The sequence below is a fragment of the Coregonus clupeaformis genome, unplaced genomic scaffold, assembly GCF_020615455.1.
Source record: "Coregonus clupeaformis isolate EN_2021a unplaced genomic scaffold, ASM2061545v1 scaf1106, whole genome shotgun sequence".
In the NCBI taxonomy this organism is placed as follows: Eukaryota; Metazoa; Chordata; class Actinopteri; order Salmoniformes; family Salmonidae; genus Coregonus; species Coregonus clupeaformis.
Genome location: NW_025534560.1, coordinates 1 through 72,089, shown reverse-complemented (window position 1 = coordinate 72,089; position 72,089 = coordinate 1). Strand labels below are relative to the sequence as shown.

The 72,089-nt window shown below is 44.8% G+C and overlaps 1 protein-coding gene and 1 pseudogene across 1 annotated transcript; both read right to left on the bottom strand.

The window, feature by feature from the left end:
- Window positions 1-38,652: 38,652 nt before the first annotated feature.
- Window positions 38,653-44,091, bottom strand: LOC123486295 (annotated as a pseudogene).
- Window positions 44,092-44,521: 430 nt separating this feature from the next.
- LOC121566707 (ras-related protein Rab-5C-like) lies at window positions 44,522-51,765 on the bottom strand. The gene is made up of 5 exons (XM_041876646.2): window positions 51,600-51,765; window positions 50,953-50,972; window positions 48,786-48,908; window positions 48,469-48,562; window positions 44,522-45,743 (listed from the first exon to the last, which is right to left on the bottom strand). The coding sequence occupies exons 1-5, from the start codon at window positions 51,763-51,765 to the stop codon at window positions 45,616-45,618; spliced, it is 531 nt and encodes a 176-aa protein (XP_041732580.2). The 3' UTR covers window positions 44,522-45,615.
- Between the last annotated feature and the right edge of the window lie 20,324 nt (window positions 51,766-72,089).

The window sequence follows — 72,089 nt, the reverse complement described above, 5'->3', positions numbered from 1 at the left end:
CACCTGAGGAACATTGCCAAGGTGCGGCCGTTTATCTCTCAGGCTGATACAGAGACTCATCCATGCTTTTATTACAAGCAGGCTTGACTACTGTAACGCTCTCCTGTCAGGTCTACCGAAGAAAGCCATTGGTCAACTGCAAAACATACAGAATGCTGCAGCACGGGTACTGACCAAGACTAAATGGAGAGCAGACAATACACAAGGTCTCTGCACTGGCTGCGTGTGAGTTTTAGAATGAATTGTAAGATTCTTCTATTGGTTTTTAAATCAATCCACGATTGTACACCGCAATACATGTCATACATGCTTTTAAGTTATGTACCCAGTAGGTCCCTCAGGTCCTCTGGCACTAGCCTTTTAACTATCCCAAAGCCTAGGACCAAGAGGCAGCCTGTCACGCCCTGGCTCTGGGGACTCTAGTATGTTGAGCCAGGGTGTGAGTTTTCATTTGTTTATGTTCTAGTTGTTGTAATTCTATGTTGGCCAGGGTGGCTCCCAATCAGAGACGGCTGTAGCTCGTTGTCTCTGATTGGGAGTCATACTTAGGTAGCCGTTAGGCATTCATTATTTGTGGTTTCTTGTTCTTATTTGGTTTGTGTTCAACCGTAGACATCACGTTATCGTCTGTTGTTTTGGTCGTGTGATCATTCGCTAAATAAATATGTTCACCTTCAACGCTGCGCATTGGTCCTCCTCCTTAGACGATCGTGACAGAAGAAACCACCAGAACTGGACCAAGCAGCCTAGTGAGGAGCAGAGTGGGTGGATTTGGGAACAGTGGAGGAAGAGCTTCGACTGGGTCAAGCCGAATGAGGAGCTGAATGGCGGAGATTGGAAGCAGAAGAGCGAGAGTTGGGCGAGAATTATAGAGGCCTGGCCCACGGGGAAGAGAGACTCCCAGAAATGTTTTAGGCGGGGGCTCACTACGTCGGGACAGCAGGGGGCCGCGATAGAGCGGCCCAGCGGGTTGCCAGAGGAGGCCGCCAGGTTACGGGGGCCACTGGTCGAAGAGGGGATGGAAGGTGGAGAGGCACGGCGAGAGGTACTGGGGTGTGTTACCAGTCCGGTCCGGCCCGTTCAGATCCCGGTGTAGGGCCAGTGGTGTGTGTCCCCAAAGTACGGTCCGGTCTGTTCTGCTCCCCGCACTCAAGTCAGTGGTGCGCTCCGTCAGCCCGGCTCGGCCCGTTCTGCTCCCCGCACCAAGTCAGTGGTGCGCTTCGTCGGCCCGGCTCGGCCCATTCCTGCTCCCCGCACCAAGTCAGTGGTGCGTTTGCGTCAGCCCTGTCCGGCCCGTTCCTGCTCTCCGCACCAAGTCTGTGGTGCGCGTCGCCAGCCAGTCCGGCCCATTCCTGCTCCCGCAGCAAGTCAGTGGTGCGTTTGCGTCAGCCCTGTCCGGGCCGTTCCTGCTCTCCGCGCACCAAGTCTGTGGTGCGCGTCGCCAGCCCAATCCGGCCCATTCCTGCTCCCCGCACCAAGTCTGTGGTGCGTTTCGTCAAGCCCTGTCCGGCCCGTTCCTGCTCTCCGCACCAAGTCTGTGGTGCGCGTCGCCAGCCCGGCCCATCCAAGCTCCCCGCACCAAGTCAGTGGTGTGCTTCGTCAGCCCGGTCCGGCCCGCTCCTGCTCCCCGCACCAAGTCAGTGGTGCGTTTTCGTCAGCCCGGCTCGGTCCGCTCCTGCTCCCCACACCAAGCCAGTGGTGTGCGTGCGTCAGTCCGGCCACGGCCGTGCCTGTTCCACTGGTGGCGGGTCCGGCACCGGTCAGGTGCTGCGTCACGCCGGAGCTAGAGCAATCCGCTCCACCAGTGTTCAGTTCAGCTCTGGTCAGCAGGGCCAGACCGGACCAGGGGAGACTTTGGGGGTTAGGGAAGGAGTGGGGGTCTGTCCGGAGCCGGATCCGCCGCAGGCGGAGTGCCCACCCGGTCCCTCCCCTGTTGTATTTGGTTGGCGCGGTCGGAGTCCGCGCCTTTAGGGGGGGGGTACTGTCACGCCCTGGCTCTGGGGACTTTAGTATGTTGTGCCAGGGTGTGAGTTTTCATTTGTTTTTGTTCTAGTTGTTGTAATTCTATGTTGGCCAGGGTGGCTCCCAATCAGAGACGGCTGTAGCTCGTTGTCTCTGATTGGGAGTCATACTTAGGTAGCCGTTAGGCATTCATTATTTGTGGTTTCTTGTTCTTATTTGGTTTGTGTTCAACCGTAGACATCACGTTATCTTCTGTTGTTTTGGTCGTGTGATCATTCGCTAAATAAATATGTTCACCTTCAACGCTGCGCATTGGTCCTCCTCCTTAGACGATCGTGACACAGCCTTTAGTTATTATGCCCCCAGCCTCTGAAATATCCTGCCAGAGAACCTGAGGGGGGCCGAAACTGTGGACATATTTAAAAGAGATCTTAAAACACATATTTTTAGCTTTGCTTTTCCTCAGGGTGCTTTTTAGTTGTTCAGTTTGTGTCATTCTTTAGTTTTTTATCTTATGTTTGTTGTGTAGTAAATATTTCCACTTTCATAAAAAATTAATAATAATAATAATCCCTGTAAAGCATGTTGTGTTGCATTCCATGTCTGAAATGTGCTGTATAAATAAAGCTTTATTTGACACAAGGGAGAGTGGCAAGGTGGCTCTGAAATGTTACACACCTTCTCCACTGCACTCTGTGGCACTGAGTGCCCGTAGAGTGGCACTCTGGAGGGGGACTATTTAATAGGGGTGAGTGGCCTAATCCTCCTCTGGATCATCACAGACACCTTGGTCGTCACATCCTACCTGCGAGCCAGGGACTGATGTTTAGTGTCTCAATGCATCTTTCCTGTTGATTTGAGCCACAAGTTTGAAGTACCTGACCTCTGAAGTTTCTTGAAGTCAAGTCACAGTGGTCAAAGTAGATATAGTTTCTACTGGAGATATCTGATGGTTCAGTTCTGCTTTGGACTAAGACATGGTGGGTGTTGAATTGGAGGCTTGTTCAGTTTCTTTCTTGTGGATTTCAAGGTGACAGATTTCAAGGTAACAGCTGAGGAGCATGAAAGAGACTGAGAAATGAGAACACTGGAAGAAATGTGAGACGGGTAACAAAATAAAACTTGAGTTACAATGGACTCAGAAATTGCCCTTAACTTAACCTGAAAAGTGTGCAAGCATTTGTTCAATGAAACATATTTCATACAGTGACTTATTATCTTTAGTTTAATTTCAATAGAGCACATATCATGCTCAAAGAGTGACTCATCTCAAGAGGGACTTGTTCATAATCTTTGGATAAAATCTCACTATAGAATTATGTAGAAACCCACCCTCTTCATTCAGAACATATAGAATTCTACTGTAAATAAGAACACATATGCACATAATGCATCACAAAAGTCACTGAATAAATTACTATTGATGGTGAATCTTCTTCACTGTCCTTTTCAGTATGCAAGCCCAGAGGTGCTCTCAGGTTACACACTATGGGGGAATAAAATGTGATTACATGTGACCATTGGACTCATTGTTAAATAATCCAGTGTTCCATGCAAAGTCAAGCGATGCAATAATCAAATGGATGGTTCTAGACCCAGCAAACCAAACCCACATTTTTCCACTAATCCTTTATTATTCAATTTGGTCCCCCCAAAAAAGCTGTAATCCCTCACTGTGATTGAAAACGAAGCCAAAGCTGCATGGCACAAATTATTTATTGACATAAATCAAATCATAAGTGATAGTTTGCTCTGAAATAACTGTGCAATCATACAAAGACAGAGACAAGAGAGTCCCTTCATTCTGTGCTACATTTGCCTGTCAAGTTTGAGGGAAAAAAGAAAAATGTTACTATTATAAAACAGTCTTTATTCATATGAAGTCTGTTGCCATTATCTTTACATGCAATCTGGCTCTCTCATTATGCATCATTGCATGATATTCAAGGTTGAATGGATTGAAATGGTAATTTAAGTAGTGCTTAATAATGGTATTTAAGTAGTGCACTGTACTGAGAGACTGGGTGAGGATTTTTGGGTACAACATGTTCATTGTTTGAACCTTTCACAGAAACCACAAGTAGGCTACTGCCCGAATCATGCTCTCAGTAACACAACAGTACCCTAATTCTGTCTCCCTCCATCCCTCACCATCTCTACCTCCACCTCTGTCTGCTTTAGTAGCCCACAGCTCCTACTTTACCACAGGAGGTTGGTGGCACCTTATTTGGGGAGGATGGGCTTGTGGTAATGGCTGGAGTGGAATAGGTGGAATGGTATCAAATACATCAAACACATGGTTTCCAGCCGTTGTTATGAGCCATCCTTCCCTCAGCAGCTTCCTGTGTACTGTATGTGAACATGCCTCGTCCCTTTACTTCTCTACGTCCATCTCCCTCTCCCTTGTCCCTCCCCCTCTCTTTCTCTCTCTCGCTATACCTCCCTCCCTCACCCTTTCCTGCGCTCTCGCTCCCTCCCTCACTCTCTTTTTCTTTAATCGCTCTGTTTTCTCCTGAAGGTTAGTCTTGCCTGCAGGGCTATGAAAATGTCAGAAAGGCCCACTCCATTTTGAGCTACGTAAATAGCTATTTCCCGCCAGAGCAAACCCACTTTCAGCTCTGACCCGACCGCCACTTCGCACAGCTCCACTTCCCACCTCCCGTTCCACTCTGCCACCAAGCCTGCTGCTGCTGGTGGGAAGAATGTACATGAAATATCTCTCTTTCACACTCCCTCCATTTTTATATACCTTCCAAGTCCCAATGCTTCTCTGTATTACATTTTCTCTCATATTTTCAAATATTATAAGAGAAGACCATGTACTCTCTTACCGCTTTGTAATTCTGATTTAGTACCTTTTTTTATTGCATTGAGACTGTTTCAAAACATAACATAACCTAACATAAAAAGAGAACTTATGAATATCTTTAGACTGAAACTTCAGGAAGAACTACAGTGAAAGAAAATGTTTAATTCACTTTGAAAGTGACTCAAACTTTTTCACACAATGGCCAATTCATATTGTAATTATGATTTATCAGCACAGGAGAAAATATAGGGAACCGCTGCTCATTGACAGACAGTGTCTGGGAGAGTGACAGTTAGTGAAAGGACACCTCTCTCCCCTTTTCAATATATGAGTTTCAAATTTGGGACATAAAAGCAAAGTCTTGAGTCCTAACACAACAGGGATGAATGCCCTTTTGAAGCTGTGTGTGTGTGTGGGTGCATGTGTGTTTCTCTGTGATGCCCCAGAGTGTAAAATGCTTTCTACGAAGAATGGTGGCATTGATGCAGGGGTGTAAGGGCTGTCACTGTCAGCTATGACAAGATAAGTGTTATAGAAAGATGTGTTATAGTGGAGATATAGGGGATCAATGTTATTCATAGAACTTTACCATCCCTGTGAATTTATCACAGCTATATTCAAGATGTTAAAAAGAATCCATGAAAGCTAGAATTAGAAGCACCTATTTACTCTCGTAGGCCTTGCTTAGCCTATATCCAGAGTATTATTCACCTTTTGATACTTCTTCTACCTCCGTCACCTAGCCAGGTCTCTCCAGTTCATCACACTAGACTGGTTTATTTCTGTGAGCTCTCTCTGTCCCAGAAAAACCTGACATGTCGCCGTTGCGCGTCACTATTGTCATCGTCCCCTAATCTTCCCTTTCAATTTTCTGGCTCCAGGTCCCCAAGACAATGAGAGGCGACATCAAAGACTGTAGGAAGACGCTGGTAGCTAACTGTCACACCAGAAAGAGACAATTCCAACTTCATGCTTGAGGTTGTGCAAAATATAATTTTACATTACATTTGCAGCACAGTTTCCTCCTTTGGTGTTCTGTTGTGGAGCAGACAAAGAGAGCTGTTCTGGAATCAGCCGCTAGCCAGCTGCCTGGGCTGGTGTTGTGTTGAATAGTGGAAAGCCTTTAGAGAGATTCAGGAGGAGGTGGCTCATCTCTCTCAGCAGGCACAGGTTTTAGTCTATAGTATAGACCAGATAGACACAGGTTTTACTCTATAGTACAGACCAGATAGACACAGGTTTTACTCTATAGTATAGACCAGATAGACACAGGTTTTACTCTATAGTACAGACCAGATAGACACAGGTTTTAGTCTATAGTATAGACCAGATAGACACAGGTTTTACTCTATAGGGTAGACCAGATAGACACAGGTTTTACTCTATAGTATAGACCAGATAGACACAGGTTTTACTCTATAGTATAGAACAGATACACAGGTTTTACTCTATAGTATAGACCAGATAGACACAGGTTTTACTCTATAGTATAGAACAGATACACAGGTTTTACTCTATAGTATAGAACAGATACACAGGTTTTACTCTATAGTATAGACCAGATAGACACATGTTTTACTCTATAGTATAGACCAGATAGACACAGGTTTAACTCTATTGAGGAGATAGCATAAGGAGTGCCTGGAGGAAGGAGACTAGGAAATGGAAAGAGGTGCCTCCTGGGAGATCTATTTTCTCAAGGGACATACACATTTATCACACACTGTCATATCCCAACCTGGCACCAACATGATCATACTCAAAGCATTCATGCACATACGTACCCAAAACATACACACACACACACACACGCACACACATGCACACATGCACACACGCAAGCACACAGAGTAAATCAGACAGATGTCCACAAAGACATGATATACAGTATGTTGTTTAAATTATATACCATTCCAAACAGAATACATGCAAACCACACTACATAAACACACAGAAAGCAAACATTACTGCTATGACTTGAATAGAAACAAATGATGACTTCCTGTCTTATTTTCACAATCTTTTTTCACTCCTTACTTTGCACATGTCCGATCTTTCTCTCTGCCTCTTTTCTGCCTCTCCTCCTGTAGTGTCTCATAAATGTCGTGCCCACCCACCTGTCCTCTCTCCTATGAGATGTAACACACAAAGGCCTAATTGAAAGCTAGATGGGAAATAACCCCCGGTACATTCAGGCTAATTTGCCTATTTTTTACTGGGTGATGTTCTTTTCTCGACAATACACAGCAGAGTCCACACTTTCCTTTCCCAATACTCCCGCTGTGATTCCAAATGACTTCTACAGCTTGATAGAATTAATTGGCTGACTTTGAGTAGGATGGGAATAGATAGACCATTAGCTATTGAAAAGGGAAAAGATTGACAAGTATGCTGTTCGCTTTTTTTCTTGGAAATAATTGAGAGGGAGGGTGAAAATAATTCTCTCTCTCGCCAGATGTTTGCTGTGCTCTCTCTCCCTTTGTTGTGAAGTGACTCACTCCTTTTCTCCGACACAGAACCTATCATTTTGACTTTTTATATGGATAGAACAGAGAGCAGCTGACTTACAGAGACACAAATAGATGGCGAGGGGTGTGGAGGGGCATGGAGAGAAGTATTCTTGGTCTGAGGCAGGACTTTAAGGAACAACTGTCCTCAACTATTTCTGTACTTTAACCGAGAAATATCTCATCAGCATATTTGTGCAATTACTCCAACACAAACAAGGGAGAGAACATGGTTCTATTTTAACCTCTAGTTTGAGGGCAATATCAATGTCCTGAGTGCTTTACAGTATCATGGGGTTTAGGAGAGACCAGAAGCAGCAGGAAGGGGCATGGGGAGATTTGGATGGCTGGCTACTATGCTGGGTGTGTGTCTGAGGCAGGCAGGCAGGTGAGGGCTGGTGGGCTGCTGGGGGTTGGTAGGTTGGTTGGGGCTGGGGGGCACTGCCATGGCATGGCAGAGCGATGGAGCTCTCTCTATAATTGGATCTGTCAAAACTCTACCCACGGTTAATGTGCAGCCACCGGCTGACGTGGCCGTCAACCAGACCTCAGGCTGATCGCCTGCCTGGCCCCCAGTAGGCAGCTCTCTCTGCGTGATTGATGGCTCTGTTTGTCTGTTGTTGTTTGTCTGAAGGACTCTGCATCATGGCCTCCTATCCAATTAAAGTGTACTTGGGGATTACAGTAGCCTGGTCTCTCCTCTTCTATCCAGTTAGGCTGGAGAAGGGGATCAATGTCACATTCTGTCAGAAAGCTCAGTCCAGAGAAGTGCCCCTCTCTCCATCCTATATCCCTCTGTCTCTCTCCATCCTAAAACTCTATGTGACTCTAATATCAATCTTTCCTTTCAACTCTAAAATCAAACATAAAAAGTACACAGCTGCCACTAACAACCATATCCGCAATCCTGTGTCACAATGCATATACAGTGGGGAAAGAAAGTATTTAGTCAGCCACCAATTGTGCAAGTTCTCCCACTTAAAAAGATGAGAGAGGCCTGTAATTTTCATCATAGGTACACGTCAACTATGACAGACAAATTGAGAAAGAACAATCCAGAAAATCACATTGTAGGATTTTTAATGAATTTATTAGCAAATTATGGTGGAAAATAAGTATTTGGTCACCTACAAACAAGCAAGATTTCTGGCTCTCACAGACCTGTAACTTCTTCTTTCAAGAGGCTCCTCTGTCCTCCACTCGTTACCTGTATTAATGGCACCTGTTTGAAACTTGTTATCAGTATAAAAGACACCTGTCCACAACCTCAAACAGTCACACTCCAAACTCCACTATGGCCAAGACCAAAGAGCTGTCAAAGGACACCAGAAACAAAATTGTAGACCTGCACCAGGCTGGGAAGACTGAATCTGCAATAGGTAAGCAGCTTGGTTTGAAGAAATCAACTGTGGGAGCAATTATTAGGAAATGGAAGACATGCAAGACCACTCCCTTGATCTGGGGCTCCACGCAAGATCTCACCCCGTGGGGTCAAAATGATCACAAGAACGGTGAGAAAAAATCCCAGAACCACACGGGGGGACCTAGTGAATGACCTGCAGAGAGCTGGGACCAAAGTAACAAAGCCTACCATCAGTAACACACTACGCCGCCAGGGACTCAAATCCTGCTGTGCCAGACGTGTCCCGCTGCTTAAGCCAGTACATGTCCAGGCCCGTCTGAAGTTTGCTAGAGTGCATTTGGATGTTCCAGAAGAGGATTGGGAGAATGTCATATGGTCAGATGAAACCAAAATAGAACGTTTTGGTAAAAACTCAACTAAAATCGTGTTTGGAGGACAAAGAACACCATACCTACTGTGAAGCATGGGGGTGGAAACATCATGCTTTGGGGCTGTTTTTTCTGCAAAGGGACCAGGTCGACTGATCCGTGTAAAAGGAAAGAATGAATGGGGCCATGTATCGTGAGATTTTGAGTGAAAACCTCCTTCCATCAGCAAGGGCATTGAAGATGAAACGTGGCTGGGTCTTTCAGCATGACAATGATCCCAAACACACCGCCCGGGCAATGAAGGAGTGGCTTCGTAAGAAGCATTTCCAGGTCCTGGAATGGCCTAGCCAGTCTCCAGATCTCAACCCCATAGAAAATCTTTGGAGGGAGTTGAAAGTCTGTGTTGCTCAGCGACAGCCCCAAAACATCACTGCTCTAGAGGAGATCTGCATGGAGGAATGGGCCAAAATACCAGCAACAGTGTGTGAAAACCTTGTGAAGACTTACAGAAAACGTTTGACCTGTGTCATTGCCAACAAAGGGTATATAACAAAGTATTGAGAAACTTTTGTTATTGACCAAATACTTATTTTCCACCATAATTTGCAAATAAATTCATTAAAAATCCTACAATGTGATTTTCTGGATTTTTTTCCTCATTTTTGTCTGTCATAGCTGACGTGTACCTATGATGAAAATTACAGGCCTCTCTCATCTTTTTAAGTGGGAGAACTTGCACAATTGGTGGCTGACTAAATACTTTTTTTCCCCACTGTAATACAGCAGGGATCATCAATTAGATTCAGCCGCGGGCCGATTTTTTCTTGAGCTGATGGTCGGGGGGCCGGAACATAATCACAAATCATTTGTAGACTGCAAATTGACCCCAAGAATCCCAAACAGATATAATATTTGATTAAAACATGATCATTTCAAACCTTGCTTACATTTGTATACAATCACGTGTCTTTCTATTATGCATGGGAATACTTGGGAACAGATTTCCAAAATTAAAATCACTTGGAGCTGATTTCCTGGTGTTTTTAGAGTATTTTATGTCCAACAATGAACTGTATAAACTGTATACTGTATAAAAATGCCCAAGTTGCCCATTATTTTGGCTACCATGGCTAGAAGAAGAGATCTAAGTGACTTTGAATGAGGGGACTCAAATAGGGTTGCAAAGCTACCAGTAATTTACCGGAATCTTGATTAATTTAGGTAATTAACAGAAAATCTATGACAATATCTCATAACTTTGGTAATTTATACTTGAATAACTTTGAAAAAATGTATTCATATATACAGTGGGGGAAAAAAGTATTTAGTCAGCTACCAATTGTGCAAGTTCTCCCACTTAAAAAGATGAGAGAGGCCTGTCATTTTCATCATAGGTACACGTCAACTATGACAGACAAGTTGAGAATTTTTTTTCCAGAAAATCACATTGTAGGATTTTTTATGAATTTATTTGCATATTATGGTGGAAAATAAGTATTTGGTCAATAACAAAAGTTTCTCAATACTTTGTTATATACCCTTTGTTTGCAATGACACAGGTCAAACGTTTTCTGTAAGTCTTCACAAGGTTTTCATCAACTGTTGCTGGTATTTTGGCCCATTCCTCCATGCAGATCTCCTCTAGAGCAGTGATGTTTTGGGGCTGTCGCTGGGCAACACGGACTTTCAACTCCCTCCAAAGATTTTCTATGGGGTTGAGATCTGGAGACTGGCTAGGCCACTCCAGGACCTTGAAATGCTTCTTACGAAGCCACTCCTTCGTTGCCCGGGCGGTGTGTTTGGGATCATTGTCATGCTGAAAGACCCAGCCACATTTCATCTTCAATGCCCTTGCTGATGGAAGGAGGTTTTCACTCAAAATCTCACGATACATGGCCCCATTCATTCTTTCCTTTACACGGATCAGTCGTCCTGGTCCCTTTGCAGAAAAACAGCCCCAAAGCATGATGTTTCCACCCCCCATGCTTCACAGTAGGTATGGTGTTCTTTGGATGCAACTCAGCATTCTTTGTCCTCCAAACACGAGCGAGTTGAGTTTTTACCAAAAGTTCTATTTTGGTTTCATCTGACCACATGACATTCTCCCAATCCTCTTCTGGATCATCCAAATGCACTCTAGCAAACTTCAGACGGGCCTGGACATGTACTGGCTTAAGCAGGGGACACGTCTGGCACTGCAGGATTTGAGTCCCTGGCGGCGTAGTGTGTACTGATGGTAGGCTTTGTTACTTTGGTCCCAGCTCTCTGCTGGTCATTCACTAGGTCCCCCGTGTGGTTCTGGGGATTTTGCTCACCGTTCTTGTGATCATTTTGACCCCACCGGGTGAGATCTTGCGTGGAGCCCCAGATCGAGGAGATTATCAGTGGTCTTGTATGTCTTCCATTTCCTAATAATTGCTCCCACAGTTGATTTATTCAAACCAAGCTGCTTCACCTATTGCAGATTCAGTCTTCCCAGCCTGGTGCAGGTCTACAATTTTGTTTCTGGTGTCCTTTGACAGCTCTTTGGTCTTGGCCATAGTGGAGTTTGGAGTGTGACTGTTTGAGGTTGTGGACAGGTGTCTTTTATACTGATAACAAGTTCAAACAGGTGCCATTAATACAGGTAACGAGTGGAGGACAGAGGAGCCTCTTAAAGAAGAAGTTACAGGTCTGTGAGAGCCAGAAATCTTGCTTGTTTGTAGGTGACCAAATACTTATTTTCCACCATAATTTGCAAATAAATTCATAAAAATCCTACAATGTGATTTTCTGGATTTCTTTTCCTCAATTTGTCTGTCATAGTTGACGTGTACCTATGATGAAAATTACAGGCCTGTCTCATCTTTTTAAGTGGGAGAACTTGCACAATTGGTGGCTGACTAAATACTTTTGGTAAAAACTCAACTCGTCGTGTTTGGAGGACAAAGAATGCTGAGTTGCATCCAAAGAACACCATACCTACTGTGAAGCATGGGGGTGGAAACATCATGCTTTGGGGCTGTTTTTCTGCAAAGGGACCAGGACGACTGATCCGTGAAAGGAAATAATGAATGGGGCCATGTATCGTGAGATTTTGAGTGAAAACCTCCTTCCATCAGCAAGGGCATTGGAGATGAAACGTGGCTGGGTCTTTCAGCATGGCAATGATCCCAAACACATCGCCCGGGCAACGAAGGAGTGGCTCGTAGAAGAAGCATTTCAAGGTCCTGGAGTGGCCTAGCCAGTCTCCAGATCTCAACCCCCATAGAAAATCTTTGGAGGGAGTTGAAAGTCCGTGTTGCCCAGCGACAGCCCCAAAACATCACTGCTCTAGAGGAGATCTGCATGGAGGAATGGGCCAAAATACCAGCAACAGTGTGTGAAAACCTTGTGAAGACTTACAGAAAACGTTTGACCTGTGTCATTGCCAACAAAGGGTATATAACAAAGTATTGAGAAACTTTTGTTATTGACCAAATACTTATTTTCCACCATAATTTGCAAATAAATTCATTAAAAATCCTACAATGTGATTTTCTGGATTTTTTTTCCCTCATTTTGTCTGTCATAGTTGACGTGTACCTATGATGAAAATTACAGGCCTCTCTCATCTTTTTAAGTGGGAGAACTTGCACAATTGGTGGCTGACTAAATACTTTTTCCCCCACTGTATTCATAAATGGCAAAAGAGACAGTCAAAAAAATCATCATAAGTAATAAGGTTTTGAAGTGTCTGTCCTATATCTAGGAGATATAAGAAAGCTCAGGAATTATTATATACAGTACCAGTCAAAAGTTTGGACACAGCTACTCATTCAAGGGTTTTTCTTTATTTTTACTATTTTCTACATTGTAGAATAATAGTGAAGACATCAAAGCTATGAAATAACACATATGAAATCATGTAGTAACCCAACAAGTGTTAAACAAATCAAAATATATTTTAGATTTTAGATTCTTCAAAGTAGCCACCCTTTGCCTTGATGACAGCTTTGCACACTCTTGGCATTCTCTCAACTATCTTCATGAGGAATGCTTTTCCAACAGTCTTGAAAGAGTTCCCACATATGCTGAGCACTTGTTGGCTGCTTTTACTTCAATCTGCGGTCCAACTCATCCCAAACCATCTCAATTGGGTTGAGTTTGGGTGATTGTGGAGGCCAGGTCATCTGATGCAGCACTCCATCACTCTCAGCACTCCATCACTTGGTCAAATAGCCCTTACACAGCCTGGAGGTGTGTTTTGGGTCATTGTCCTGTTGAAAAACAAATGATAGCCCCACTAAGCACAAACCAGATGGGATGGCATATCGCTGCAGAATGCTGTGGTAGCCAATGCTGGTTAAGTGTGCCTTGAATTCTAAATAATTCACAGACATTGTCACCATCAAAGCACCCCCAAACCATCACACCTCCTCTTCCATGCTTCACGGTGGGAACCACACATGCGGAGATCATCCGTTCACCTACTCTGTGTCTCACAAAGACACGGCTGTTGGAACCAAAAATCTCAAATTTGGACTCATCGGACCAAAGGACAGATTTCCACTGGTCTAATGTCCATTGCTAGTGTTTCTTGGCCCAAGCTGGTCTCTTCTTCTTATTGGTGTCCTTTAGTAGTGGTTTCTCTGCAGCAATTCGACCATAAAGGCTTGATTCACGCAGTCTCCTCTGAACAGTTGATGTTGAGATGTGTCTGTTACTTGAACTCTGTGAAGCATTTATTTGGGCTGCAATCTGAGGTAAAGTTAATTGCCGATTTCCGAGGCTGGTAACTCTAATGAACTTATCCTCTGCAGCAGAGGTAACTCTGGGTCTTCCTTTCCTGTGGCGGTCCTCATGAGAGCCAGTTTCATCATAGCGCTTACTGTTTTTTGCGACCACACTTGAAGAAACTTTCAAAGTTCTTGACATTTTCTGGATTGACTGACCTTCATGTCTTAAAGTAATGATGGACAGTCGTTTCTCTTTGCTTATTTGAGCTGTTCTTGCCATAATATGGACTTGGTCTTTTACCAAATAGGGCTATCTTCTGTATACCAACCCTACCTTGTCACAACACAAATTATTGGCTCAAATACATTAAAAAGGAAAGAAATTCCACAAATTAGCATTTAACAAGGCACACCTGTTAATGGAAATGCATTCCAGGTGACTACCTCATGAAGCTGGTTGAGAGAATGCCAAGAGTGTGCAAAGCTGTCATCAAGGCAAAGGGTGGCTACTTTGAAGAATCTCAAATTGTTTAAGCAAAGGTGGAGGGGTATTTTTGATGATTAATAACTCATTGTGTGATTTTTGCAATGAACAAAAACTGAAGACCTTTTGCTCTCTTGATCTGGAATACATCACCATCAAATCCGACCCCATTACCTCCCAACATAATTCACATCGGTTATTGTCATGGCCGTTTAAATCCCTCCTCAAGCCGACACCACGGTGGCACTCAAGGAACTATACGGGACTTTGAGCAAACTGGAAACCACACAAGCTGAGGCCGCATTTGTTGTAGCTGGGGACTTTAATAAAGGGAATCTGAAGAAAATTCTCCTGAAATTTCACCAACACATCACCTGTGCCACACGGGTAGAGAAGACGCTTCACCATTGTTATTCTCCCTTCCAAAACGGCTACAAGGCCCTCCCACGCCTGCCCTTCTGCAAATCAGATCACGCCTCCATTCTGCTCCTCCCCACCTATGGGCAGAATTTAAAGCAGGAATCACCTGTGGTAATGTATGGTTAACGTTGGTCTGCCCAATCGGAATCCATACTACAAGACTGTTTTGATCATGTGGACTGGGATATGCTCCAGGTCGCCTCTGGGAATAACATTGACGATTACAATGACTCTGTCACTGGGTTGATCAGGAAGTGCATAGAAGATGTTGTTCCTACAGTGACAATTAGAACATATCCAAACCAAAAACCATGGATAGATGGCAGCCTTCGCGCAAAACTGAAAGTGCGAACCATAGCATTTAACCACGGTAAGGTGACTGGGAACATGGATGAGTACAAACAGACCAGCTACGACCTCCATAAATCAATCAAAGGCGAAAATACATTACAGGGACAAAGTGGAGTCGCAATTCAATGGCTCAGACACGGGGCGTTGCTGGGGCTGTATTTCTAGACCTAAGGAAAGCTTTTTATACTGTTAATCACAAAACTGTCCAAGTTCAACTTTTCCCCCGATGCCTTGAGATGGATGAAATCATACCTTGAAGGCAGAACCCAGTGTGTCAGACTGAGCAATGAGCTGTCGCCCACTCTCAGCTATGATGTGGGCGTGCCCCAAGGGTCGATACTGGGGCCCCTACTGTTAAGCCTGTACATTAATGATCTGCCTTGTGTCTGAAGTTCAAATTTATACAGATAATACAGTGATATATGAGCATGCAAAGAGCAAACAACAAGTTGCACAAGAACTCACTACTGTAATGGTCCAGGTTACAAAGTGTCTCAGTGACTCATGTTTGCATCTCAATGTGAAAAAAACAGTCTGCATATTCTTCACAAAGAGGGCAACTGATGCTACTGAGCCAGATGTCTATGTGCCAGGGGAGAAGCTCCAGGTGGTATCTGATTTTAAGTACCTTGGCATCATTACTTGATTCCAACCTCTCTTTTAAAAAGCAGGTGAAAAAGTAACTAAAATAACCAAATACAATCCAGCTAATTTCCGATTCATACGAAATTGTTTGACTACAGAGGTAGCAAAACTGTACTTCAATGCTATGATACTCCCCCAGTTAACATACTGCTTGACTAGTTGGGCCCAAGCTTGCTGTACAACATTAAAACCTATTCAGTCTGTCTACAAACAGGCTCTCAAAGTGCTTGATAGAAAGCCCAATAGTAATCATCACCGTTACATCCTCAGAAAGCATGAGCTCCTGAGTTGGGAAAATCTTGTGCAATACACCGACACGTCTTGTATTCAAGATCCTAAATGGCTTGGCTCCCTGTCTACTTAGTACTTTGTCAAACAGAAAACCCAAACCCATGGCAGCAGATCCACAAGGTCTGCCATGAGGGGTGACTGTAGTTCCCTTAAGGAAAAGCACCTTTAGTCAATCTGCTTTCTCTTTGAGAGCGCTTCCCATGTCTGGAACACACTGCCATCAGACACAGACAAATGCACCATCTATCACACATTCACAAAAAACATAAAGACATGGCTAAAGGACAATCAGACTTGTGAACATAATCCCTAGTTGTGTAATGCCGCTTTCCATGTTATCTCTTGTCTGTAGCTTGTGAGGTGTGGAAACACAACACATTCTTCGTCCGCTTCGATGAAAACAACACAGAGCCGCCATCGTGGGCCCTTGCTGCTCATGAGGACTGCGGGCTCCCGATCTCTGTAGCTGACATGAGTTGGACTTTCAAGAGTGTTAACCCCCGGACGGCATACCAAGCCGCGTCCTCAGTGCATGCACAGACCAGCTGGTTGGAGTGTTTAAGGACATATTCGCCTCTTCCTATTCTAGTCTGTTGTCCCCACTTGCTTCAAGATGTTCACCATTGTTTCAAGATGTCACCATTGTGCTTGTATCCAAGCAAGCTAAGATAAATGACTATCGCCCTGAAGCACTCACCTTTGTCAACATGAAGTGCTTTGAGAGGCTAGTCAAGGACCATTTACATTGCCCGACACACTAGACACACTACAATTTGCATACTGCCCCAAAAGATCCACGGACGACGCAATCTCTGTTGCACTGCACACCACCTTATCCCACCTGGACAAGAGGAATACCTGTGTGAGAATGCTGTTCATCGACTACAGCTCTGCTTTCAACACCATAGTGCCCTACAAGCTTGTCACTAAGCTCAGGGCCCTGGGTCAAAACCCCTCCCTGTGCAACTGGGTGGTGAGGGTAGGCAACAACACCTCTGTCACACGGGAGCCACCCAGGGGTGTGTGCTCAGTCCCCTTCTGTACTCCCTGTTCACCCATGACTGTGTGGCTACGCACGACTCCAACTCAATCATCAAGTCTGCTGACGACATGACAGTGGTAGGCCTGATTACCAACAACAACGAGACAGCCTACAGGGAGGAGGTTAGAGCCCTGGCAGAGTGGTGCCAGGAAAATAACCTCTCCCTCAACAACAACAAAAACAAAGGAGCTGATCGTGGACAACAGGAGACAACGCACCCCAATCCACATCAACTGGGCCGCAGTGGAGAGTGTCAAAAGCTTCAAGTTCCTTGGTGTGCACATCACTGAGGACCTGAAATGGTCCCACCACACCGACACCTTGGAGAAGAAGGCTGAAGAATTCGGCATGGCCCATAAGACCCTCACAAACTTCTACATATGCGCCATTGAGAGCATTCTGTCGGGCTGCATCACCGCCTGTTACAGCAACTGCACCGCCCTCAACCAAATGGCTCTTCAGAGGATGGGGCGGTCAGCCCAACGCATCACCGGGGGCACGCTACCTGCCCTCCAGGACATTTACAGCACTCTGTGTCAAAGTAAGGGCAAGAAGATCATCAAGGACCTCAGCCACCCGAGTCATGGTCTGTTCACTTTGCTACCATCTAGCAGACAGAGACAGTACAAGTGCATCAAAGCCAGGGACTGAAAGACTGAAAAACAGCTTCTATCTCCAGGCCATCAGACTGTTGAACAGCCATCTCCTGTAGTAGGAGACAAAGATAGACTCACTCACACAAAACACACACACACAAGCTCACATACACACAGAGACTCCTGTACTCACATATACACTCACAAACACGCATTTGCCCATACTCACAAACACAAGCACATACAGTTGAAGTCGGAAGTTTACATACACTTAGGTTGGAGTCATTAAAACTTGTTTTTCAACCACTCCACACATTTCTTGTTAACAAACTATAGTTTTGGCAAGTTGGTTGGGACATCTACTTTGTGCATGACACAAGTAATTTTTCTAACAATTGTTTACAGACAGATTATTTCACTTATAATTCACTGTATCACAATTCCAGTGGGTCAGAAGTTTACATACACTAAGTTGACTGTGCCTTTAAACAGCTTGGAAAATTCCAGAAAATGATGTCATGGCTTTAGAAGCTTCTGATAGGCTAATTGACATCATTTGAGTCAATTGGAGGTGTACCTGTGGATGTATTTCAAGGCCTACCTTCAAACTCAGTGCCTCTTTGCTTGACATCATGGGAAAATCAAAAGAAATCAGCCAAGACCTTAGAAAAAAATTGTAGACCTCCACAAGTCTGGTTCATCCTTGGGAGCAATTTCCAAACGCCTGAAGGTACCACGTTCATCTGTACAAACAATAGTATGCAAGTATAAACACCATGAGACCACGCAGCCGTCATACCGCTCAGGAAGGAGACGCGTTCTGTCTCCTAGAAATGAACGTACTTTGGTGCGAAAAGTGCAAATCAATCCCAGAACAACAGCAAAGGACCTTGTGAAGATGCTGGAGGACACAGGTACAAAAGTATCTATATCCACAGTAAAACGGGTCCTATATCAACATAACCTGAAAGGCCGCTCAGCAAGGAAGAAGCCACTGCTCCAAAACCGCCATAAAAAAGCCAGACTACGGTTTGCAACTGCACATGGGGACAAAGATCATACTTTTTGGAGAAATGTCCTCTGGTCTGATGAAACAAAAATGGAACTGTTTGGCCATAATGACCATCGTTATGTTTGGAGGAAAAAGGGGGTGCTTGCAAGCCGAAGAACACCATCCCAACCGTGAAGCACGGTGGTGGCAGCATCATGCTGTGGGGGTGCTTTGCTGCAGGAGGGACTGGTGCACTTCACAAAATAGATGGCATCATGAGGAAGGAAAATTATGTCGATATATTGAAGCAACATCTCAAGACATCAAGCTTGGTCGCAAATGGGTCTTCCAAATGGACAATGACCCCAAGTATACTTCCAAAGTTGTGGCAAAATGGCTTAAAGACAACAAAGTCAAGGTATTGGAGTGGCCATCACAAAGCCCTGACCTCAATCCTATAGAACATTTGTGGGCAGAACTGAAAAAGTGTGTGCGAGCAAGGAGGCCTACAAACCTGACTCAGTTACACCAGCTCTGTCAGGAGGAATGGGACAAAATTCACCCAATTTATTGTGGGAAGCTTGTGGAAGGTTACTCAAAACGTTTGACCCAAGTTAAACAATTTAAAGGCAATGCTACCAAATACTAATTGAGTGTATGTAAACGTCTGACCCACTGGGAATGTGATGAAAGAAATAAAAGCTTAAATAAATAATTCTCTCTACTATTATTCTGACATTTCACATTCATAAAATAAAGTGGTGATCCTAACTGACCTAAGACAGGGAATTTTTACTAGGATTAAATGTCAGGAATTGAGTTTAAATGTATTTGGCTAAGGTGTATATAAACTTCCGACTTCAACTGTACACAAGCAGCCAACTCTGCTGCCCCATGTACATAGAGACATTAAACACTGGACACTTCCCGTTTCTTTTATACTGTTTTTCACACTGTGTATTCATATACTGTATTATTCACATAGCTCATTCTAATATTTCTACTACTGTACATTGCATTTTTGTTATAGCGCTTATACACACCGCATATTTATCGACTGGATTCTTGACATAGCTCACTGTAATATATCTACAGCTGTACATATCATTCTTAGTATACATTTTTGTATACGCATAGATTGTATATGGATTATTGATAGTGTTATTTGGGTTGTTAATTTTATTCGTTCGTACATTCTTGATTTCTCGTTTCTATTATTTGTGTACTTGTTTGTCATTGTACTGCCCTGTTAGGAGCTAGTAACACAGGCATTTCACTGCATCCGCTATACCATCTGCTAAACTGTGTACACAACCAATAAACTTTGATTACATTTTGATTTTATATTATTTTCTCACCCTCCTACCAGTAGTCGCTGAATAATTTCTCTCTCTGCAGTCTACATGACCTAGGCTTAATGCCTCTCTTCTCTCCCTCCATGTGTTCTGTCTCTCTAACAGACTGGAATAGTTTTGCAGTGTTGGTGAAGCTACTACTCCCCAAAAGCATAATTTCGAAGACATTTCTCAGGACAGCCGTGTTCTAGTTTTGTCTCCAATTTCTCTGTATGTTATTTTGGAGCTCTGCATTAGAATAGACTTAGCAGGCAATGTCCGCATGCCCTTGTCTCTTTAGTTTGCTGGTCCATGAGAGGGAGGGAGGGACATATTTGTGTAAGCCTTACTACCCTCAGTGCTAACCTCAGGCCTGGCCTCCTTTCCTAGCCCTAAACCCAGGCAGTGCTCAATGGATCATCAACCATCCTCACATATTACCCCCTCCACAGCCCCACAGCCTTGCCCTGAACAACATCGACACACAAGCACGCACACATGCACGCACATGTAGCAGAGTAAAAAATACCCTCATGGGGCCTCCCGAGTGGCGCAGCGGTCTAAGGCACTGCAGTGCTTGAGGCGTCACTACAGATCCGGGTTCGATCCCGGGCTGTGTCGCAGCAGGCCGCAACCGGGAGACCCATGAGGCGACGCACAATTGGCCCAGCGTCGTCCGGTTAGGGGAGGGTTTGGCCGACTGGGATGTCCTTGTCCCATCGCGCTCTAGCGATTCCTGTGGCGGGCCGGGCGCATGCACGCTGATACGGTCACCAGTTGTACGGTGTTTCTTCTGACACATTGGTGCAGCTGGCTTCAAGAAGCAGTGTGGCTTGGCAGGGTCGTGTTTCGGAGGACGCATGGCTCTCGACCTTCGCCTCTCCGAGTCCGTACGGGAGTTGCAGTGACGGGACAAGACTGTAACTACCAATTGGATATCACGAAAAAGGGGTAAAAAAAATAAAAATACCCTCATTGAGTTTTATGACTTTAACTCAAATTATTTCACACTCACAAATGCACATACTAGCACATGCAAGCAGTATAAAGCTATGAAAAAAATATGCAAAACTATACATTTATTCTTAACACCAACCTAATTTTCTGGTGTCCATGATAGATAGTGGACATTTTTTCTGGACTATAGATGAATGGCTTTCTCCAGTAATCCTCATCCTGCCTGAATGAGTGACTGCCTGGACAGATTAAAGAGAGAGATTAAGTCCAGAGGAACTGTTTTCTGGGGGAAAGGAAGAGAAAGTGAGAATCATTTCCGTCCATGCCAACAGGATCACACATATAACAGTCAACACGAACCACTTCCTACACAGATACAGTGCCCACTGAAAGATGACTGCTTTTTCGTACAAAAAGAGTATCAATATCAGTCTCCTGCACCATAAAAAAAACAATATCTGGTTCTATGGGCATTACCTTATACTAAGATTCTTTAAGTGAGTAACTCATGGGCAGACTAGTCATCTGGCATTTCAGGCAAATGTCAGATGGGCTGGTACATTTGTAGCCTAGTGGGCCTGTCTAACTTTTTTTTTAAACAAATGTATCATTATCTGGCTAATTATGGGGGCATCAAGGGAAATAATTGTCCTGTGTGGGGGCCTCCAGGTAAAAAATGGCCTTTCTGTTAGAAATGCCAGGGCCAATTTTTGATCCCAGTCGTCCCTTGGGGTATCTTGTAAAGTGTTTATAAACAGTTGATTATCAGTTAATATGTTGTTTATAAATTAGTCAGAGCATTCAAGTCATGCTATACTGTCCTCATTCTACCCCTCAATCAAACAGTGACAGGAACACAGTGGGGTGTGATGAAGAGAACCTGTTGGGAGTTCATCTGCGGCGCTCTGATTAGAGTCCCTAATCTCACAGCCAGTCCATCCATTCTCTGAGAGAGGCACGTAGGGAGAAAAAAGGGAGTGAGTAGCAAACAAAAGCACAGCCACTCTCAGAGGGGCACTGAGAGAAGACAATCTTCCCTTTTATTAGGGCCATAATACAGCATGAAGTATCCTTTAAAATGAGTTAACTCCTGGCTCTGAAGTGAGGTCACGCTAGCAAACCACTGACTCCAGTCCACAGTGCATTATAGAGAGCTCTGTTTGGTTCAAAGGTACAGAAGTCAACAAAGACGTTCTTCTTGATGTACTGGTTTATAATCATTTTCATAATCATTTTCATGTTCCCTCCACAAAAATAAGCACTCCTAATAAATTGAGTTACTGTGTTTTCAAGTATGCTTTCTCCTCAAACAGAAGATGAGAGAGACATGATTATGACCTTTGAAATATCCTCTGAGAACTTAACTCAACTCTGAGCTTTGAGTGACTTCACGAGACAACAACAGACAATGTTTTGTCATTTTGAGTTTGATTGCGTGCAACAACACTGATCTGTTAGACTACTCTGATGGAGGTCAAATGGTGTTTCAGATCTAAAAGTCCCCCAAACACGCACGCACACACACACTAGCCCACACATAACTATTGAAATACAATACTGTACATCCCAGTGTTCTATAGCGGCCGGCAACATGACAATGCTTTGAACTAAACATGTCCCACTCATACATCATGTTCATCCACACATCATACTGCCCATGTCATCACCTGCCTTAGTGTAGAAACATGAGGTGGCGTTAACACTAATTGTAACTGGATCCACTGCAGTGGCGGGAGAATAAGGCTAATGATGGCCGTCACCTGGCTCGCTGCTGGGGAGGGAGGGGGACTGAGTGGAGCAAACAGCAGCACCAGTTGACTCATTGGCAGGCAGCAGAGCACAAACACTCAGCCTGCCTGGGCAGCTGGCTGCAACACAACACATCTCAGGGGAGACCATGTCCTGGTGACCGGCAGTATGTGTGTGTATGCATGTGTCTCTGAGAGCCTGTCTGTAAGTGTCTGTGTGTGACAATATTGAGTGTGCCAAGTGTGTATGTGTGAATGTGTCTGTACAGCATGTGAGAGAGTGTATTTGTGTGTGGATGTGTGAGACATAAGAGACGCCAGACCCAGCAGGCTTTTCACTGTGCTTACAAACCAAACAGCATTTAGAGGTAATTCACTCACAACACATTCGTAACAGGGGAGACATCTTACAGAGCCAAGCTGATGTTATAAAAAGCCAAACTACAGTATAATAGGAACCATTTAAATGTTGACACAAAATGCTGTTTCTTTTTCAGTAGTCCCTGCTGTGTTCATTTCCCCAGCTCTCTACCAGCCATTTTTCCTCTCCCTGCTTCTTACTATCACCTTTCATAGTCACTCTTTATTGTTCATTCAACATACTACAGTCCAAGCTCTAAAACACCTGCCCACCCAGTTCGGACAAATAACGTACCATTACATTCACCATTACATTGTGCCATTTATTACAACATCTGGTAACATGGAGTTGTACTTACTCCTCTAGACCCTGAAAATAAACGACGTGAGCTTCCTTGGCCAAGCCTTCACCCAGAGAGATAAAGGGAACATTCCATTAAAAATAATAGTTACAGGTATATTCAATGCCTGTCAGTATCATTCTTTCTCCATGTAGCTATTCTAAATTCACTTCCAGGTCATCTCTCACATTGGAGTGGCTTTAACATTGGACACAGAAAGAGTGTCAGGCAGTTATCATAAGTATAAACTGTGTGGAAGTGGCGTGTTGCTGTCACTCAAGTCAATGTCTGCACTTATCTGAGCAGCTCCTTCACACATACAGACTGCCATCAGATGGCCTTTTCATCATAAATAGTTGCTCAACAACCTTGCTTTCATTTCAGACAAGGAGCTAATTGCAATTAACGTGCACGGAATTAGCATCAGCCAAGTAGTCAGCTATGATTACAGAGCCCAGGCCTGATTAAGCCAATTCACATCAGCTATTCTGCTCCCTGTCGGTCTTCCTGTCTCTGGTTGAGTCTGTGCATCTGTCTGTCTGCCTGAATGTAGGGGATAACTCCCATGAAAACAGAATAGGCCCTGGTTTGCAGGCTTTTCTGGCTAAATCATCTCCTATAATTCCTAGTTGTTATAAAACATGTCCTAGAGAGACGGTGGTTCTCAAAAAGCTCCTACTCTGCTGATCTTTTTGAAGGGATTAGTAATCATGTGACATGGTGAAGGTGCTCTATCAACCCCAACCCAGACACATGTGAAGAGGGGTTGATGGGATACGGACCGGTTCATTCTGTCTTGGAGGATTGTCACGTAAGGTTTCCCTGCAATGTTTCATAACCTGGGTTGGTAGGTTCTCATTTAGCTTGGGAAAAATCCAGCTGTTGATTGAAGTATACAAAATACACCCCAATGTGCCAGAGCTTTTCTCAACTCCACCATGTACACCACATCAATGGAGTTGAGCGGAGACGACTGTGGGTGGACTGAACCTCTGACATTGAGTCGCTGTCAGCCGATACTTGTAAGAATGGAAATTCTTAAACCCTTGCCATGTACCTATGTTTGTCCTCTATAGCTGGGTGCCTTTCATTGTTCGCTGAAATCCATAATTTTTAAACAACTTTCGAAAAATACAACCACCGACTATTTTGTCAAATACAACCACTTCGCCCACAGTCGTCGCAACCCAACTCCACCGAGATGTACATATCATGGAGTTGAGAAACTCCGCTAACCCCAATGAAGTCTTTCTTTTTAACAGTAAATTGTTTGAAGATAAAAAGCAGAACAAGATGGCAATTAATAAGACACAGCCAATTTGTACATGTAGGTAAAGTGATTACGTATAGATAATAAACAGCAGTCTAAAAACAAAGGGGGGAGGGGTGTCAATGCAAACAGTCCGGATGGCTATTTAATTAATTGTTCAACAGTCTTATGGCTTGGGGGTAGAAGCTGTTAAGGAGCCTTTTGAACCTAGACTTGGCACTCCGGTACCGCTTGCCGTTCGGTAGCAGAGAGAACAGTCTATGACTTGGGTGACTGTAGTCTTTTACAATTTTTTGGGCCTGCCTCTGACACCGCCTAGTATATAGGTCCTGGATGGCAGGAAGCTTGGCCCCAGTGATGTACTGGTCCATACACACCACCCTCTGCAGCGCCTTACGATTGGATGCCGAGCAGTTGCCCAACCAGGCCAGGACGCTCTCGATGGTGCAGCTGTAGAACTTTTTGAGGATCTGGGGACCCATGCCAAATCTTTTCAGTCTTCTGAGGGGGAAAAGGCGCTGTCGTGCCCTCTTCACGACTGTCTTGGTGTGTTTGGAACATGACAGTTTGTTGGTGATGCGGACACCAAGGAACTTGAAGCTCTCAACCCGCTCCATTACAGCCCTGTCGATGTGAATGGGGCCATGTTCAGCCCTCCTTTTCCTGTAGTCCACGATCAGCTCCTTTGTCTTGCTCATGTTGAGGGAGAGGTTGTTGTCCTGGCATCACACTGCCAGGTCTCTGACCTCCTCCCTATAGGCTGTCTCATCGTTGTCGGTGATCAGGCCTACCACTGTTGTGTCATCAGCAAACGTAATGATGGTGTTGGAGTCGTGCTTGGCCACGCAGTCGTGGGTGAAGAGGGAGTACAGGAGGGGACTAAGCATGCACCCCTGAGGGGTCCCCGTGATGAGGATCAGCGTGGCAGATGTGTTGTTGCCTACCCTTACCAACTTGATGTGTGTTTAGTCCCAGGGTCCTTTGCTTAGTGATGAGCGTTTTGGACACTATGGTGTTGAATGCTGAGCTGTTGTCAATGAACAGCATTCTCACATAGGTGTTCCTTTTGTCCAGGTGGGAAAGGGCAGTGTGGAGTGCGATTGAGATTGCGTCGTCTGTGGATCTGTTGGGGCGGTATGCGAATTGGAGTGGGTCTAGGGTTTCCGGGATGATGGTGTTGATGTGAGCCATGACCAGCCTTTCAAAGCACTTCATGGCTACCAACATGAGTGCTACGGGGTGGTAGTCATTTAGGCAGTTACCTTCACTTTCTTGGGCACAGGGACTATGGTGGTCTGATTGAAACATGTAGGTATTACAGACTTGGTCAGGGAGAGGTTGAAAATGTAATTGAAGACACTTGCCAGTTGGTCTGTGCATGCTCTGAGTACACGTCCTGGTAATCCGTCTGGCTCTGCGGCCTTGTGAATGTTGACCTGTTTAAAAAGTCTTGCTCACATCGGCTATGGAGAGCGTGATCACACAGTCGTCCAGAACAGCTGGTGCTCTCATGCATGCTTCAGTGTTGATTGCCTCGGAGAGAGCATAAAAGGTGTTTAGCCCGTATGGTAGGCTCGCGTCACTGTGCAGCTTGCGGCTGGGTTTCTCTTTGTAGTCCGTAATAGTTTGCATGCCCTGCCACATCCAACAAGTGTCAGAGCCGGTGTAGTAGGATTCAATCTTAGTCCTGTATTGACGCTTTGCCTGTTTGATGGTTCGTCTGAGGGCATAGCAGGATTTCTTATAAGCATCCGGATTAGAGTCCTGCTCCTTGAAAGCGGCAGCTCTAGCCTTTAGCTCGGTGCGAATGTACCTCATCATCTCATCACCACCCCTATTTAGCCAGCACCAGCAGTAGCTTGCCCAGTTGAACGCCGCCATGCAGGAAGTGCTCCAAACTCTGCATAATCTGCCCAGCGCTCCGGTTCCACCTCAGGGAGCGGCGAGTGCCCCCAATCCACCTGTTCCTGTGCTATCACCCACTCCTGCGGGAACCCTCGCCCTACCGGAGCGCTATGACGGTAAAACTACTAAATGTAGCGGCTTCCTGCTACCGGTTTCCCTTTATCTGGCTCGTTAGCCGGGGCATATCCATCTGACCAAGCCAGGATAACACTGGTGATTTCGCTTCTTAAAGGAAAAAGGGCTGGATTGGGCCACGGCAGTCTGGGAAGGAGAGGAGGCAGTGGCACTTCCCTACCCCACCTTCCTTGCTAGGTTCAGGTCGGTGTTTGATCATCCCATGGAGGGAAAGGATGGGGGTGAGCGTCTCCTCCATCTACAACAGAGAGAGGGGCCTGCGTCCAAATACGCTCTGAGCTTTCGCACGGTGGCGGCGTCTTCCGGCTGGAATGAGCATGCTCTGCGCACGGCCTTCAGGAGAGGCTTACGGGAGGACATCAAGACGGAACTCGCATGTCAGGATGACGAGATGGACCTTGATACCCTCATCACCACGTCCATCTGTCTTGACGACATGTTGAGAGAGAGACGACGTTCCCAACACCTCCCGGAGCCTCAACGCTCACCCCATCTGAGCTATGGAAGCCTCACCCATGGAGGTGGGCAGCACCCCCTACACCACCATGGACCACAGATCTCCTGGTGGCTCCCTATCTAGGCGGTATGACTCCCATCACCGCTCCGTGAGTGTTATGTCAGCTCCTATCTGTGACTGGTTATTCCTTCTCTTCCATTTCTACCGCAATGATACATTCCGGATCAGCGGGGAAACTTATAGATAGGGAGCTGGTCTCTGAATGGGGGTTCCCCACCGTGCAACTGCCATCTCCGCTACACGTCACCTCACTGGACAATAAACCCATTGGATCACGCACGTCACTCTCCCCTTCACCATCACCATTACCACACTACCGGAGGACCACGAGGAGCTGTCATTCCACATCGTCATGTCACCCCTTCACCGGATCGTCTTGGGATTGCCTTGGCTCAGACTACACAACCCCACCATTAATTGGAGCACCAAGAGGATCACAGCCAGGTCCACCTCATGCCGGAAGACCTGACTGCTGGTGGTTTAATGTTCCATGTCAGTGGAGAGTCCGGAGTTCGCCCTCCAGCCCAACATTCCACGTGAGTATGCAGATCTCTCCGATGTCTTCTTTTCATTAAAGGCTATGTGTCTCTCTCCTCACAGGCCCTGGGACTGCGCCATTGACCTGCTGGATGGACAACACCCCCCAAAGAGTCGCATTTACCCCCTTTCCATGGCGGAGACTGAGGCCATGGAGAAGTATGTGGCGCTCTACTTCTCCTGATTCAGCCAGCTTCTTCTTCGTGGCCAAAAAAGACGGAAGACTGAGACCATGCATTGACTACAGGGGGCTGAACGCAGTCACCACCAAGTACAGGTACCCCCTCCCTCTGATTCCGTCGGCCATTGAGCAGCTACGAGTGGCCCGGTACTTTACCAAGTTGGACCTGAGGAGTGCCTACAACCTGATCCGTTGGGGGGTACTGTCACGTCTCCTCCCGTTGCTGCCCTCAGGCGCTTTGATTCGCCGGTCTAATGAGCCACCGGTCTGAGCGCACCACCTCGGCAACACCGGAATAGAAACCCAACGCACCCTAATCACCTCCAGCACACCTGCACCTCATCATCTCATCACCACCACTATTTAGCCCTGGACTGTTCTGGATGATGTTGTGTGTGATTGTTAAGCTTTGTGTTGTTTACTCGATCTTTGTTATTTCTCTTGCTGATTGTTAAGTAAACCTTGACCTTGCTAATTCCTGCGTCTGTGTCCTGCCTCTTCGTATACTCAGTACGCATCACACTCTGTGTGTGGAGTAAAGGTGTTCTATAGTTATTTTTCCTCTGGATGCACATGTGACTTGCTGGCCACTAATAGCGGCCACTAGGAGCGCCGCTTCTGGATGAGCATTTTCTTGTTTTCTTATGGCCTTATACAGCTAGTTGAGTGCGGTCTTAGTGCCAGCATCGGTTTGTGGTGGTAAATAGACGGCTAGGAAAAATATAGATGAAAACTCTCTTGGTAGATAGTGTGGTCTACAGCTTATCATGAGGTACTCTAACTCAGGCGAGCAATACCTCGAAACTTAATATTAGACATTACGCACCAGCTGTTGACAAACAGACACACACCACCACCCCTTGTCTTACCGGACGTAGCTGTCTGTCCTGCCAATGCACGGTGTGACGACCCTCCCACTCTGTCTGCCGTATTCTCTCTCTTTGCTCTTGTTTCCTTATTAGGATGCCGGTGGGCGGAGTTGGGAAGGTCGTCAGCTACATGGGAAACACCTGGGCTTGGGTGTGTCTCAGGATAAATGGACCTCTTCCACATTCATTGGGGAGACTCTCTCCATGCAGACACCTTTATTGATTTTTGTTGTGGTATTTTTGTGGCTTTTTGGTTGTTTGCTTTGGCACCTTTCAACACCTTGCATTATTACATTTATGCATGCATAACACTCACTTACACTACTGATTACACACACCATTGTTAATTGTACTTAGTTTACTTTAGTTAATAAATATATATTTTGGTATTCCTTGTCTCCACGTTGTCTCCCTTTTGTTACGAACTTTGAGCCGGTTCGTGACAAGTGGGGGCTCGTCCGGGATCTTGAAAGTGTTGTGTTTGGGAGAAAACGTGGAGTTAATGTTAAATTCTGTAGGTGCTTTGGTTGTATATTTTGTTAGTTTGTTTGAGTTTGATAGGCCCAGTATTGGTTGCCTTTGGTTTTTTGGGTTGTGTACTGCGTTGGAGAGAGTACATTGGTTAGTTTCCAGGCCCTGCCCAGCCTGGAAACTCTTGCTCTACTCGCTGTTGGGACATTGGTCTGAGGAGGTGAGTACAATCGGCTGTTTACCGCAGTGGGAGATTTGGATAGGGTAGTGACATTTGCTACCCGGAGCTATAGCCTTTTCTCCTGATAGGCTTAGTGACGTTATGTTTTGGAATACGTTGGGCATGGTTAAATGTTTGTTATTTTTGTGTGGTGTCTGTGGACTGAGCAGTTGTCTCGGGGGCACATCCGTGGCTTGGTGGAATCTACCAGCGTGCTGGGGGGTTTATTTCCTTGCCAGCGGGCTACAGTGTGTAATTACCCACCGCGAATCCGCACGAAGACTAGGGTTGAGTTATTGTAGGTTTTGGGGAAGCTCCATATCCCATCTCTCTTCTGTGGTGCTCGGTGTGATTGTCATTTCTCGTGTTGTGTCTGGTGTGCTCAGCAGAGGGGTTGAGCGAGATTATTATAATATATATATTTTTTTTCTCTCTTGAATATGGCGTCTAATGTAGACGAGTTCATTCGCTTTCCATCAGAGGAACTGTTAGAATGATGTACTAAAGAACAGCTGTTGAAAGTTGCTGAACACTACAAGGTTGAAATTAGTGATAACGTCAAAAAAATTATATTAGGTTAATATTGAAGGCCAATTTGATGGAGAGTGGTATTCTTGAAGTTACCACTGGGGCAGCCTCTGCTGAGGACTCGTTGTCTCCCCGATATGTTACAATGACCGCTCCATCAGTTAGTCATAGTAGTCTTCTTTTTGAACAGCAGAAAGAACTGCTTCTGTTACAGCTAGGGCATGATCACGTAAAATATGAAAGGGAATTGGAATTTAAACAGGATATGGAGCGTGCTAAAAATCAAGCTGCAGCAAGAGCTGACTAGAGTTGGTTAGGGAAGGAAAGCTTTCAGGGGGAGAGTTTGCTCTGGGAAGGTGATCCAGAGTTACCTAGGGTCGTTCCTCTTTTGGTCGTGACCCAGACACATTTGATATTGTTGGGAACTTACGGTTGTTGCCTCAGTTTAATGAAAAGGACCCTGAGACATTATTTTAGTTGTGTGGAGCGTGTTGCTGACGCCAGGAGTTGGCCTGATTCTGACCGCACTTTGATGTTGCAGTGTGTGCTGACTGGTAAAGCGCAGGAAGCATATTCAGCTCTTAGTGTAGCCGACAGTGTCAGTTATGATAAGGTTAAAACGGCTGTGTTACAGATTTACGAATTGGTCCCTGAGGCTTACCGCCAACGATTTAGAACTTTAAAAAGGGATGATCAGCAGACTCATGTTGAGTTTGCGCAAGAATTATCTTCACAGTTTAATCGCTGGTGTTCCGCCTCTGCAGTTATGACTTTCCAAGGGCTGTGTGATCTGATTATGTTAGAGCAATTTAAGGACACAATCCCTGATCGTATAGCGACGTACGTTAACGAACGAAAAATAAAGACTGTCGCTGAGGCTGCGGCTTTGGCGGATGAATATGTTTTGACTCACAAAAATGTTTTTGCAGAACCCCGTATTCGGAGTGAGTGGGGGCGTTTGCGGAGATTTGTGCCTCGCTCACCGAGATACTTCGGTTCACGGGCAGAGTTTCATTCAACTAGGGTTGAGCCCGATTCTCGTGGGAAAACTGACTTTGGTCAAGAGTGTCACTACTGTCAAGACTTAGGTCATTGGAAAAACGAATGTCCGGTTCTCAGGTCTAGGGGTAAGTTCAGTACAGGTGCTTATGTTAAATCTAAGCCTACGGCGTTAGCTGCGCCTGTTCCACATCAGTTCACTCCTGACACATTGTCTCATGCCCAGGGGCATGTGAAAGTCCATATTGATCCAGACTATTTACCTTTCATTACGGAGGGTTTTGTGTCTATGTTAAGAAGTAAGAACCTAGTGCCAGTGAAGATCTTAAGAGACACAGGTGCCTCTGAATCGTTTGTGTTGGAATCTGTGTTACCCTTCTCTGCAGAGACTAATTTGGGCAATAGTGTTCTAATTAGGGGAATAGGTTTGAACACTCTGTCAGTTCCATTGCATAAACTGATGTTGGATTGTGGACTGGTGAAAGGTGAGGTTGTTGTGGACGTGCGTCCTTCATTGCCTATTGAGGGTATCGACGTGATCCTTGGGAATAACTTGGCTGGTGAGCGTGTGTGGCCTATCGTGTTTCCACTAAGCCGTTAATTGTAGGGATTCCTGATGAGAGTGCGCAGAATTTCCCAGAGGTGTTCTCTGCGTGTGCAGTGACGCGTTCTATGATCCATGATGACCTGGTCACTGAACTGGCTAACGAGAATACCACAAAGAAGTCTGTCACTGTTTTCCCTGTTATCCCGTTATCTGTATCCCGGACTGACCCCACATTAGAAGAGTTGCGGGACCAAATTGTGCCTGTGGAACAGTTGGGAGATGTCGCACAGGGCTATTTTCTCCAAGAGGTCCTGATGAGAAAGTGGATGTCTCATGGTAGTTGTTTTCTTGGGGAGGCGATTAGTCAGGTTGTGGTACCAGTTAAGCTTCGTGAGTTGGTGTTGACAACTTCTCACAACGACGTTGCTGGACATATGGGTGTGAGGAAAACCTACAATCGCATATTAAAACATTTCTTTTGGCCTATATTAAAGAAGGATGTTTCTGATTTCATCAAAACTTGTCACACCTGTCAATTAACTGGTAAACCTAATCAAGCTATTAAGCCGGTACCACTGTTTCCTATTCCTGTACTCAGTAAACCTTTTGAGTATCTGATTATTGACTGTTGGTCCTTTGCCTCGTTCTAAAAAGGGTAGTAATTATTTGTTGACTGTGATGTGTCAGACCACTAGGTTTCCTGCTGCCTATCCTCTCCGGGTCTGTCACGACTAAGTCTGTGTTAAAGCTTTGACTCAGTTTCTCTCACTGTTTGGAATCCCTAAGGTCATTCAAAGTGATCAAGGATCTAATTTCACCTCTAATCTCTTTGGTCAGGTTCTCCAACAGCTCCATATTAAACACAATTTGTCTAGCGCCTATCACACGCAAGGTCAAGGAGCACTGGAACGTTTCCATCAAACACTTAAGTCTTTGTTGAGAGCTTATGGTACTGAGATGGATAAGGATTGGGAGGTGGGGTTGCCTTGGTTACTGTTAGCCGCTAGGGAGGTTTCACAGGGAGAGCACGGGTTTTAGTCCAAATGACCTTGTGTTTGGACATAGGGTGCGTGGGCTTTTATCTGTTCTCCAGGATGACTGGAAGTCTCCCGAGCCTCCTCAGTCCCTGTTATCATATGTGTGTGATTTTCGGTGACGCTTGTATGCCGCTGGTGAAATGGCTAAAGAGAAGCTATCATCTTCACAGGACAGGATGAAGAGCATATTTGATCACCGAGCTGAGCCTTGTCACTTTAGTCCAGGTGATCAGGTTCTGGCTCTGCTGCCAATTGTTGGTTCTCCTTTTCAAGCCAAGTTTCAAGGTCCATATACAGTGGTGCGCCAGTACACTGAGCAAAATTATCTAGTTGCCACTCCAGAACGGAGGAAAGCACACCAACTGTGCCATGTCAATTTGTTAAAACCCTATTATGCACGTTCCTCTGAGACTGAACAGTGGGAGTCTACAGAGGACGGTAAGGCTGTTCTTTTGGCTGATACTGTTATTTCCCTGGGTTCTGGTCATGCTAGGTCTGTGCATGAGGAGGAAGATGTTCCTGGTCCCGACGATTGCATACTGCAGGGTAGATTGAAAAATTCTGAGACACTGTATACAGTGGGGGAAAAAAGTATTTAGTCAGCCACCAATTGTGCAAGTTCTCCCACTTAAAAAGATGAGAGAGGCCTGTAATTTTCATCACAGGTACACGTCAACTATGACAGACAAAATGAGGAAAATAAATCCAGAAAATCACATTGTAGGGTTTTTAATGAATTTATTTGCAAATTATGGTGGAAAATAAGTATTTGGTCAATAACAAAAGTTTCTCAATACTTTGTTATATACCCTTTGTTGGCAATGACACAGGTCAAACGTTTTCTGTAAGTCTCCACAAGGTTTTCACACACTGTTGCTGGTATTTTGGCCCATTCCTCCATGCAGATCTCCTCTAGAGCAGTGATGTTCTGGGGCTGTCGCTGGGCAACACGGACTTTCAACTCCCTCCAAAGATTTTCTACTGGGGTTGAGATCTGGAGACTGGCTAGGCCACTCCAGGACCTTGAAATGCTTCTTACGAAGCCACTCCTTCGTTACCCGGGCGGTGTGTTTGGGATCATTGTCATGCTGAAAGACCCAGCCACGTTTCATCTTCAATGCCCTTGCTGATGGAAGGAGGTTTTCACTCAAAATCTCACGATACATGGCCCCATTCATTCTTTCCTTTACATGGATCAGTCGTCCTGGTCCCTTTGCCGAAAAACAGCCCCAAAGCATGATGTTTCCACCCCCATCCTTCACAGTAGGTATGGTGTTCTTTGGATGCAACTCAGCATTCTTTGTCCTCCAAACACGACGAGTTGAGTTTTTACCAAAAAGTTATATTTTAGTTTCATCTGACCATATGACATTCTCCCAATCCTCTTCTGGATCATCCAAATGCACTCTAGCAAACTTCAGACGGGCCTGGACATGTACTGGCTTAAGCAGGGGGACACGTCTGGCACTGCAGGATTTGAGTCCCTGGCGGCGTAGTGTGTTACTGATGGTAGGCTTTGTTACTTTGGTCCCAGCTCTCTGCAGGTCATTCACTAGGTCCCCCGTGTGGTTCTGTGATTTTTGCTCACCGTTCTTGTGATCATTTTGACCCCACGGGGTGAGATCTTGCGTGGAGCCCCAGATCGAGGGAGATTATCAGTGGTCTTGTATGTCTTCCATTTCCTAATAATTGCTCCCACAGTTGATTTCTTCAAACCAAGCTGCTTACCTATTTCAGATTCAGTCTTCCCAGCCTGGTGCAGGTCTACAATTTTGTTTCTGGTGTCCTTTGACAGCTCTTTGGTCTTGGCCATAGTGGAGTTTGGAGTGTGACTGTTTGAGGTTGTGGACAGGTGTCTTTTATACTGATAACAAGTTCAAACAGGTGCCATTAATACAGGTAACGAGTGGAGGACAGAGGAGCCTCTTAAAGAAGAAGTTACAGGTCTGTGAGAGCCAGATATCTTGCTTGTTTGTAGGTGACCAAATACTTATTTTCCACCATAAAATCATTAAAAATCCTACAATGTGATTTTCTGGAATTTTTTTCTCTCAATTTCTCTGTTATAGTTGACGTGTACCTATGATGAAAATTACAGGCCTCTCTCATCTTTTTAAGTGGGAGAACTTTCACAATTGGTGGCTGACAATACTTTTTTCCCCACTGTATTTTAGATAGCCTTCTTACTCATCTACCTGTTGATGTGCGGAAAGAGATGGTTGGTCTGATTCTGAGATTTCCAGGTTTGTTTTCTAATACACCTACACGTACAAACTTAATAGAACATGATATTGACATTGGAGATGCTGACCCCATTCGTCAACGGTTCTATAGAGTTTCTTCAGAGAAACTGCGTTGTCTGGATGCTGAGGTCGGGTACATGCTGGAGAGTAAAATAGCAGAGCCTTCTTTCTCCAGTTGTGCTCCTCCCTGTATTTTGGTCAGTAAATCGGATGGAACAAACAGATTTTGTATGGACTACCATAAGGTAAACGATGTCACTAAGCCAGATTCATTTCCTCTTCCTCGGATGGAGGACTGCGTTGATCAAGTCGGCGCAGCTAAGTTTGTGAGCAAATTTGACCTGTTAAAGGGCTATTGGCAGGTGCCACTGACGATTAGGGCACGTGAAATCTCTGCCTTTATTACACCTTTTGGTCTGTACTCGTATTCGGTTATGAGTTTCGGACTGCGTAATGCACCTGCCACTTTTCAGCGACTTATGAACAGGGTTGTCTCTGGTCTGGCCGGGTGCGCTGTTTATCTGGACGATGTAGTGATATATGCAGATACTTGGGAGGAACATCTGTCCCGTATTCAAGCCTTGTTCCAATGTCTGGCTGCGGGTCGCCTCACGATAAATTTGGCTAAATGTGAGTTTGCTAAGGTGATTGTTATATACCTTGGAAAGATGGTTGGGCAGGGTGAAGTGAGTCCTGTTCGGGCTAAAGTGGTAGCTATTGATGCTTTTCCACCACCAACTACTAAAAAGGAACTGATGCGTTTCTTGGGAATGATTGGGTATTATCATGGTTTTTGTAGGAACTTCTCTACTGTGGTCGCTCCCTTGATAGATTTGCTGAAAGCTAAGGCTGTGTACGTATGGTCTTCTCGTTGTCAACAGGCTTTCGAAGATGCAAAGAGGTTGCTTACCTCAACTCCGGTACTGGCTGCTCCTCGTGTGGATTTGTAATTTACCTTGCAGGTGGATGCTAGTCATGTGGGGGCAGGTGCAGTTTTGCTGCAAGCAGATGTGTCTGGGGTTGAGAGGCCTGTTAGTTTCTTTTCCAAAAAGTTTAACCATTATCAGTTGAACTATTCGGTCATTGAAATAGAAGCACTAGCACTCATATGGGCGCTGCAACACTTCGAAGTGTATGTCGGGTCGGGAGTAATACCTATTGTGGTCTACACCGACCATAACCCTCTCACCTTTTTGAGGTCCATGATGTGTCCTGATCAGAGGATAATGAGATGGTGTTTATTTTTACAATCCTTCCATCTAGATGTGCGGCACATCCGGGGGACTGATAACGTGATTGCTGATGCGCTCTCTCGTGCGCCCTGTTCCTGAATGTTTAGGTGACTGACCATTGTTTGGTTTTGTCATGTTCTATCTTTCCTGTCTGTTCCCTCCTGGTCTTGTGTTCTTCTTTCCTCTTAAACGTTGCTTCCTGTGTGTAAAGGATGCTGAGGTCATTCATTGGGCTCTCTCCATGCAGACACCTTTATTGATTTTTGTTGTGGTATTTTTGTGGCTTTTTGGTTGTTTGCTTTGGCACCTTTCAACACCTTGCATTATTACATTTATGCATGCATAACACTCACTTACACTACTGATTACACACACCATTGTTAATTGTACTTAGTTTACTTTCGTTAATAAATATATATTTTGGTATTCCTTGTCTCCACGTTGTCTCCCTTTTGTTACGAACTTTGAGCCGGTTCGTGACAACGGAAAACCCAGCCAACTGTATATTATCCATGTCGTCGTTCAACCACGACTCTGTGAAACATAAGATATTACAGTTTTTAATGTCCCGTTGGTAGGATAGTCTCGAACAGAGCTCATCCTGTTTATTCTCCAGTGATTGCACGTTGGCCAATAGAACGGATGGTAGAGGCGGGTTACCCACTCGCCGACAAATTCTCACAAGGCACCCGGATCTGCGCCCCCTATATCTCCGTCTTTTCTTCATGCGAATGACAGGGATTTGACAGGGATCACCGACAACGATGAGACAGCCTATAGGGAGGAGGTCAGAGATCTGGCCGTGTGGTGCCAGGACAACAACCTCTCCCTCAACGTGACCAAGACAAAGGAGATGATTGTGGACTACAGGAAAAAAAAGAGGACTGAGCACGCCCCCATTCTCATCGACAGGGCTGTAGTGGAACAGGTTGAGAGCTTCAAGTTCCTTGGTGTCCACATCACCAACGAACTATCATGGTCCAAACACACCAAGACAGTCGTGAAGAGGGGCACGACAAAGCCTATTCCCCCTCAGGAGACTAAAAAGATTTGGCATGGGTCCTCAGATCCTCAAAAAATTCTACAGCTGCACCATCGAGAGCATCCTGACTGGTTGCATCACCGCCTGGTATGGCAACTGCCTGGCCTCCGACCGCAAGGCACTACAGAGGGTAGTGCGTACGGCCCAGTACATCACTGGGGCAAAGCTTCCTGCCATCCAGGACCTCTATACCAGGCGGTGTCAGAGGAAGGCCCTCAAAATTGTCAAAGACTCCAGCCACCCTAGTCATAGACTGTTCTCTCTGCTACCGCACGGCAAGCGGTACCGGAGTGCCAAGTCTAGGTCCAAAAGACTTCTCAACAGCTTCTACCCCCAAGCCATAAGACTCCTGAACAGCTAATCATGGCTACCCGGACTATTTGCACTGCCCCCCCCACCCCCATCCTTTTTACGCTGCTGCTACTCTGTTAAGTATTTATGCATAGTCACTTTAACTCTACCCACATGTACATATTACCTCAACTACCTCAACTAGCCAGTGCCCCGCACATTGACTCTGCAACGGTACCCCCCTGTATATATAGCCTCCCTACTGTCACTTTATTTTACTTCTGCTCTTTTTTTCTCAACACTTTTTTTGTTGTTGTTTTATTCTTACTTATTTTGTTTAAAATAAATGCACTGTTGGTTAAGGGCTGTAAGTAAGCATTTCACTGTAATGTCTGCACCTGTTGTATTCGGCGCATGTGACCAATAAAATTTGATTTGATTTGATTTGGGCATGGTCCGGGAGAAACAGTAAATTCTTTGCGTCAGACTCATTAAAGAAAAAATCTTCATCCAGTTTGAGGTGAGTAATTGCTGTTCTGATATCCAGAAGCTCTTTCCGGTCATAAGAGATGGTAGCAGCAACATTATGTACAAAATAAGTTACAAACAATGCAAAAAAACACTAAATATCACAATTGGTTAGGAGCCCGTAAAACGGCAGCCATCCCCTCCGGCGCCATTATGTCGATGGCTAAATCTAGCCTTTAGAAGTTGCTAAACCCAAACAAGTTTTTTCAAGGATGGAGTTGAGGAGCAAAGAAAGCTTTGCACTGGAAATAAATATTGCCTTTCGTGATTGACGTTTAAACGTTCCATTGACCAACCTTCTAGGTCTAACCTTCTCATTAGCCACTAGAGAACCAGGTAAGCAGACTGAATTACAGTTAGTGATCATATCTGCTCATTTCTGATATAAACATACAGTGCAGCAATGTATGCACATTTACTGAAATATCCCATGGATAGGAGAGCAATATCTAACTCTTCCTCACTCTTACACAGCCCGGGGTTATGGAATCTCAGCAGGGCCCGGCTCCAAAAACAACAGCCAGTATTCATTCATACACTCAAATCATTATTATTGGTCACATACACATATTTAGTAGATGTTATTGTGGGTGTAGCGAAATGCTTGTAAATGCTCCCTATACCTTGAAACCTATAGCAGCCAACAGCACAGACACCTGTTGATGACCATGGCCACATACACAATCTTCCCCCATACTAAACTAAAGGGCACAGGTTAGGGAAAGAAGGAATCTAAAAACATAAGTTCCCTCTACTGCAGGTATGGAAGTAGACATTGGAGGGCTAAGAGCGCCATCTTGTGCAAGAGTTTATGAAGACAGGAATGAAGGTGAAATCTATATACTTCTATTATTTATTTCTATTAGTTATCTATTATTTTATTTTTCATTTATAACATTCAATATAGACATGTGCAGACAAATAATGTCAAATTATTTATCAAGAATAAAAAAAGTAATTACAGTAGAACATTTCATTTGTTTTAGGCAAGGAAAGGCACACAGTTCTGAACACATTAATATAGCAAAAATATTTTGAAATCCCAATTTGAATGTTTTCATACATGATCAAGTAGCAACAAGTTTCAGGCAGTATCAGGAGGGGGCATACGTTTCAGGTTCAAGCTAAAACAAAGACAGTACAGATTCACACAATCAAATTCATGACAAAATATGGACGATGCTGATAGTACTTTGCTAAAAATAGAAAAACTGATAATTTGAGTTAATCTTAGAACAGGGCTGCTAAGTTCATATGTTTTTGCGTGCTTGGCTGCGATGCAGCAGAAGAAACCCACACGTCTCTGGTGAGGGAGGGAGAGAGGACCTTGGGCATAAACAAAGCTGTCGCGCTAATTCTAACCCTGACCATTGTGTAACATGCTTTAGCACACTGCCCCGTCACACCGCCTACAGCAGTGTGGCGGCCAGACCTGATTTACCGGGCCAACCATACCCAAGGCACAGCATCTCTCCCCCGTCATAGGACTACGACACACTTCAGGATCATGCATAAGGAACACAAAAGTAGTCTAGACGAAGCAACACAGACTGAGAGACAGAGAGAGAAAGGAAGAGAAAGGTGAAAACCATGAAAACACCAGTTGTAGTCCTTCTTCCAGTGTAATAGTGTATCAATCGAACATGCCAGGGAACTTGTTATTACAGTACGTGGTGAAGTTAAACTCCTCCACTGTAAACTCAACGTCCTTCCACTTCTTGGCTAGTTTTCTTCCCTCTGGAGTCTCCATGGCAAAGTTCTCGATGGCCAGAATGGGCAGCAGGGCAATCTCCTTATATACCATTTCCATTCCCCATTGCTGTTCAGATATAAATATATAAACAAATATACTGATGTAGATTTCCATATATAAGCATGTTAAAAGACAATAGAATAGTCCTAGTAACATAAGATAAACGGAAAGGCTGCGGATACAAATTCTACTGGACCTTTCTTCCCGGGGTGTAAAAGTCCCGAAGTTTCTGTGCATGTGCACGATTCTGTATTTACGCACAGTCTCTGCTCTACTCCTAGAGAACAGGCTATTCTGGCGAATGGTTCTCGTTTAATAAAGTGAGATCAAAGCTGAATCAATTTCTGCAAGATCACATAATGATAGTATTGTACATAACAGAACTGAATATACACTGAGCGTACACAACATAAGGAACACCTTCATAATATTGAGTTACACCCCCTTTTGCCCTCAGAACAGCCTCAATTCATCGGGGCATGGTCTCTACCGGTGTGCCTGGCACCTACTACCATACCCCGTTCAAAATCACTTAAATATTTTGTCTTGCCCATTCAACTCTGAATGGCACACATACACAATCCATGTCTCAATTGTCTCGAGGATTAAAAATCATTCTTTAACCTGTCTCCTACCTTTCCACTACACTGATTGAAGTGGATTTAACAAGTGACATCAATAAGGGATCATAACTTTCACCTGGATTCACTTGGTCAGTCTATGTCATGGAAAGAGCTGGTGTTCATAATATTTTGTACACTCAGTTTAATAGCATAGTATAATAATAATAATAATAATAATAATAATATGCCATTTAGCAGACGCTTTTATCCAAAGCGATTTACAGTCATAATACATTAATGTTACTGTAAGACAAAAAACACCACCTCAGGTTTTAGAATGGTGACCTTTTTCTCTCATGCAGCCACAACACAACAGCGCGCCACTAGACAAAATATCTGCCTACGGATCCGCAGCCTCGGCCTAAAATAAAAAGCTAGAGATTAAAGGCCAACCTCACCTTGCCACAGGAATCTAAAAACATAAGTTCCCTCTACTGCAGGTATGGAAGTAGACATTGGAGGGCTAAGAGCGCCATCTTGTGCAAGAGTTTATGAAGACAGGAATGAAGGTGAAATCTATATACTTCTATTATTTATTTCTATTAGTTATCTATTATTTTATTTTTCATTTATAACATTCAATATAGACATGTATGAAACCTCACCCTGCCACAGGCAGCACAGCTGATCACACGGCCTGGCTCCCAGTCCTCAAAAGTCTTCAGAAGGGTCTGCCCATTGGTTTTATAGTACCTCCTGAAAACACACACACATGCACAGGTTAACTCCTCACACACAAACACACTGATGCAAAAACACTTCCAATATGTGACAGTGACAGTATCGGGACAGACATTAGAGAAACACAACTTACTCAAAGTCAGGGTTGATGTTGACATGGTGTGCGTTTTCAATTACTTTAATGTCATTGCCGAAGGCCACGAGCACAAAACAGCCTCGACGCGAGAGCTGAATGCTAGCAGCACTGAAACGACCCTTCTTCTTGATCTTCAACTGTTCTTTCAACTGTCTGGTCAACAACGCTTCTGTCTGGAGCTCAGTGATCTAATAGTGGAGACAGAGAGAGAAAAGATCTAGTGAAAAAGAGATTAGAGAATGAGGAATTGGCATGCTCAACTCAAAAATAATTTGGGTGCCGGGTTCAAAAGACATATACTGGAAAAAAGGAAAGTGAGTGAGTGTAGGTTTTTCCAAAGAGATGAGATACATGCAGGGGTAGTACATAGAGAAAGATACCAGCCTCACCACCATGAGGAATAGCCTCACCTTCATTTGGAACTCCCTGGGCTCCATCCTCTGCACTTCGCTGATGGCCCTGCCAGTCAATTCCTCCAGACATTCATTGAGATGTTCCCGACGCACCTCCCGCCCCCCTGCCTGGGCCACCACAGAGTAAACGCTGTCACTCGCCCGAGCCCGGCCACTGGCCTGCTGTTGTGCGATCTCATTGGTCAGCAGCCCATAGCGCACCACCAGGTTGCATTCTGGGATGTCCAGGCCCTCCTCGGCAACGCTAGTGGAGATCAGGAGGTTGAGGGAGCCCTGGCGGAAGTTTTTGATTGTGTCCTTCTGCTCATTCTACAAGCGCACCCACATAAACACACAAACAGAGGTCAGTTGTTGGTATGACACAGGCATTGGCACTTTCCAACCCACCTTTCTATACCTCCAAAAGTTCTGACTGTGTTTAATGTCAGGTTACCTGGGTCATGTAATTGATGCCGTTGCCAGCGCCCTGTCAGAATGGCTGCCCTGATACCAGCACGCTGCAGGGCTGGGTTCTTGGACACCCAGTCATACAAGCAGTGGGTGCTTTTCGGGTCTTGGAGAAGAGGATGCCTCTGGAGTGCCCACCCTGGTCAAACTGCTCCAGCAGGGTGCTCTGAAGCTTCCCCATCTTAGGGTTTTCAAACCGGTCATCGCCTGCCAGTTTCCTCAGCTCCACCTCGTTCTCTGTTGAGGATCAGGACACTGACTATCAATGTTCAGAAGTTGAACTTCCTATACTCTTAATATTCCCAAGAATCACACGCATACAGTATGTGAGAAAGTGGGAGAGATTGTTCCAAGGGAATTGCAGGTTCTCACCCTGGTAGAGTCCAAGCAGGAAGAAGTCAGTTCCATCCATGGCAGTGGAGCTCTTGGTGCTATAGTAGGCCTCTAGTACCCTAAAGGCATCCACCATGCGCACTGTGTCGTTGATGAGCAGGGCGTCAAACCAATACAGCTCTCAAGTTCAAAGGCTATATGTTTATAGAACAGAATTGAACTCACCTGAGGTCTTCTGTCAACGATGTCAAACCTTTTCCTGGGTCTGGGGACCTTTTTCTTCAGCTCAGGGGCATACACTTTAGACGACACAATCACTGAGTCCAGGTTGGCACAAATCTGAAGGCGATAAATAACGAAATTAGCTAAATGTAAAGGGTAAACATAAAGTGTTAGATCAGGGTCATTATTAGGTTTTACTCAGGATGAACGTTTGGGCTGAAGAAATAGCATGTGAAGACCACCAGAGAGAGAGAGAAACTGACATGCAGCACATGCCCCACAGCTCCTTTGATGCTCTTGGCTCCCCCTGTCCCAGGAGAGGCAGTGAGGCCCAGGATCTGTGGCAGCCGCCTCTCCCCCTTCAGCTTCTGCGCCACGTAGCGCCCCATGATCTTATTATAGACACCGTCCTTATGCGTGTGGTGGCACTCATCAATGATCAGCAGAGTGAACTCTATGGTGGGAGAAAGGAACACAATGGTATTGTGACCTCAATGGAATACAATGGTCTTACTGTATAATAGTTCAACATATGGTTTAAACCTAAGATTTGGACCAATCTTTTAGGTGTGTTAGCTTAGGTTCCAGAGCTTTAGTGTGTCAGGTATAGATACTCTTTATCATGTAGTGTCTGTCAATTGGGATTGATACCAAGGGCTACTGGTGCACAGTGGAACAAAGCCTGGGAGCCATTTTACAACAACCTAACTTGAATAATTAGTAACAAGTAGCGTGTACTGCACATACCTCACAGTAATAACATGATTCAATATGTGGTAGGGCAGCAGAGTAGCCACTCACGTGAGAGCTCGACATGTTTTCCCTCCTCCTGGTTGGTCAGGGCATTCTCCAGTATCTGTGCTGTACAGATGACCAGGTCAGAGTTCTTGACCTCGCAGCCAAAGAAGTCCTTCTGGTCACAGTCCCCACTGATAGACACCAGGCTATAGTCCCGACCCCAGGTAGGGTTTGAACTCTTTGTTGTAGTGCTGGTCTACCAAATGAACCTGGAAAACATAATGTAAACTGTAATGTCCCACTGTTTAGATTGCTTATCTTTTTTAAAGAACTGAGGTCGAAGTGCGTTCATATACAGTGAGGGAAAAAGTATTTGATCCCCTGCTGATTTTGTACGTTTGCCCACTGACAAAGACATGATCAGTCTATAGTTTTAATGGTAGGTTTATTTGAACAGTGAGAGACAGAATAACAACAAAAAAATCCAGAAAAATGCATGTCAAAAATGCTATAAAATGATTTGCATTTTAATGAGGGAAATAAGTATTTGACCCCTCTGCAAAACATAACTTAGTACTTGGTGGCAAAACCCTTGTTGGCAATCACAGAGGTCAGACGTTTCTTGTAGTTGGCCACCAGGTTTACACACATCTCAGGAGGGATTTTGTCCCACTCCTCTTTGCAGATCTTCTCCAAGTCATTAAGGTTTCGAGGCTGACGTTTGGCAACTCGAACCTTCAGCTCCCTCCACAGATTTTCTATGGGATTAAGGTCTGGAGACTGGCTAGGCCACTCCAGGACCTAAGAAGCTCAGCTGGCTTCTTAGACTGATGAGGATCTATTGATGAGATTGAGAATTAGAGAAGATCGAGAATTAGAGAACAAAGGCTTCTGTATGACTGGAAACAACTACGGTACGCCCAACATGTCGGTAAAGATACTCATAGCTGTTAGGTGAAAACTAAGTGAAAAATCTTCTACTCGAATACCCATTGTCATACAACAAATGAGAAGACAGGCAGACAATGAGATACCTTCCCCCTTATTTATTGGTAAAATTACAATGTTGTTTTGCTTTGTTTAGCCCTGCCCTCCCCATGTCCCCCATCTCACAGCAGTGACAGCTGCAGGTACTGTTGTGCTAATCATTGATGTCATGTAACAGACGATCCCTCCCCGATATGAAAAAGTAAAAAAGAACAGAGAAAAGAAAAGCAAAAGAAACTGATAAAATCTGAAATCACAAGAGATGACAGAACCAGTGCACCCTATACCAGAGAATCTTCAGAAACAAAATAATTGTATACTAATAAAAAGACATCTTTACATGACAAAAATAATTGAGGATGACAAAGTATCATGTTGAGATTGGGAAGGTATTGTATTGACAGTAACTACTGATTGGTTACATATTTGAAGAAAATAATTATACAAATAATAGCAACATGTTTTCAATACACAATTGTGATTTTGGTCAGGAAAACAAATCTTGCTTTGTGTTTTATTCCACTTTCGTCATTGTATATGAATGATTCAGAGACATTATATTAATGCTAAAAAATGACTTATTGGTGACAATGATGTTAATGCACTATGTATATGGTTGGATATCATAGATTAATGATTGGAAAACCTTAGGTGGTCTAGTCTTTGAAATCATACTGTTTAACTTGTGCCAAAAATAAGTGAAAGTAATAACAATAATAATAACAATGTAATAGTTCAGTTCATCTACACAACTGCTATATCTGGAAGGAAACAACTGTTCTCCTAACTCCTTATTTGGGGTTGAGGAGTTGAACACTCTCCCTTCTTTTGCCCAAGGGTGACGATCGGGAACAAGACAAAATTAAATCATGAGAATTGCTACATTCACCCACCACCAAACTAAACAGGGTTAGAACAGTGACAGAAGACATACGTTGAAATACTGTAGTATTGTGGTAAAGAAATGTCAAGAGAGAGGGAGAGACAGAAAGGAGAGGGCCAAAGAGCCTGTTCATTATTCCTCCCAGTTGCGTTTGATTTTTTATTTTTCTTACAGAAATACAGTGAAACAAAGAAGAACAGTGCTCTGTTATGTGCGATTGGTAAGGATTTATATTTTTTTCCTCCCTAAGTGGGGTTGTTGTTTTTTGCCTGGGTGTTGTCAGATGTCCATAGTTTCGTTGCAGATACTGGGTTGTTATGTCCTCGGGTAAGTTAAAACAGTTGTAGGTCATCATGTTGGTCATAATTGTGTCATGTCTGTTGGTCGGATCATTGGAACCTTGGAGTTGTGTGTTGACAGTTGATTGGCCTGTGAGCTGGTTTGCTTATCAGCTGATCGGTGCAGTATTGGTGCATGGTGGTTGGTCAGACCGTCGGTTGGTTTGACCGTGGGATGTGTTTGTCAGCTGGTCTGGTCAGTTGGTTGATACTGCAGGTTGGTTGGTGTGTCGGTCCAGTTGGTTAGTTCCCACCTCCACAGCACTTGCTACCACCAGCCTGTGGGGCGGCTTCCTGCAGGTCCACTCCTGCCCGGCCACTGGCCCGGCCACTGGCTCCACCTGCTGGCTCGTTCTTAGGAAGCTTCTTGGCTACAGGAGAAGGACAAAAAGAAACAGTGAGTAGGAAGCCTTCATGGTTTCTACACATTTAATTTGTTCTGGGAAGAAATGTACACCGAGTATACAAAACATTATGAACACCTGCTCTTTCCATGACAGACTGACCAGGTGAAAGCTATGATCCCTTATTGATGTCAATTGTTAAATCCACTTCAAAATCAAGCGTAGATGAAGGAGAGGAGACATGTTAAAGACAGATTTTAAGCCTCGAGACAGTTGAGACATGGATTGTGTATGTGTGACAAAGGAGATGATTGTGGACTACAGGAAAAAGAAGAGGACCGAGCACACCCCCATTCTCATCGACGGGGCTGTAGTGGAGCAAGTTGAAAGCTTTAAGTTCCTTGGTGTCCACATCACCAACAAACTAAGATGGTCCAAGCACACCAAGACAGTTGTGAAGAGGGCACGACAAAACCTATTCCCACTAAGGAGACTGAAAAGATTTGGCATGGGTCCTCAGATTCTCAAAAGGTTCTACAGCTGCACCATCGAGAGCATCCTGACTGGTTACATCAGTCAGGTTCTACAACTGCTAAAAAGGTTCAACTACAACTAAAAATTGTCAAAGACTACAGCCACCCTGGTCATAGACTGTTCTCTCTGCTACCGCACGGCAAGCAGTACCGGAGCGCCAAGTCTAGGTCCAAGAGGCTTCTAAACAGCTTCTACCCCCAAGTCATAAGACTCCTGAACATCTAATCAAATAGCTACCCAGACTATTTGCATTGGTATTCTTTCTTAAAATTGCATTGTTGGTTAAGGGCTTGTAAGTACCGTATTTTCCGCACTATAAGGCGCACCGGAGTATAAGCCGCAGCAGCTAAATTGAATGATATTGAATGATGTGTACATATATAAGCCGCACTGGACTATAAGCCGCAGGTGTTTTAATGTTTAATTACCATATGTAAGGGTTCGTGCACAGAGGGGGATTGTTCGGGAAAAGAGATGGCTGCTTGAGGAAGCTCCCATTTATTAACATTTCAACAAACAAGTTGCATATTTGCATAACGTATTCAAGTGTTACCATTTAGTGCAATAGTAGCTACAGAACATATACTGTGCTGCGTAAACTGTACTGTATCACATAGCGTTTCAGACACACAAACTTTTTCAACTTTCAAACTTAAACGGTGCGCTCCCAAGCGCACACCGGCAGTGATCTACAGCAGTGGTTTTCAACCAGTGGTCCTTGAGGGAGTGCTAGGGGTTTCCCCAGCAAAATTAGTTAATAGCGTCACAATCATTTAACCACTTAACTTTGGTTATTTTTGAAAAACCTTGAAAAAAGTGTTGCACATCTTTGAATATTTATCTACATTATAGCCTATAGTAGTACCATAACAAAAAACAAAGCTTACAGCGCTTGACGAGGCAATATCAATGGCTAAATTAAATGTGTTTTTTTTGAAAGTGCAAAATAAAGTGCCTGTAACACGACAGTAAGCGCGTAAGCCTAAAGTTGCAGCAACACGGCTGCTTAAAATATACGGTAATCAGCCTACCAGAAAAGTCATTAATCCTCGTCTTCATCTTTTAGGCTAAGGTGCAGTACACGGCTGTAACCAGAAAAGTCAAGTCATTAATCCTCATCTCCGTCTTCTTCCTGCGTACTAAAACCTCATCTTCAGTGTCGGAAACGAACAGGCTCAGGGTGGCTTCGCCAGCCACTCTCTCCTCTCTCCTTCGTTGTCAGCTCTCAAAACCAACGAACTCCTCTTCGTCACTGTCGGAATCGAACAGCCTCTGAAGGGCCTCAGCTGTGGCGGCGTCCTCCTCTTCATCACGCAGCAGTCCAGCCTTTGGAACCTGTTAATGATCATGGATGTTTTGACAGCCAGATTGACTGCCCTTAACTAAAAAGCTGCATCATATGCATTTCTACGTTTGTTTTCCATAATGAGGGTTTGTGCATGTAAAACTTCCTTTGCACAAACTGTCTCGCTCTCGTAATGTCTGTCTGTCTTGCTCTCGTTCTGTCTCGCTCTGTCTCTCGTACCACTCTCGGTTCCACTTTTACTTTTGCGCGCTACCTGTCTCCCCACTCTTTTCCGGCCTCCAGCTTTCCTGCTGGAGCCCGCCGCTAAAGGTGGGGGCGCGGACCGGTCATAGAGGCCATAGAGTTAAAGTTGGTGGACTATAACCTGTAAAATCCATAGATTTAGGAGGTCTTCTAGTGGCCGTTAGCTGTAAAAATCCATAGATTAGCCGCACCGTTATATAAGCCGCAGGGTCGAAAAATGGGAAAAAAGGCGCGGCTTATAGTCAGAAAATTACGGTAAACATTTCACTGTAAGGTCTACACCTGTTGTATTCGGCGCATGTGACAAATAACATTTGATTTGTGTATGTGCTGGGTTTGGATTGTGTATGTGCTGGGTTTTTCACGCTTAACAGTTTGCTGTGTATATCAAGAATGGTCCACCACCCAAAGATCATCGAGCCTACTTGACATAACTGTCGAAAGCATTGGAGTCAACATGGGCCAGCATCCCTATGGAACGCTTGACACCTTATAGAGTCAATGCCCCAAAGAATTTAGGCTGTTCCGAGGGCAAAAGCGGGGTGCAACTCAATATTAGGAAGGTGTTCCTAATGTTTGATATACTCAGTGTCCACAGAAAAAATAACCCCGCTCTCCAAAGCAGTGTGACACTGTATACATGCACACATAATAATGTGGTACACGTACCTATGGCCATAAAGATCTCATTGACGTTCATGGCCGTCTTGGCTGAAGTCTCCATGAAGAGCAAACTGTTGTCATATGCGTACGCTTGTGCTTCCTACAAAAAAACAAAGGAAGGACAGAGATCTTTAGAGGTCTATCACAAACATATAGATACACTCAGTAATAACCCAACGTTTTGAGAGTTTGTGAGCATTCATGAATATCAACAGAAATGATAAAAATGTCATTTGTAGACATTCTACTGTTTAAACAACCTTAACATTTCCCACTAATAGTCCAGTGGGAGCAGCATCTAACTGTTAGGAGTTCCTCAGTACCTGGAAGTCCACAGCTCTTTTGTTGGAAAGGTCAGCTTTGTTCCCTGCCAGTGCAATGACGATGTTGGGGCTGGCTTGTCGTTGGAGCTCCTTCACCCAGTTCTTTGCGCGTGTGAATGTATCCTGCACAGGAAAAAAACACTTGTGATTTGATGAAATACACTGCTCAAAAAAATTAAGGGAACATTAAAATAACACATCCTAGATCTGAATGAATGAAATAATCTTATTAAATACTTTTTTCTTTACATAGTTGAATGTGCTGACAACAAAATCACACAAAAATTATCAATGGAAATCAAATGTATCAACCCATGGAGGTCTGGATTTGGAGTCACACTCAAAATTAAAGTGGAAAACCACACTACAGGCTGATCCAACTTTGATGTAATGTCCTTAAAACAAGTCAAAATGAGGCTCAGTAGTGTGTGTGGCCTCCACGTGCCTGTATGACCTCCCTACAACGCCTGGGCATGCTCCTGATGAGGTGGCGGATGGTCTCCTGAGGGATCTCCTCCCAGACCTGGACTAAAGCATCCGCCAACTCCTGGACAGTCTGTGGTGCAACGTGGCGTTGGTGGATGGAGCGAGACATGATGTCCCAGATGTGCTCAGTTGGATTCAGGTCTGGGGAACGGGCGGGCCAGTCCATAGCATCAATGCCTTCCTCTTGCAGGAACTGCTGACACACTCCAGCCACATGAGGTCTAGCATTGTCTTGCATTAGGAGGAACCCAGGGCCAACCGCACCAGCATATGGTCTCACAAGGGGTCTGAGGATCTCATCTCGGTACCTAATGGCAGTCAGGCTACCTCTGGCGAGCACATGGAGGGCTGTGCAGCCCCCAAAGAAATGCCACCCCACACCATGACTGACCCACCGCCAAACCGGTCATGCTGGAGGATGTTGCAGGCAGCAGAACGTTCTCCACGGCGTCTCCAGACTCTGTCACATGTGCTCAGTGTGAACCTGCTTTCATCTGTGAAGAGCACAGGGCGCCAGTGGCGAATTTGCCAATCTTGGTGTTCTCTGGCAAATGCCAAACGTCCTGCACGGTGTTGGGCTGTAAGCACAACCCCCACCTGTGGACGCCGGGCCCTCATACCACCCTCATGGAGTCTGTTTCTGACCGTTTGAGCAGACACATGCACATTTGTGGCCTGCTGGAGGTCATTTTGCAGGGCTCTGGCAGTGCTCCTCCTGCTCCTCCTTGCACAAAGGCGGAGGTAGCAGTCCTGCTGCTGGGTTGTTGCCCTCCTACGGCCTCCTCCACGTCTCCTGATGTACTGGCCTGTCTCCTGGTAGCGCCTCCATGCTCTGGACACTACGCTGACAGACACAGCAAACCTTCTTGCCACAGCTCGCATTGATGTGCCATCCTGGATGAGCTGCACTACCTGAGCCACTTGTGTGGGTTGTAGACTCAGTCTCATGCTACCACTAGAGTGAAAGCACCGCCAGCATTCAAAAGTGACCAAAACATCAGCCGGGAAGCATAGGAACTGAGAAGTGGTCTGTGGTCACCACCTGCAGAACCACTCCTTTATTGGGGGTGTCTTGCTAATTGCCTATAATTTCCACCTGTTGTCTATTCCATTTGCACAACAGCATGTGAAATGTATTGTCAATCAGTGTTGCTTCCTAAGTGGACAGTTTGATTTCACAGAAGTGTGATTGACTTGGAGTTACATTGTGTTGTTTAAGTGTTCCCTTTATTTTTTTGAGCAGTGTACATGACAAAGATAGATTTCACAATGGATGTTTGTTTTTCACACAAGAGCTCTATTATATATATCTAGAGACGTGTCAGTTACGAGAGCAAAGGATACTTGTTGAGGGTTTGAATTTGAATTGTGTCACATGGCTGAGGGAAATGTGCAGCAGCGCTCATAGAGGAAGCCCGCTCCATACTAAAGCTTGGTGACCTTAGACCAGACAGCTGACGACAGGTTTAAAAAAAAGAAACAAAATGCTGACTCGTCCTAAGGCTTTGGCTAGTGTAAGCACCGAGCATCCTGTCTCTCCAGCCTCACCCTCCTGTGGCTCCTTCTGCATGATGTGACTCGGTGTAAAAAAAAAAAACGCTAAATCATAATGAAAGTTCCCAACACCTGTGTGTAGGTTTAAAACACTAGGTGAAGCTGAAAAGACATAGTTACTCATTACCCAACTTTTGCAGTGGAATTCTTTGAATGTTATAACAGAAACGTGAGCGCTCTTTGAGGACAGGTATCCATCTAGCCATCAAGTATTGGTTTCCAGATGCTATTAGAGAAGTTCCAGGACAAAATCCCATTGTTGACCGACTTCCTTCCTGTTTTAAAGAGTCCACAGAGAGAGACCCCCTTCTCTCTGCTCCACTCCGGCTAGCATTAAGTCAATACATACGTTATTAGACAGATGACAAGTACCTCTTTCTAGCACATATCTATTTTCTGTTTTCAGTTTGAACATTCTCTATAAGGCTTTCTGTGGCCAAGAGTCAGGACATCCCACTCCTTGTGGCATATTTAAAGTGTCAGTCTGAGAGGTTTGGCTGCTCATGCGAGAGTCAGGTGATCAGCTGCCAAGAAATAACTGGTTCTGCAGCTCAGGTCTGCTCCTGATCTGGCCTTGAACACAGCCCCAGTTAAGAAGGCATTGTAAATGGTCTTCCTTCAGTCTACTACACATTCACACTTCCATTCTATTTGATCTTTATAACATGATACTGACTCAACACAAGGACAGCAATAAATCAACACAAACACTAAGCATGACTAAGACACAGTCAGAAGAATAACAATCCCAATGCAAACAGTGTCCCTACTCACCTCCGATGGTGCTCTCCTGGTACTCGTGGAACTGGCCCTTGACGAAGCGCAGCACCAAGCTGGACTTGCCCACCGCTGACTCTCCCAGCAGCACCAGCTTGAACTGGCAGATCTTGTTGCTGGCCGCCGCGCCGTTGGTCCGTGCTGGTCCTCCTCGACCTGCCATGCTGCTGAGCAGAGAGATTCACCAGTGTAAGAGGCTCTTGGTGGAGGATGAGGCTGCTCTAGGTGGGTGTGTCTGGGGCGGAGGACTGGGGCTCTGAAGCTGAGCAGGTGCTGGAGCTGAGACAGGCCAGGCAAGGGTGGGCTAAGCTGGGTCAGGAGAGTCAAGGCGGGCTGGAGGAAGAGGGGACTTCACCTGTGGGGGCTGGAAGAAAGAACAGACTGTGACTAATAACATCACAAGTTGGCGGCCAGTATGATACAGGAAAACTTAAGTAAAGTAGAGTGCCTTCAGAAAGTATTCATAACCCTTGAATTATTCCACATTTTATTGTGTTACAGCCTGAATTCAAAATTGATTAAATCATTTTGTTTGTTCTCAACCACCTACACACACAATACCCCATAATGACAAAGTGAAAACATGTTTAGAAAATGTTACTCATTTATTGAAAATTAAATAAAGAAATATCTAATTTACATATGTATTTACAACCCTGAGTCAATACTTTGTAGAAGCACCTTTGGCAGCGATTACAACTGTGAGTCTTTCTAGGTAAGTCTCGAAGAGCTTTCCACACCTGGATTGTGCAACATTTGCCCATTATTCTTTTCAAAATTCTTCAAGCTCTGTCAAATTGGTTGATGATCATTGCAAGACAGCCATTCAAGTCTTCCCATACATTTTCAAGTAGATTTAAGTCAAAACTAACTTGGCCACGCAGGAACATTCACTGTTTTCTTGGTAAGCAACTCCAGTGTAGATTTGGCCTTGTGTTTTAAGTTCTTGTCCTGCTGAAAGGTAAATTCATCTCCCAGTGTCTGGTGGAAAGCAGACAACCAGGTTTTCCTCTAGGATTTTGCCTGTGCTTAGCTCCATTTTGTTAATTTTTTTATCCTGAAAAACTCTCCAGTCCTTAACGATTACAAGCATACCCATAACATGATGTAGCTTAAAAATATGGAGAGTGGTACTCAGTAATGTCTTGTATTGGATTTGCCCCAGACATAACACTTTGTATTCAGGATAAAAAGTTAAATGCTTTGCCACATTTTTTGCAGTATTACTTTAGTGTCTTGTTGCAAACAGGATGCACATTTTGGAATATTTGTATTCTGTACAGGCTTCCTTCTATTCACTCTGTCAGTTACGTTAGTATTGTGGAGTAACTACAATGTTGTTGATCCATCCTCAGTTGTCTCCGCCATTAAACTCTGTTTTAAAGTCACCATTGGCTTCATGGTGAAATCCCTAAGCGGTATCCTTCCTCTCTGGCAACTGAGTTAGGAAGGTCGCCTGTATCTTTGTAGTGGCTGGGTGTATTGATACACCATCCAAAGTGTAATTAATAACTTCACCATGCTCAATGGGTTATTCAATGTCTACCAACAGGTTCCCTTCTGTGCGAGGCATTGGAAAGGGACCTTACAGATAATTGTATGTGTGGGGTTCAGAGATTAGGTAGTCATTCAAAAATCAGGTTAAACACTATTATTGCACACAGAGTGAGTCCATACAACTTATTATGTGACTTGTTAAACAAATGTTTACTTCTGAACTTATTTAGGTTTGCCATAACAAAATGGGGGGAGTATTTGATCCCCTGCTGATTTTGTATGTTTGCCCACTGACAAAGACATGATCAGTCTATATTTTAATGGTAGGTTTATTTGAACAGTGAGAGACAGAATAACAACGAAAAAATCAAGAAAAACGCATTTTAATGAGGGAAATAAGTATTTGACCCCCTCTCAATCAGAAAGATTTCTGGCTCCCAGGTGTCTTTTATACAGGTAACGAGCTGAGATAAGCGTGTGTATAAGCGCTATAACAAAAATGCAATGTACAGTAGTAGAAATATTAGAATGAGCTATGTGAATAATACAGTATATGAATACACAGTGTGAAAAACAGTATAAAAGAAACGGGAAGTGTCCAGTGTTTAATGTCTCTATGTACATGGGGCAGCAGAGTTGGCTGCTTGTGTACAGTTGAAGTCGGAAGTTTATATACAGTGAGGGAAAAAAGTATTTGATCCCCTACTGATTTTGTACGTTTGCCCACAGACAAAGAAATTATCAGTCTATAATTTTAATGCTAGGTTTATTTGAACAGTGAGAGACAGAATAACAACAAAAAAATCCAGAAAAACGCATGTAAAAAATGTTACAAATTGATTTGCATTTTAATGAGGGAAATAAGTATTTGACCCCCTCTCAATCAGAAAGATTTCTGGCTCCCAGGTGTCTTTTATACAGGTAACGAGCTGAGATTAGGAGCACACTCTTAAAGGGAGTGCTCCTAATCTCAGTTTGTTACCTGTATAAAAGACACCTGTCCACAGAAGCAATCAATCAATCAGATTCCAAACTCTCCACCATGGCCAAGACCAAAGAGCTCTCCAAGGATGTCAGGGACAAGATTGTAGACCTACACAAGCCTGGAATGGGCTACAAGACCATCGCCAAGCAGCTTGGTGAGAAGGAAAAAAAAATTAAAAATTAAATTAAATGTAAGGTGACAACAGCTGGTGCGATTATTCGTAAATGGAAGAAACACAAAATAACTGTCAATCTCCCTCGGCCTGGGGCTCCATGCAAGATCTCACCTCGTGGAGTTGCAATGATCATGAGAACGGTGAGTAATCAGCCCAGAACTACACGGGAGGATCTTGTCAATGATCTCAAGGCAGCTGGGACCATAGTCACCAAGAAAACAATTGGTAAGACACTACACTGTGAAGGACTGAAATCCTGCAGCGCCCGCAAGGTCCCCCTGCTCAAGAAAGCACATATACATGCCCGTCTGAAGTTTGCCAATGAACATCTGAATGATTCAGAGGAGAACTGGGTGAAAGTGTTGTGGTCAGATGAGACCAAAATGGAGCTTTTTGGTCTAAACTCCACTCGCCGTGTTTGGAGGAAGAAGAAGGATGAGTACAACCCCCAAGAACACCATCCCAACCGTGAAGCATGGAGGTGGAAACATCATTCTTTGGGGATGCTTTTCTGCAAAGGGGACAGGACGACTGCACCGTATTGAGGGGAGGATGGATGGGGCCATGTATCGCGAGATCTTGGCCAACAACCTCCTTCCCTCAGTAAGAGCATTGAAGATGGGTCGTGGCTGGGTCTTCCAGCATGACACCGACCCGAAACACACAGCCAGGGCAACTAAGGAGTGGCTCCGTAAGAAGCATCTCAAGGTCCTGGAGTGGCCTAGCCAGTATCCAGACCTGAACCCAATAGAACATCTTTGGAGGGAGCTGAAAGTCTGTATTGCCAGCGACAGCCCCGAAACCTGAAGGATCTGGAGAAGGTCTGTATGGAGGAGTGGGCCAAAATCCCTGCTGCAGTGTGTGCAAACCTGGTCAAGACCTACAGAAAACATATGATCTCTGTAATTGCAAACAAAGGTTTCTGTACCAAATATTAAGTTCTGATTTTCTGATGTATCAAATACTTATGTCATGCAATAAATAATTACTTAAAAATCATACAATGTGATTTTCTGGATTTTTGTTTTAGATTCCGTCTCTCACAGTTGAAGTGTACCTATGATAAAAATTACAGACATGCTTTGTAAGTAGGAAAACCTGCAAAATCGGCAGTGTATCAAATACTTGTTCTCCCCACTGTATGTGTATCTTTGTGTAGGGGTGGCATGTGCCCTTTTTGATAAGAAGGGCACTTTTCCTCCCCTGCCTGACTTGTGTGGATCCCCATGAGCGAAAGAGAGAGAAAGAGAGAGAGGAAGGGAGAGAGCAAAGAAAAGTGAGAGATGGAGTGGGGAAAGAGGAGAGAGAGAAACATGAAGGATGGAGTGTGAGAGAAAATGGAGAGATGAAGAGAGGAAGAGGTTGAGGAAGAGCATGCGGTCTCGTGTCTGTTGGTCTGTATGATTCGCTGCGGTGGGTCAGAGGCTTTCACACGCCTTTATGAATGCTTATTTTGAGCGGAGCCCGTGCTGCCCTAATCTTTAGCGCTCGCCTGAATGAGAAAGCTGATTAAAACCCAATTATATGCTTCAGATTTGGCCTCTAGTAAAGCCTTGGCTGATTGGACACGCTCAGAGTTTGGACTCAGGCCTGGGTGCATGGGATGCCTTGGGTCCCAGTGAACCATGGCTGAGCCGCAAATGGCACCCTATTCCATATATAGTGCACTATTTTTGACCAGAGCCCTATGGGCCCTGGTCAAAAGTAGTGCACTAAATAGGAAATACGGTGTCATTTGGGATGCAATCCATGTGTTTCTGTGGTTGAGGACACAATGCCTTGACGTGCACTGTACTGTGTGAGGACGATAGGGTGCGTGTGGTATGTGAATGTTGGTGTGTGAGTGTTTGTGTGTGTATGTGAATGTGTTTGTGTGTGTGTATATAACTTGTGTTTGCTGTTGTAGATACAGTGTTAAGATTTGCGTTGGGATTGTGTGTGTTTAAATTAAAATAGAACAGAATAGAATCCACTCTAAGCTTTAGTTACTGTACTAGAGGAAGGGGACAGCTTGTTACAGTAGGACTTATATCCTTGTCATTATATCTCTCTTCAATGTCCATAACGCCCCCTTTCTTTTCCACATCAGACTATTCTGTGGAGTATATGATGCAATTGTATAGGTTTGACAATATTAAATTCCCTAAAAAGTCCTATGGGACTGGTATGTTTCTCTATCCTGACAGCCAGTACAGTGTGTGTGTGTGTGTGTGTGTGTGTGTGTGTGTGTGTGTGTCAGTCAGTAGGGGGTTTATATCTCATATAAATGCACTGGGGAGGTAGAGGAAGATGGAGGCAGGAAGTGGTGGCTGGTGTCACTTTGAATCGGAGGACGGGCTCATAATGACTAGTAATTAATGGAACAATATCAAACATATACCGTTTCATTTATTGAATTCCATTCATTAATATGAGCCCCCCCCAAGTGTTACGAGCCTCCTGGGAGAGGGAGAGAGAGAGGAGAGGAGAGAGAGAAGAGAGAGGAGAGGAGAGGAGAAGAGGAGAGGGAGAGGAGAGGGAGAGGAGAGAGAGAGAGGAGAGGTGAAGAGAGGAGAGCTAGACTCCTAGTCTTTGTGACAAGGTCAAGGTCACCTCTGCCAGGACGATCGCACCTGGTCACTGTCTATCCGAGAGATGAGCTCTCTCTGTGTGTGTGCATACGTGTGGTGGTTCAGGAGGCATCCTGACAAGCATCCCCTCCCTCCCCCTCCTTTTCTCTCCATCTTGCCTCACTTTATTATTAGTGGCAGCTACAGGGGCAGTGGAGCGGAAAATTCCCATCGAGAAACAAACCGGCATCTGCATATTACAGCCCTGTTTCACGTCTGCCATGAGCGAATAAATTAACACATGAATAACAATGAAAGTCACCGGCGAGTTGCCTCTAGCGCTCTAAGAGGCTGCGCCGTGTGCTAGTCTGGAGGAGAAGAAAGTTGTCTTTTAAGTGGAGGAACAGTGAAGCAAAGTGGTGGGAGGTTGAGCACTAGCATATTTGGCATATGACACAGAGTAGGCAACAAGGAGTGGAATGTTAGCTAAAAAGAATGGTACCCAGGCTAACCAGATCTGTCTGCCAATCAAAGATGACGAGCGTGACCATGTGATTCAATTAAAGAGAGTCACAAACAGAACTGTGTGTGTGTGTGTTTGTGTGTTCATTCACAGGGTCCACTGACAGAGAAACACTGTCATCTTGCCTAATTGCCAATGAGATGAGATATCTATTTCAGGGTTTGTTTTGTGCAATACATGGCAGTCCCTCTCTATGTCTGTCTGTGAGGCCTAGTCAAGGAAAGCGTTTACCACTGGAGTTTAGACGGTATCCTTCCTCCTTCCAGATCAGACGTGACGGATGGTAAGTGTGTGTGAACTTTGAGCTAGTACAAACTTCCAATGGCCATCTATCATGTGTCCATTACTGGGCAGCCCCGCTTCACTGGGTAAATGACAGTGTTTATCTGTGTCCCCCCTCCCTCCCTCCCTCCCTCCCCTTCATCCATTTGCCTCCCTGTCTTTCCTTTACTCAGTGTCCCCTTTATCAGCCTCTATCTCCCACCGCCCAGCACCTCTCTCCCCCACTATCCCTCTATCCCTCTATCAGAGGTACTAAGCCACTCTGGTGTAATCTGGGTCTTCTTAGGGGCCATAACACCCTCATATTTGACACATTCATCCCACCACACTCCTTCAAAAACATATTAACTGAGCTGCTGTCTGATCAATGTACCTGCTGATCATTAAGTCTGCTGTGTTGCCTTGGACTTTTCTGCTCGAACCCACTGTGAATTTCTTATTGTTGTATTTTTGATGAATTTGTACATTTCCTCTGTGTAGTGTGTATTTTTCTTTTTTTGTGGTATTGCGTGTTGTCCTGTTCACTGTTGCAATGTTATGACTATTGGCCAGGTCGTTATTGTAAATGAGAATTGGTTCTCAATTGACTTATCTGGTTAAATAAACGTGAGAAAATGTTTTATGGGGCCTGGAGGATGGATAATATGCTGCAGGAAGAGAGGGGGAAGTGAGGCCTTGTACTGCCCAGAAACACAGCCTTTCTTTGGGCTTTCTCACCAAGGGCCTGGGGTGGAGGGGGTGGAGTGGTGGACATCTCCAGTAGCGGGGGGCAACCAAACAGACAAGGCTGTTATGATGACTAGACATCCATTACAAACAGAGAATGGAACAGGATGTTGAACACAAACATATATAATTCTATGGTTGAACACTGCATGAGGTCGGTTTGATAAGAGAGAAAATGTGTTAAAAAGGGAACTGAGGAAAAGTAGGGATTGATATTCTGTGACATTTAAGAAAGTGGCACACCGTTCTATTAATTTGACAGAGCGCTGTGTGACAACAAAAGCTTTGGATATGCTTTGGATATTTATACTAGATAATAACAGATAGTGAGTATGGCCTAGTCTCCACAGGACAGACCGACAGACAGACAGGCAAACAGTCAGACAAGACATACAGACAGGCAGACATGGGTAAACAGTAAAGACAGACAGACGTGTGGTGGTCTATTCCTTCTCCTCTCCGTACCGTCTCCCTGCTCCAGACTTTTCCCGCTCCACTGGGCCCTGCGTGCCGATCCGAAACACAACCTTTTCCCAGAGTCTAAACCGGCGGGACACGAAGGACCAAACCCCAGGGCGAGGGGGGCAGAGACAGAGTACATGGCTACATAGCCAAACGTCATTTATGGAAATAGAAATGTTGGCATATGCTATGAGGAGACAGGGAAGGTTTCTGTATTAGAGATTATCGATTATATTAGAGATATTCTTTCACTGGAGTCTTCTATTGACGGCATAGGGATATGTACTGTCTCCCGAGTGGCGTAGTGGTCTAAGGCACTGCATCGCAGTGCTAGCTGTGCCACTAGAGATCCTGGTTCGAATCCAGGCTCTGTCGTAGCCAGCCGCGACCGGGAGACCCATGGGGCGGCGCACAATTGGCCCAGCGTCGTCCAGGGTAGGGGAGGGAATGGCCGGCAGGGATGTAACTCAGATGGTAGAGCATGGCGTTTGCAACGCCAGGGTTGTGGGTTCAATTCCCACAGGGGGCCAGTATGAAAAATAAAATAATGTATGCACTCACTAACTGTAAGTCGCTCTGGATAAGAGCGTCTGCTAAATGACAAAAATGTTTTTAAAAATGTATGTGGCTGACAGACACATCAGATGGACCGATCAGGGACTGACTAGCCACATGTGGTGATACCCAGGGCTTAAGGTGTGTCTCGACGCTGCTGCAAACAACATGACACGTGCACACACGCATACGCACACTATGACACATACATGTCCAAAGGCACAGTGAGTGAGGAAAGTCATTTCCCTCCACAGGGAATAAATAAAATGGGAAAATGGCGAGGCGGCACAAAAATAAAACGCAGATGCGCAAATGCATTCATGCAGAAAATCCCAGCCTTTAATCCAATCCCTCACGCTTTATTAAAACAGAGTGAGAGAGAGAGATAGAGACAGACAGGGACCATGAAGAGACACACACTGACTCACACATGCAGACACACACATCACAACAACAAGCTTTATCATAGGCCGTGGAAAGATCAGAACCAAGAAAGAGGTAGAGTCAGAGTATCTCTCTCAGTCTCACATAAAAACATACAGAGACACACCCAAACACACACACACACACACACACAAACATAGAGACACCCACACCACAATAGCATGCTTTATCAATTCTCGAAGATATGAAAAGAGATGCCAAGCAGAAAATAAACAATAGTAACTCAGACACAGACACAGCCTTTACTGTGGTCTGAGCATCCACCCCCTCTAGTGACATCAGGTCAAATCAGACCAAGCCACTGTCCCCCCTCCCTCCCTCCCTCCCACTAAATTAAGAGGAGGAAGAGCTATCCCAACATGCATCTCATCCACATGTTAGTGGACCTGTCCCGCCCCGGCAGACTCTACGCCTCTTTTAATTGGCTCTCAAAATATTTTGGGAGGCGCTGGTGTGACAGGTTAAAGGACATATTCATAGCCTGTTATACACTAAAAAGTATTAGTAAGTTCATGGTATGTAAGGATCTTAAAATATCTAAGGTTAAAAAGATCATGCATTCAGTACTAGTTCATAGAGATTGATAACATTCATAATTGTGTTAAAAGGTTAAAATCCGTCAAGTGTACAAAGGGTAAAAATTGTAAGAGGAATGTGTAAACGTTATATTGACTACTTTATTTTGTGGTGCCTAATTTAAGGGTAAAAGTGTTAATCTGTGATCTACTAAATGCTCTTAATCTATGAGCCTGAGATCGATTGCTCTGGTCTCCACCCAACTTCCCAGGGAAATCGCGGTCTTTTTCCTCATTATACTAAAGTTTTCAGTGAGGAAACATAACTGCATCACTCTCGTGATTATTTCTCCCCTTTTTCAGGTACGTTATTGATATAAAATGAGTTGCTAACATGTCAAGAGAGTTTAAGGTATGTTTTAGTAACATCTTGAGTAAGTTGGAGTTAAGTTGAAGAGAGTAATAGGTGCGTGTGTGAGTGAAACCTGCTCGGTTGCAGCGAAGAATAGCTTCGTACTGAGAGTAGCTGCCATTTTATGCTAATTGTGAATGAACATGTGCGCTGTTAATAATATATTTTGGGGTTATTTGTATAATGTGTTTAGAATACTTTGTTGACATGGTTGATAAATGTAGTTATGGGTTACTGAGCTAAAGCTACTTTGTGTTTGACAGTTATATTGAAACATTTGTATATGTTTTAGTGAATTACAGTTTATGCTGTTGTGACTTGAATAAGCTTTGTACCCTACAAAACTATCTAGTTCCTGTAGATCTGTTGTTCTGTAAAATGTGATATTTTTGTAAAAGGATTATACTAAAGTTTTCATTGAGGAAACATAACTGCATCACTCTCGTGATTATTTCTCCCCTTTTTCAGGGGCGTAACACTGGCTGGCTGGTGCTGCCGTCCTAGAGCGGGGCGATGGCCAAGCTGATCCTAATTAGGGGGGATTATGGTCTGGCTCCCTCAATAGAAGGATAGAGACAATGGTGGCTGGTAGTTTATGGGGCAGTGGTGAACAGTAGGGCTGGGAATTGCCAAGGACCTCACGATACAATATTAACATGATACTTAGGTGCTGATACGATATGTATTGCGATTCTATATGTATTGCAATTTGATACTGTGATTTTATTGCAATTTGATGTTCCAAACATATTGCTCACTATATATCTGCTGCAAAGGGACAAGAGAGAGCCAGTAAAAATCTAGTTTTGAAGATAAAAGTGCTCAAAACATGTTGGCACATCATTTAAAACATTGAAAAATAATATGGAGAACAAGCTTTAGGATGAGAAATACCAGAGTTTTCAACATAGAGATCCTATTAAATTACATATTAAATTAGAGTATTCAAATTCCTAATTCTATGGTTTTCAACTTGACCATAGATGCAGTAAAGGAGTCAATGGAATGCAGACGTTGCATTGACCACATTCAACAAATCTGATCCAACAAAGTGGATATTCATCAAATCCGTCATGATTTATGAAGTGTAACAGGCCCACAATGTGCTTACTTAAGTCCGATTTGGATAAATGTGTCTGTTATCACTGCATACCATGTAGAAGTTGTCCCTTTTCAGGTTTAGAAGAAGTGACTGCTAAATGCTAACTCCCGTTCGTGTAAGCTTGTTAGCATACCTAGCATACAGAAATCGTTGATGGTAGTCAAAGTCGTTTCTAACTGTAATGCATTTGATTGGTAACGATGACATGAATATGTATTGGGGTTGACATCCATACAAACATTATACTCCAATTTCTACCTCAACATAGTGTGAAATACACATATAAACAATAGGCTAAATTATCCAGAGCGACTTGTAAGCGCATACACTTTTCTTCCTGGTCCCCCATGGGAATCGAATCCACAATCCTGGCGTTGCAAGCGCCACACTCTACCAACTAAGCCACATGGGATCAATGAGGAGGGCAATGAGGAGACTCAGGATCTTCCCCCACAGCCCTTTCCCACACAGCCCTTTCCCTCACAGCCCTTTCCCTCACAGCCATGGCAATTCCTTTGTTTTGGTTGAGTTCGATTAACCTCTTTACCGCATCTATATCGCAATGATGTCATAAAGGAGGGTGGGGTGACATGCTAGTTCTCTTCACCTAGGTGACATGTTGGATGCCCTCTATGACATCATAGACCACTGTATGGCACAACATTCCTATCAAACATTCTTAACACCACAACTCACCTATCTCTGTACAGAGTAGTTGCTTTTTTAATTTTACTGATTGAGAGATGGCTTTGTACTCTTCCAGTATTAAATTGTTGGTATATGTAATCTTGGCATTACACATTCTGGACGGCAAGGATTTTCGGGATAACCTGATGCCCCCCATGGGCATTTGGCAGTGGGCCAGCATGCCTCACATTGAACTGAACACCAACACCATCAACTTCCATCAACGACCCTGGACCACACAGAACACCAACGAGACATTATGGAGATGGATTGGGGGTAAGGCCCTGCGACAGACTTGTGTCCTATCCAGGGGGTGTACATCAAGCTGCCTCATGCTACAAAAACAGGAGATAGGCTCCTGCCCTATGGGCCATTGTGGCTTCGACAAGCCCACCACCACCCAGACCAGAAACAGTATTGACCAGAAATACAGAGATGTTAGTGCTTTGCACCAGACAACCAGTGATTCTATGGCCAGCCGCAGAACGCGTCGCCCCCGAGTAGCTGAGCTCAGGAGTAGGGAGAGAGCGGGAGCAAGTGAGCTTGTGTGGAAGAAGACCAACACCATCAACTTCCATCAACGACCCTGGACCACACAGAACACCAACGAGACCACTGGACACAGTTTGCACAAGTGCACCGGAGAGGCTTGTGTTATGGTCAGCTTGGAACCCACTGCTACCCGGGTAGCTACAAACAACACTAACCAACTCAGTGGCCTTGTCGTTAGCGTGTCCGCCCTGAGATTGGAAGGTCGGGTGGTTTATCCGCGGTCCAATCATACCAAAGACTCTAAAAACGGGACCTGGTGCCTCTCAGCTTGGCACACATTATGGAGATGGATTGGGGGTAAGGCCCTGCGACAGACTTGTGTCCTATCCAGGGGGTGTACATCAAGCTGCCTCATGCTACAAAAACAGGAGATAGGCTCCTGCCCTATGGGCCATTGTGGCTTCGACAAGCCCACCACCACCCAGACCAGAGACAGTATTGACCAGAAATACAGAGATGTTAGTGCTTTGCACCAGACAACCAGTGATTCTACGGCCAGCCGCAGAACGCGTCGCCCCCGAGTAGCTGAGCTCAGGAGTAGGGAGAGAGCGGGAGCAAGTGAGCTTGTGTGGAAGAAGACCAACACCATCAACTTCCATCAACGACCCTGGACCACACAGAACACCAACGAGACCACTGGACACAGTTTGCACAAGTGCACCGGAGAGGCTTGTGTTATGGTCAGCTTGGAACCCACTGCTACCCGGGTAGCTACAAACAACACTAACCAACTCAGTGGCCTTGTCGTTAGCGTGTCCGCCCTGAGATTGGAAGGTCGGGTGGTTTATCCGCGGTCCAATCATACCAAAGACTCTAAAACGGGACCCGGTGCCTCTCAGCTTGGCACACATTATGGAGATGGATTGGGGGTAAGGCCCTGCGACAGACTTGTGTCCTATCCAGGGGTGTACATCAAGCTGCCTCATGCTACAAAAACAGGAGATAGGCTCCTGCCCTATGGGCCATTGTGGCTTCGACAAGCCCACCACCACCCAGACCAGAGACAGTATTGACCAGAAATACAGAGATGTTAGTGCTTTGCACCAGACAACCAGTGATTCTACGGCCAGCCGCAGAACGCGTCGCCCCGAGTAGCTGAGCTCAGGAGTAGGGAGAGAGCGGGAGCAAGTGAGCTTGTGTGGAAGAAGACCAACACCATCAACTTCCATCAACGACCCTGGACCACACAGAACACCAACGAGACCACTGGACACAGTTTGCACAAGTGCACCGGAGAGGCTTGTGTTATGGTCAGCTTGGAACCCACTGCTACCCGGGTAGCTACAAACAACACTAACCAACTCAGTGGCCTTGTCGTTAGCGTGTCCGCCCTGAGATTGGAAGGTCGGGTGGTTTATCCGCGGTCCAATCATACCAAAGACTCTAAAAACGGGACCCGGTGCCTCTCAGCTTGGCACACATTTAGGAGATGGATTGGGGGTAAGGCCCTGCGACAGACTTGTGTCCTATCCAGGGGGTGTACATCAAGCTGCCTCATGCTACAAAAACAGGAGATAGGCTCCTGCCCTATGGGCCATTGTGGCTTGGACAAGCCCACCACCACCCAGACCAGAAACAGTATTGACCAGAAATACAGAGATGTTAGTGCTTTGCACCAGACAACAAGTGATTCTACGGCCAGCCGCAGAACGCGTCGCCCCGAGTAGCTGAGCTCAGGAGTAGGGAGAGAGCGGGAGCAAGTGAGCTTGTGTGGAAGAAGATGGTGGAAGTGATTAATGGGGCAGAAGAGAGGAGGATAGAGGCTGCATGCTGCATGTTTCTGGCTCTCTGCTGCTGGTTGTACGGAATGGGCCTGCTGCTCACCATCAGTGTGAGAGAACTACTGCAGGTAATGTGATGTGAAAGAGAGATTAGGGGTATGAGGGGGTCTGAGAAAGGCTTTAAGAACAACAATAGAATAGGTCCAAATAGTGACATTTACCCTTTGTAGTTATATATATATTGCCTAAGCTGACATACAGTATTACTTACATGTCACTGTAAAGACTTAAGAAATCACCACATTGTTATCAATTCATTTGACCTTGGAACATGAATTAAAATATGGTTTTGTTTTCCTAATAAGACTAAGTTTATTTTCTTTCCATAGATAATGGTCGCATTAGAGCTCCATGGAGATGAGCAAAAGGAGAGAGGAGCTGAGAGGGAGACAGACAGCTGTAAAGATGCTCAAACCGCTCCAGTGTTGGTGACCACCCGTGGTTCAACTAAGAAGAGAGCCCGCCGCCTCCGCCGTCAGTCCAACAAGGGGAAACACTGAATAACGTGCCCATACAGGACATTGTTCATTTGCATTCCAAATAATACAATATCATATTTTCTAATAAATGATACTTGTTTTAGCATCATCTGTTTCTCAGTTCTTATTTTGTTATAGGAGTAGTTTGAAGAGGTTTGAAAATAATCACGAAATGACCACAAAATGACCACAAAATGTAAAAAGTACAGTAGCCATTTAGAATATGTAAAACAAAATACCACAGAAAGAAATAACATATTTCAGTTGATTTATAAAACACAACAGGGGCTTATACATGCTTATAACAACTACCAATGCATTATACCTGAATGCTTTAAGTAAAGTTTTACCGTCATATACAGCTGAAGCTGAAATGAAAGCCTTTTTAGATTCACTGTTGTTGCCCATCACCCTGTGCTGGGGTTTTGAGAGAGAGAGAGAGAGAGAGACAGAGAGAGAGAGAGAACAGTCTGCAGCACCCGGCCTCACCCTACTAGAATCTGAAGTCAAATGTCTTTATGTTTGCTGATGATCTGGTGCTTCTGTCACCAACCAAGGAGGGCCTACAGCAGCACCTATATCTTCTGCACAGATTCTGTCAGACCTGGGCCCTGACAGTTGCCAGGACCACAAATACAAATTCCATCTAGACACCGTTGCCCTAGAGCACACAAAAAACTATACATACCTCGGCCTAAACATCAGTGCCACAGGTAACTTCCACAAAGCTGTGAACTATCTGAGAGACAAGGCATGAAGGGCCTTCTATGCCATCAAAAGGAACATAACATTTGACATACCAATTAGGATCTGGCAAAAAATACTTGAATCAGTTATAGAACCTATTGCCCTTTATGGTTGTGAGGTCTGGGGTCCGCTCACCAACCAAGAATTCACAAAATGGGACAAACACCAAATTGCAGAATTCTGCTAAAATATCCTCTGTGTACAACAAAAAACACAAAATAATGCATGCAGAGCAGAATTAGGCCGATACCCGCTAATTATCAAAATCCAGAAATGAGCCGTTAAATTCTATAACCACTTAAAAGGAAGCGATTCCCAAACCTTCCATAACAAAGCCATCACCTACAGAGAGATTAACTTGGATAAGAGTATATGGATGGTGTTAAGAGATAGATGGGAGGTATTGAATGGAGTTGAAGGATGGGACTAATAACAAATAACAACAAATAATAACAAGATAACTAATAATGTAAGCATACTGTGTCCATAATAAGTATATAGGTTGTATGTTGGGAGCTTTTGGGAAAGAGCACAGTTAGAAAGATATGGCATATAGAAGCAAACCGGATAGACATCATGAAAATGATCGGAGAGGTTGAGAGTAGAAGAAGTTCAGGAGCAAAAAACTAAAAAAACTAATAAAATAGAATTATTGTAAAATTGACTGTGTCCATAAGGTGTAGATAGTAAGTATAGGCTGGAAGTAGAGGCCTGGGCATTGTTGTTCACTAATTTACCCCAAGTAGGGAAAGGATGGCGGGGTTGAAAAGTAATAAAGGGGAGTATATATATATAAAAACATGGGGGATTGGAAGTGATGCAGACAATTACATTAATAGAAGTTACAATCTATCTGCAATATTAAGCTGATCTACCCCCTGAAAAAAAAAAAAAAAAAAGAAACTTGGAGAAGAGTCCCCTAAGTAAGCTGTTCCTGGGGCTCTGTTCACAAACACAAACAGACCCCACAGAGCCCCAGGACAACAACAACAACACAATTAGACCCAACCAATTCATGAGAAAACAAAAAGTGAATTACTTGACACATTGGAAAGAACTAACAAAAAAACAGAGCAAACTAGAATGCTATTTGGCCCTAAACAGAGAGTACACAGTGGCAGAATACCTGACCACTGTGACTGACCCAAACTTAAGGAAAGCTTTGACTATGTACAGACTCAGTGAGCATAGCCTTGTTATTGAGAAAGGCCGCCGTAGGCAGACCTGGCTCTCAAGAGAAGACAGGCTATGTGCACACTGCCCACAAAATGAGGTGGAAACTGAGCTGCACTTCCTACCCTCCAGACAAATGTATGACAATATTAGAGACACATATTTCCCTCAGATTACAGAGATTCACAAAGAATTCGAAAACAAACCCATTTTTGATAAACTCCCATATCTACTGGGTGAAAAACCACAGTGTGCCATCACAGCTGCAAGATTTGTGACCTGTTGCCACAAGAAAAGGGCAACCAGTGAAGAACAAACACCATTGTAAATACAACCCATATTTATGTTGACTTATTTTCCCATTTGTACTTTAACTATTTTCACATTGTTACAACACTGTATATATACATAATATGACATTTGAAATGTCTTTATTCTTTTGGAACTTCTGAGTGTAATGTTTACTGTTAATATTTATTGTTTCTTTCACTTTTGTTTACTATCTACTTCACTTCACTTGCTTTGGCAATGTTAACATACATTTCCCCTGCCAATAAAGCCCTTAAATTGAAAAATTGAAATTGAATTGAGAGAGAGAGAGAGCAGAAAAGCCTGGACCCTCTGTCAGTTCAGTGAAGCAAAGAGGAAGGGTAACACAAGCCGACATGGAGAGGATTCGTTGGAAGACACACACACACACACACACACACACACACACACACACACACACACACACACACACACACACACACACACACACACACACACACACACACACACACACACACACACACACACACAAAACACACACACACACACACACACACACACACACACACACACACACACACACACACACACACACACACACACACACACACACAAACAAACAAACAAACAAACACACACACACACACACACACACACACACACACACACACACACAAACACACAGGAATACACATTTACTCGAAACACACATCACGCACCCTTCAACATCCACAAAGCTTGCAAACAACATGTGTGTGTGTGTGTGTGTGTTGAGCTGAGGCTGTGGGCCTGTGGGAGTCAGCAGAAGGTGAGCAGAGATAAGGCTGCATGATTGTGACTGTGTGTCAGAGGGAATCTGCACCGTACACCACACAAACTCACACACTCCCTCCCCTTCTCTCTCTCTCACCCCATCTCTCTCTGCTGCCGGAGCTGTGCCAGGGTGCTAGGGACAAAGCATGGGTGTGTGTATGTGTGTGAGTTGGTCTGAGTCAGACCTTGCCCTAGCTGACCCATGCCTTAGACAGTGACGGTCAGTGGCCACGTCAGGCCTCATTCTGCCCATCCTTCTTAAAGACTGACTGGCCACAAGGCATTGGACTGGGCTCTGCGTGCTGGCTCACTGAAGCAATGAAGCAATCAGGAAAGGGAAAGGAGGACGGTTGGGAGGACTGCAAAGAAGGGCGTCCACATGAGCAACACACCTGCAGGCAGCATGGCTGAATTATTTAGCCAACTATTCATTGTGTCACTACATAGAGAGAGAGGAGAGAGAGAGAGAGAGAGGGGGGGCGGAGGGTGAGAGAGGGGAAGGGTGAGAGGGAGGGAGAGAGAGAGGGGAAGGGAGAGAGTGAGAGTAAGAGAGAGACAAAAGAGAAGAGAGAGAGAGAGAGAGGCTAGAAGGAGAGGAGACAGGAGAAGAGAGGAGGAGAGGAGAGGTGGTATGTTTGTATGGGTGTATCGTGATCTCTCTGCTTTCCAGATTACTGCTGCTACATTGTGTTTAAGAACAGCCATCCCAGGTGTATACTAACTGCCAAAGCCAGTTATCTGAACGACCTAAGCGGGTGACTATTGACTGTTTGTGTACCTTCCTCTAGTGCTGAGTCAGATGTTCCATGGTTTCCAGGCAGTCTCAAGGGAGGTCTGTCCCCACTGCTGCCCCCTACAGGGTTGGAGTAGAAACACACTGCACCACCATGCCTACAGCAGCCTGCCAGCAGCCTTCCAGCAGCCTGCCAGCAGCCAATCAGGGCCAAAGAATCTGTGGCCATGGCAAGCGTTGCCATGGTCTCTGTTGCTATGTAATTAAGTGCTGTTTGTACGAGATTTCTGCACCTGAAGTGGGTCAGAGTAATTTTCATGCGGAGATGTGTGTGTGTGCGCGCGTGTGTGTGTGTGTGCACGTGTGTGTGTGTGAGAGAGAGATATAGAGATAGAGAGAGTATTCAAGAGTGAGTGATGAGTGTTTGAGAGCAGGTTCTCCAGGTTTGTGAGAGTGTTTTCGAGCTGCGTAGGAGGGTTACAAGCAAAGAGAGAGTGGGAGACAGAAAGGACTAACATCATACCATGTAGCCAGTTTCACTATATATTCAAAGCTATGGGGAAAACCTGCAACTCCACTGCAGCCACTGCAGTAGCTCCCCTGGAGCGAGCAGGAACAAGAACGATCTAAAATAACCAGCAATTAATTAGTCAGTCAATGAATGACTTAACTCAGCTTTGTTCTCCTCCCTCTGTGTCCAGCCTCAGGCTAGGGAAGACTATATAGCACCATACACACTTCTACTCTATACACACTTCCATACACACTTCTACATTACACTAGTACTCCTGTACTGAGAGCCAGGGCACAACACATCTATACAGATTGAGACAGTTTGCTACAGCAGGAAAATAATCCTGCAGCAACAAGAAATGTGAATTATTATGTGGATTATAATTAATGGACATTTTTGTAGGGGTTGATACATTTTTCTTAAAGGAAAATCATGTCTGAAATTTCAATGTGGAAAGTTCTCCTGGGACAGGGTGATCAAATTAAGATCCTACATCTGTAGCAGCACTCCATGTTCACTTGTCATACTCATTATCACAGCATCCTCTTAGAAATGTACTGAAAGTATGATGAAACAGGTAGAACACAGTACCGATGCACCTTATTAGGTTATATAATGTAGCTTTATGTGTCATTGGGGGGTAGAACTCATATTCACATTTTGTCAAAAGTGTGCACACTATCATTTCTCTCCTCACCTGGTAAGGAGGTACAGACGTGAGCAGCCTTAGAGTTTTATAGTGGAATAGGGTACTGTACACTCTTAGAAAAAAGTGTTATATCTTTAACCAAAAATGGTTATTCGGCTATGCCCATAGAATAACCCTTTCAAGAACCCCTTTTGGGTTCCATGTAGAACCCTTTCCACAGAGGGTTATACATGGAAACCAAAAGAGTTCTACCTGGAACCAAAAAGGGTTCTACCTGGAACCGAAAAGGCTTCTCCTATGGGGACAGCTGCGGAACCCTTTTGGAACCCTTTTTTCTAACAGTCTAGGGGTAGAGTAGGGTACAGCTGCAGAATAGGGCAGAAAGTGGGTGGGTTGTCCTACCTGTGTTGCCATGCTGGATCTTCCCGTTGCTTATCTGTTTGAGTCTCTTCTGGTGAGACTTGCCGTTGTAGTGTATCTGGGCCTGGGCTGGGGAGTTGAGCTGGATGTTACACACGTCACACAGTGTGTAGCTACGCTGCTTCCTCTCCCTCTTGGGCCTGCTGTGGTCAGAGGAGGGCAGGGCGCCCCCACCTGGTCCTGGCTGCTCCCCCAGGACTACCCCCTCCTCCTGGGGGTCACAGCACGCCTCGCTGTCCAGGGTCAACCCCACCCCCACTCCTAACCCGTTCCTGTCCTCCTCCATATCCAATACAGAGGATGGGCTGAACGGACGCTTCATTCCTGAGAGAGGAGAGAAGGATTTGTTATTTATTGTGTCGTTAACCTTTGTTTTGAGAGGTAACTTGACAGAGAACACATTCTCATTTACTGCAATGACACGATGAAGAGTTGCAGGGAAGAGGGGAGAGAAGAGGACAGAGATGAGAGAGAAGAGAAATGTGGAAAGAGAAGAGAGGACAAAGAAAAGGGATAGAGATGAGACAAAACAGAAAGAATGAGAGAGAAGGTATAGAGAACGGACCAGCGGGGATAAGAGGTCAGAGGTGAAGGATCAGGGATCAGGCCAGTCCTAGGCTTATGTCCAGCGCCAGTGGATCAGAGAGGCAGTGCTCTGTGAGTCTGAGGTTCCCAGTATCACAGTGGTATAACGGTGTGTTAGAGCACAGACGTGTGCTGGGAACAATGGAGCCATCACGGTATGCTATCCTCTGCCCGCCCCGCCTCTGCACAAAGCCCACCTGTTAAACCCGATTGCCCATAAAAGACAGGGACGCAAAAAGAGCCCATATTCAGAGGGCTCAGTGTAGGTGCATGTGGCATCTGATCCTAGGCCTGTCTGAAGTAAGCCCTGGCTGTCATCACTCACACACACACACACAGAGACATACACTGAGTGTACAAAATATTAAGAACACCTCTTTCCATGACATAGACTGACCAGGTGAATCCAGGTGAAAGTTATTGATGTCATTTGTTAAATCCACTTCAATCAGTGTAGGTGAAGGGGGTGGGGGGGCAGTTTAAAGAAGGATTTTCAAGCCTTGAGACAACTGAGACATGGATTGTGTATGTGTGCCAATCAGAGGGTGAATGTGAAAAACAAAACATTTAAGTGGCCCAACAGACATCCGGCCAATTTGACACAACTGTGGGAAGCATTGGAGTCAACATGGGCCAGCATCCCTGTGGAACTCTTTAACACCTTGAAGAGTCCATGCCCCAAGGCTGTTCTGAGGGCAAAAAGGGGGGGTGCAACTCAATATTAGGAAGGTGTCCTTAATGTTTTATATACAGTGGGGGGAAAAAGTATTCAGTCAGCCACCAATTGTGCAAGTTCTCCCACTTAAAAAGATGAGAGAGGCCTGTAATTTTCATCATAGGTCAGTATGATCAACTAT

Coding starts and splice junctions, on each gene's coding strand:
- LOC121566707 (XM_041876646.2), bottom strand. CDS start 51,765: ATGGCAGGTCGAGGAGGACCAGCACGGACCAACGGCGCGGCGGCCAGC. Junction 48,909..50,952: donor AATTCCACTGCAAAAGTTGG/GTAATGAGTAAC, acceptor TTTCCTGTGCAG/GATACATTCACACGCGCAAA. Junction 45,744..48,468: donor TGAGATCTTTATGGCCATAG/GTACGTGTACCA, acceptor CTTCTCCTGTAG/CCAAGAAGCTTCCTAAGAAC.